At 35.3% G+C, this 69,555-nt stretch overlaps 3 protein-coding genes across 4 annotated transcripts; 2 read left to right on the forward strand and 1 right to left on the reverse strand.

Moving 5' to 3' along the window:
• Positions 1-15,529: 15,529 nt before the first annotated feature.
• On the forward strand, positions 15,530-24,161 carry LOC127564461 (probable inactive serine protease 37). Its single transcript, XM_052000995.1, has 5 exons — positions 15,530-15,786; positions 16,628-16,769; positions 17,331-17,584; positions 22,241-22,377; positions 23,937-24,161. The coding sequence occupies exons 1-5, from the start codon at positions 15,753-15,755 to the stop codon at positions 24,075-24,077; spliced, it is 708 nt and encodes a 235-aa protein (XP_051856955.1). The 5' UTR covers positions 15,530-15,752; the 3' UTR covers positions 24,078-24,161.
• A 6,648-nt stretch (positions 24,162-30,809) lies between these two features.
• Positions 30,810-38,171, forward strand: LOC127564709 (probable inactive serine protease 37). 2 transcript variants are annotated; one of them, XM_052001443.1, is made up of 5 exons: positions 30,810-30,931; positions 31,695-31,836; positions 33,095-33,348; positions 33,821-33,957; positions 37,970-38,171. In XM_052001443.1, the coding sequence occupies exons 1-5, from the start codon at positions 30,835-30,837 to the stop codon at positions 38,108-38,110; spliced, it is 771 nt and encodes a 256-aa protein (XP_051857403.1). In that variant the 5' UTR covers positions 30,810-30,834; the 3' UTR covers positions 38,111-38,171. The 2 variants fall into 2 exon arrangements, with proteins under 2 accessions (XP_051857403.1, XP_051857405.1); XM_052001445.1 differs by having other exon boundaries at positions 30,839-31,094.
• A 19,192-nt stretch (positions 38,172-57,363) lies between these two features.
• On the reverse strand, positions 57,364-58,364 carry TAS2R4 (taste 2 receptor member 4). The gene has a single exon (XM_052000840.1). It carries the CDS (start codon positions 58,362-58,364, stop codon positions 57,456-57,458), a length of 909 nt encoding a protein of 302 aa, XP_051856800.1. The 3' UTR covers positions 57,364-57,455.
• Between the last annotated feature and the right edge of the window lie 11,191 nt (positions 58,365-69,555).

The following is a 69,555-nucleotide window of genomic DNA, read 5'->3' on the forward strand; positions in this document are numbered from 1 at the left end:
TCCCTGTAAGAAATGTTACTATGAAAAATAAAGTGAAACATGGGAAAACTTATAAGAACAGATGTAAAATAAAGTAATCAGTCAAAAAAGCAATACACATGATGACTACAACAATGCAAATGGAATTTTTTCAAAGAAAAAATTAAAGTGAAAATAATGTGTTTTTTTTTTAAGGGTCAACTTTGGCCCCAAAGAAGAGATACAAAAAGTTCCACCTTTCCCTTTCTCTTCTTTGTAAAAGTAGGGAGATATAGATACAGAATAGTATAATAATGTCAGCCTTCAAAATGTGATCCTTTTGCTGAAATGATTTTTTTTCTTCTTAGTTATTATTTATTACAAAGAAAGAGCTCTTTGAGAGTGGAGAGGAATAAATCAGCAATAAAGATGATATAAAAACAAAAGTTATCATTGCTAAAAATTCTTACTGTCAAAAAACAAAAGCTAAAGAAAATGGTGTGGTTTTTAAAAATTAAGTATGGGGGAAATTTGGAGGGGGGTTGTAAAAAAAAGTTGTATTTATAGTACCTTAAAGATATGACTCCAGATAGCAGGTACCACTTGAAGCAAAGAATGAGTACATGGTGTTGATGAGACTTCCTTGCCATGGCCCTTCTCAATAGACCCATACCAGCTTTTTCATCCCTTTCAAGTGTTCTAGCTATATAGTCACTGCTTCCATAACGGCAGTTAGACTGAAAAGCTCTGTGATGATTCATGGTGACAATTTGGGCCAGGCATTCCAAATAGGCAGTGATCATCAATAATATATATATATATACACATACATACATACATATATATTGTTATTATTATATTATGATATAATATACAGCAGCATATATTATTATATATTAAGCAAAGAATAAAATAGGTACGTCAAGATATATTTGGTTTTTATTTCTATATACTTGTGCATGTACACATACATAATGTGTGTGCATATTATGGAGTGTATAAATGATGGTGATAGCTAGCATTTATATAGTTCTTGCTATGTGCCCGGTACTGCACTAAATGCTTTACAATTATTTCATTTGACCCTTCTAAACACCCTGGAAGGATTGTGCTGTTATTATCTTCATCTTACAGATGAGGAAACAGAGACACAGTTAAGTAACTTGCCATATAGCTAGTAGGTATCTGAGGCCAGAATTGAACTCAGGAACATTGTGCCTTTCTGATTCTAAGCTCAGTTCTCTGTCCACTATTGCACCTAAACTGCCCTCTATGTACAGTTTTGTTATCTACTGATGAATCAATAAATTCTCCATTTCATTCTCTTATTTCAGGACCATTTTTTTGAAAACATACACACAGAGAGGGTTTGCCAAGTCTTTTTTCAAGCTGCTCCTTTTTTGCTGTCCACAGTCACTCTTTTCTCATGTGTCTCCAAAAAACTGTAGTATGTGCAGTGACTATACTCTGATAAGTCATATTGGCAAACAGACTCTTCCAGATTGAGAGCCACCTATAGGTCTCAAACTTCAGTGGTGAGTTTGAATAATATCTACTTCTATGAAAACTTTGGGCAGAATGAATAGTTAAAAAACAATTTATTTCAATGGCCATGAAAACAGCTGAAGCAGGGTCTATGTCATGCTTAGAGTTTGATAAGACAGAGAAGACACCCAAGTCATCCAATGTTTCCTTGACATACCCAATCAACTTGAAATTTGTCTTTCCACTGGACTTTGATGAGCCTGGAAGATAGAGTGAAGTTGATGACTTCATACAACTCTGCTTCACTTAAATCTAAGTAAGATGCAAATCATTTTGTGTTGACAAAATGGCCAAAGGCTATGAACAGACTATTTTTAGATGAAGAAAGTTAAACCATTTCTAGTTATATGAAAAGGTGCTCTAAATCACTATTGAACAGAGAAATGCAAATTAAGATAACTCTGATATACCACTGTACACATCTCAGATTGGCTAAGATGACAGGAAAAAATAATGACAAATGTTGGAGGAGTTGGTGGAATTGTGAATGGATCCAACCATTCTAGAGAGCCATTTGGAACTATGGTCAAAAAGTTGTCAAAATGCATAACCTTTGATCTAGCAGTGTTTCCACTGGGCTTATATGCCAAAAGATCTTAAAGGAAAAAAAAGGGACCCATGTGTGCAAGAATGTTTGTGGCAGCCCACATCCAGTGGCCAAAAACTGGAAACTGAGTGGATGCCCATCAATTGGAGAATGACTGAATAAATTATGGTATATGAATGTTATGGAATATTAGTGTTCTGTAAGAAACGACCAGAAGGATGATTTCAGAGAGGCCTGGAGAGATTTACATGAACTGATGCTAAATGAAATGAGCAGAATCAGGAGATCATTATACATGGCAACAACAAGAATATATGATGATCAATTCTAATGAACATGGCTCTCTTCCACAATGAGATCATTCAAACCAGTTCCAATTGTTTAGTTATGAAGAGAGCCATCTATACCCAGAGAGAGGACTGTGGGAATTGTATGAACCATAACATAGCATTTTCACTCTTTCTATTGTTGTTTACTTGCATTTTGTTTTCTTTCTCAGTTTTTTTTCCTTCTTGATATAATTTTTCTTGTGCAGCAAGATAACTATATAACTGTATACATATATTGGATTTAACATATATTTTAACATATTTAACATGTATTGGGCTACCTGCCATTTAGGGGAGGAGATAAGGGGAAGGAGGGGAAAATTTGGAACAAAAGTGATTGCAAGTCAATGTTGAAAAATTACCCGTGCATATGTTTTGTAAATAAAAAGCTTTAAAAAATTTAAAAATTTTAAAAAAAGAAAAAAAAAAAAAAAGAAAACATACACACAGAGATAGACTTACTCAAACCCATCTGCAGCAATATCAATGTGTCTTTCATCCACTTTGTATTTCCTGCGTGGATCATAAATCCAAACTTTTTTGAAAGTAACAAATGCCAAGTCTGGGCAGTGGACTTTATCATCCTCTGAGACTTTATACAATGAATACAATATTTTCCACAAATGAGCATCTAAAAAACTCCATCATCTATAGGAAATTTCCATTTTGAGTCCAAGAAGGAGACACACATTTATATATACATGCATGCACATATGTATAGATATAGATATACTTTCCCTATGTGTATGTGTATATATGTGATAGGTGTGCATCCAACACTGCAGATGGAAGTCAAGTTTGACCCAGCTCCTAAAGAAGAGAAAGGGAACTAGATAATTTTGAGGAAATAGCCCAGCACTTTTTTATTTATGAACTTGCCTTTATTTCATAACTGGACCCAACATTGAAATAACTTTGACATATATTAGTGTCATATAGTTTTTGACATTATTTGTTATTAACATCAAACCTACAAATCTCTTAATTATATGAAATAATTTGGAGAAGAAGAAAAATGGCATTAAAGATTTTCACACATTTTCTTAAAATCCATAAAAAACAAGACTCTTGGGTTTTTTTTTCATGAAATTCAAAGTGTCTCAAGTCTTTGAAAATTGACAACTGAAACATATAAACTTCATCTTTAAGTGGAAACTGAGTGGATGCCCATCAATTGGAGAATGACTAAATAAATTGTGGTATATGAATATTATGGAATATTATTGTTCTGTAAGAAATGACCAGTAGGATGTTTCAGAAAGGCCTGGAGAGACTTACATGAACTGATGCTGAGTGAAATGAGCAGGACTAAGAGGTCATTATAATACTTCAACAACGATACTATATGATGATCAATTCTGATGGGCGTGGCCATCCTCAGCAATGAGATGAACCAAATCAGTTCCAATAGAGCATAAATGAACTAAACCAGCTACATCCAGCAAAAGAACTCTGGGAGTTCTTTGAACCACTACATAGAATTCCCAATCTCTCCATTTTTGTTGGCCTGCATTTTTGATTTCCTTCACAGATTAATTGTACACTATTTCAAAGTCTGACTCTTTTTATACAGCAAATTAACTGTTTGGACATGTATACATAGATTGTATTTAACTTATACTTTAACATATTTAACATGTATTGGTCAACCTGCCATCTGGGGGAAGGAGGAAAAAAGTTTGAAGAAAAGGATTTGCAACTATTGATGCTGAAAAATTACCCATGCATATATCTTGTAAATAAAAAACTATAAAAATAAAAAAATAAAGGGGAAAAAAAACTTTAACTTTGTGTTTCAATTAGCTTTTCTAAATGTTTTAGGCTTTTTTTTTTTTTTAACAAAGAAAGGTTAGCCTTCTCCACAAAGAGGTTGCCTGCATTTTAGTCAGCATAGAAAGTTGCATCACTGAGGCAATGAACTGACAATAATCCAGTTAATGTCAAAGACTGGCATGATATATCTATCCTGTTATGCCGATGACTGTTATAGGAATTCTTATCTCTTGAGTCCATCTTCAAAGAAACAGAACAGAACACTATGCATAATGTAAAGAAAAATGAAATGACCAGGAATCAAAAGATCTGAGTTCTAATGATGGCTCTGCCATAAATTATCTATGGCTTTTAGGCAAATCTTTTTTTTCTGGGCCTCAGTTTCCTTATCTGTAATATGATGTAGCTGGAGTGAATGATTTCTAAGGTGTCTTCTATTTCTATGATCTTCAGCCTCCTCCATAATACCAAAAGGTTGGATACATACCTTCTAATGTTCTAAGGTTTGTAGACTTACTGACATTTATGAGAAGAATTCAACATGTTCTAAAAAATAAATTAGGAACAATTTCATAATAAAACTCCTGTTATATTTTCTGACCAAGGAACCAAACTTTTGTCAAAATATTGACAAAATTATTTTAGAATTGGAATTTAAACATCTAGAACCCATTAGGATGGTTGCAATCCAATAATATGCAGTAACTTCCAGTCTATGTCAGATTATTAGCACTCATCACACAGGTATGTATAATGAATAAAATAAAGACAAAGAATTGAATCTTCCATGTTCATAAATCCAACACATTTACTATAACTAGACCTATCATGGCTAGAAAATAGTAAAAATCTCTAGAGCATTGATTCAAGCAACTGACACATTGTAGTTGTGAAAATAGCATCACATAATAATCTAAAAGAAAAATGAATCTAAATAATTTAGAACACTTACTGGGTGTTTCAAAAGAGCTTTTATCAGCTATAGTTTGTATATTTTACTTCTGGTTAATGCTTTGTTATTTTTTAAAGTATCATTTAAAAGACCCTTCTCTCTCAAAAAGAAATAAATTATGGAAAACAAAAGAGACATGAAAGATAATGCAATAATGTATTATTGAAAAAGAACTGTCCTTGGAATATAAGAAACCATTAAATCATAGAATTTAAAGCTTTATATCAGACTTTGAGATCCTTTAGTTTAGACCTCAATTTTACTGTTGAAAAAACTGAAATTGAGGAAGTCTGATCATCTTGCTGAAAGTTATACTTTTTAGAAGGACTGGAGAAAGAGCCAAGATTTCCTGCTAAATTCGGGGTTATTCTAGCCACATTTACATTGCTTCTGACATACACCATCTTCTTATTGCCTTCCCACCATAAGAAAATCCTCTGTTGTCAAATGTCCTAATTTTATTTTTAATGACAAAGTAACTATCTGGCTTGACCTGGATGTGTCTCAATTCCCACATGTACCCTAGCTAAACTGTTTAAGATACATTTACTGCATGTTGCTCTTGGACATGCTTTGAAAAACATTATTATTTTGTTGCTCAGGACAATAAAGCTGATGATGCCTGTGGTGTAGTGAGGTTAACAGGTATGGAAGGTCACAGTGTCATAAAGAGGGGAGGGTCCAATATATGATATAAATAATTCATATGGTTGGGGGAAAAGTATTGGGGAAAGAAGAGGGATCTCTAGGGGCAATGTATAGATAACCTGCCTCTGAGACGGTCTATTCTGGGGAAAAAGAAAAGAGCTTTGAGCCCTGGATATCCAACTCAGGCTCTTATTCCATTGACAACTTCTTCCCAATATTACCCACTTCTTTGACCCTCTACCACTTAACGGAACATAGGGAGACTAGGATCCATGTCCTCCTGAACTCCCCAGTCTCATCTCTAGAGCAGAACCTTAACACAACCATGAAGTTCATTCTTCTTTTTGCTCTTCTTGTGAGTGAGTGTCTTCAGTGTCTACAGATTCCTATCTTGCCAAAAAATATTTAGATTTAGAGAAGAAAGAGTAAATATATAGAGTATTTATTTATATACTCTATGTAGAGTAAAAGATGGAGAAGTATAAAGTATAGAGACAGTTATGAGCAGAGATTTGTATCTACTTTTATTTCACCTGCATTTTTCCCTTTGCTCTCCTTTTAAGTAAATTTTTGTGAGTTCCCATCTTTATCAAGAAGTACCTGGATTAGGAGGAGTAGAAATTATGTGTGTTAAAACATGGAAAGAGGAATAAGGAGAATTTGGAGACATTTATGAATCATGATGAATATCTCTTGCCTTATTGCTTACCTCCACTCAGACCCCTATTTATATCACTTTTGAAGTTTATTCCTGCCTTGGAAAAATCCTCCTCCCCAGAGCTCAGTTTATTAATATGAATCCCATTACTCTCTGCAGAAATCATACTCTTAAACACTGGAAAGTGAAACTTAAGACCACTGCTTCTTCTCCAGTCCTAAAAGCCAGCGGTTGGTCCTTCCTAACTCCCTAGTCCCTACATTTCTGAGAATGTCTGGAAACACACACACATACACACACAAGTGTACTGGAAAAACTAAGAACAGAGGATGTGCTTCTTCTGATTCTATAATCTGCCTTCCTTCCTTCTTTCTCCATAGGTACATTTTCCTCTGGTCATAATTCAGAAAAAGAGAAAGATGTTGCCCCTTCCCTGGTCTATAGCAAAAATTATTTCCATTCCTGCATAGCTGCTGTCTTGCACCAACAATCTCTGCTAGCTGGTGCCCAATGCTATTTACCGTGAGTAATAGAGACCTCCAACCTTCTAGTCCTGCACTCCCATTCTTCCAGCCTCTCCACCCTGGACTTCTACAAACACCTAGAAAAGATAATAGATAAATAAATTAGAGAGATAAATAATAAATAGAAAGATATAGTCACACTTGTAATCTGTGCCCTTAATGTTCATTAAATTTCATAGATTATAAATACATACATACATATGTTTATAGACAAATATGTATGTGTGTTTCTATATAAATATAAATATATGTGTATGTAGAGAGATATATAAATGTATATAGGTATACATACACATAAATAAATTGATTCAGGGGTCATTTGGAAATGTGAGGACATTATAATATAGTTTTCATGATAAAAGGTGAACACAAAGGGTTTTGTAGTTTCATAAGGAAACAGGTTTTTACTAGGTTGTTTTTTAAAGGAGATTAAGGTATTTTCTGTGAAACTGTGAGGATAAAAAAAGAAGAAAAGCCCCCACGGTAGCTTGAACAAAGGAGAAATTTAGGTTTGTTGCATCTGGTTTTTAGCATTGAACAATAGAGATGTGATAATTTTTAAAGGAAGAAGATGTCATTAAGCTTTTAAAAATTATACACTCCTTTCTTTGCTCAACCCCCCCCCCAAATATCACTCCTTCATCCCCATAGAAACCTCAAAGTGACGATGAAAAATTTCTCAAAGAAATTTAAGGATAGAACAGAACACACTATTGATTCCATCCAGATCATTCATTACTGGAACTTAACTACAGATTCCTCCAAGCATTTCAACAAGGCATCCTTGATCTTGCCCTTTAAAAGCATCAATGTCATCCCTCAGCTCAGCAAGTACACTGACTCTGGCTTGGATAGGAGCATCCAGAATGATGGTGAGTAGTGTGGTCCATCTAGCAGCAGTTTAGTATCATTTAGAGAGGGGAGAAGTCTGAACATAGGGAAAGAAATAAAGAAAAAACTCATCACTCTATAGGCTTTTCTTGCAGTCATTTTATGTCTCTTGTTAAGACTCCAAACTGTCTTTTCTTTCAAAATCTATTTTCTCTATAAAAGTACTAAATTTCTTTTTCCAAAGTAAGAACCTCTTTAAAATAACAACAATGATAATCATCAAAATAATTCGAAGTCAATAAAGTGAATTTTATAATTAAGGAGAAGAAAAAGACAAAGATACATGGCATTGTGCATACATAGTAAGAGAGTGTTCTAGTCTCTCTATTTTAATAAGCCCTGGCACATTGGTTTTGTGAGACACCCAGTGGACACTTCATAAACTGTTCAGAGCAAATTACTTCCTTTTTTTGTAGAATGGCACAAAATTCCAAAAAAGGGGCATCTAAAGAGAAACAAGTTGGCAGTGATTTTTCTGTATCGAAGATCACTGCCAACTAGTTCCAAATACCCAGTAGGCTGAGTTCCTTAGGTTCCTGAAGAAGTGAGCTCCTTTTCTACCTGGGCCCTCTTACTTGGAAGAAATTTGGCAAAATACGATCCATTAAACTCAGCAGGGATTATCCCAGCAATGAAATGTGTTATATGTATCCTTCTCCCTGAACTACTGAGTTACTTAATATACAGCACATCAGAAATCTTATATATCTCAGAGTGGTGGTATTGAAGGCAACTCCTAGGCTATTTTTAGCATTAGATATAAATATTTTCAATTAGATTTTTAATAGGTCATTCTATGTTCCAAGTCTTTCCTTTTAAAATCTGGTCAATTCAAGTAACAAAATTAATGAAGACATTATCAGATCACATCACTTTCTTGCTCAAAAGAATGGAAAAATATAACTTTCAAATATGATTCTTGAAGGAGGGAAGAGAAATAACTGTAAAAATTATTTAAAAATAAAAGCTCTTTTCCCACATTGCAGCAATGCATTCTATTTTTTATATGTCTGAACACAAAAAGGATGACTAAGGTGAAAAGAATCATGGTAATTTAGAGGGAAAGAAAAAAGAGAGGTTGGGAAGGACTGAGTGTTAAAAGCTACTAAATTGAATTTTTTCTCTCTTCAGGAAAGCAGTTTGACCTTAAAAAAAATTTTAAGGCTTCTCTAATCACAGAGAAACAGTGTCAGAAAACAGAACTTGGAAAAGTCAGCAGCAAAAACAAGAAATATGTGAAATTCTTAAAATCATTCAAGAGACTTTGTGTGGAAACTTGGTAACTATCTTATATCTAGTCTCTTCTCAATTTGAAATATTTGTATATATTTATATATTGACACATAATGAGAGGAGAGTTTCAATTCTTTAGCCTCCAATAATTTCAAATTTGACCCTAAGTGGTATGAAGATTAAAACTTTTGTAGTCTATTTGTACTGTATAAAAAAACTTTTATTAAATTGCTTTTATTAAATGATTTGAAGGACTATATCCCTGTAATGTGACTTTCATTCTATCATTATGTTAAGTTTTGTGTTGATTTTTTGTTGTTATTGTTCTTTTTGGATCTATCAATAACATAAATGATATATGGTTATTGACAAGAAAGAAAAAGATATGTTATTAAACCTTAAAAAACCCATTGTGGTTGGATATTGCTGGAGATGTTATTGAAGATGGGAAAATTATGTTTTCTGAGTAGATAGAAAAGGTAAAATGAAGACTCGAAGATTAGTGAAATCCTTGGTTGGCTCTTGGGAAGATTGATGGTATTTGGAAGACAACTAAAGTGAACTCAAAGACTGGTGGAAACTGAATTGTGAACAGTCTTATATTTTGAAATAAAGATTCCCTATAAAAAGTCCTCTTTTCTCTGATACCATAAAATATGTTTGCATCATAAAATGTATGATATCTTTATGATCTAATATCATCATAACATCACAGTTATCATATGGTATCTAATTAAATTAGAATTTAATTTTATAAATTTTTTCCCTAGGAATGAATAACAAAATTGTCCCTGAGAAAGATCCTCAAGTTTAGGATTCATGATAGAACTCAGGTTCATACACTTATAAGTTTCCTAGAGTATCATAAATTTTCAATTTCATATTTTTAAACAAAAATTTAGATATATTCTCCTCTCTAGAGAAGACTATCCTAATAAAATTTCTCAAACCCAGAGGCTAAAATGCTAGTTAATATTAGAGTTCAGATTTAAACTCAAATCTTCTCCTGATTCTCTTAGTATTTTCCCCTTACATCATACTGCTTCTGAAGGGTAAGAAAAGATGGGTCTTTGGGAGGCTTTTTCCATTCTTAGGAGAATGGAGAATCTTTCACCCAGAAAAAATAATTCTGATCACTTTGTTGTTTTTTCCCCCCTCTTTCTTTAGGAATTCATTTAATTTAGGATTCATTTAATTTTCCTTACATACCGAATGAAGTGTTTAGTACATTGCTTTTCTGAGGCATTTGAGAGAAAAGAATATATCGATATTGATGTGAGAATGCATCTGACTCTCCAAGATTTTATACTGCATTAAAAATTTTATTGAAAATGAGAGGTATCAATGTGGTATATACATCCTGAGACAGCAAGATGACTGATCTTAGAGTGAAGAAAACTTGGAAAGTCCCTGAATCAAGGACTGTTTGTTTGAACCCTTCAGGTCACTTAACAGCATACTGCAGGCTTATGTCTAAGACTTTAGTGTTGGAGCTGATTGCAATCTGGATATTAGTAAATGAAGTTTGTTAACAGGAGCTTTATGCAAGTCACAAGGAGGAAAAAGTAGTAGGAGTAGGAGTAGGAATAGGAGTAGGAGTAGTTGAAGTAATAGAAGTAGATAGTAGTTATTATTGTTATTGTTTTGAAGTAATAATATTGGTAGGCCCCGGTATCAGGCTGTGAGATAAAGAATAAAAGGAAGGGAAGAATTGTGAAATAAAATTCAAAGAAGGAAGACAAAAAACAGAGCCAAATTCCAGAATCTGAATTACCGCCATAAATGTGAAAGTAAGTAGAACATAAACAGTACTGTATAGATGCTCAAATAAGATACTCTATAACAAAGCTGCTTAAACTGTGCCTCACAACCCCCACCAAACTGAATGTGAGGGGTGATGAAATTATGATTTATTATCAGTAAATGGATGATTTTTATATCTATTTTCATATACCTACATACCCAGGGTCACATAAAATTTTCTCTTAACGAAAAGAGGTCACCTGTGAAAAAAAATTTAAGTTCTGCTCTATAAGATTTGCTGAAAGAAGAGCTATATCTCAAAACCCTCAGCTGGAAGATTTTTTTTGGAAGATTGTCTTCAGTCCTCTAGAAGATGAATGACAAATACCACTTTATATTTATACATGTATGTTCATAGATCAATACTGTTGGACAATAACAGATTCTAAAAATCATTCAGTTCATGTATTGGATCATCTTGCAGAAAAGAAAAAAATTCCAAAGCCATTTCACTGCATCTTATGCAATTGAACTACTACTGCAATAACCTTTCCTTTGGTCTATCTTCCTGTACCCAATAGCATCTCTGCTTCTTTATACATTTTTCATATATAGTTCCCTAAAAATTGTCTCATCTCCCTGTTTCTGTCCAAACCCCAGCTTCCCAACCCACAAAAAGTGAATCTCTTATCCTCTGGCCTCTAGAATAAATAGAGTATTGCAATTTGAAGCCCTTTACAATTAGGATCCAAACTTGACTTTTCTTCTATTATTCCCTCTATACCAAAATCATACACTGTTACACAATATCATTTCAATTCTTGTCTCTGTGCCTTCAGAGAACATTCAAACATGCCTGAAAAATTCTTTCTCCTTACCTTCACTACTTGGAGAACACCCTTAGGCTCTATCTTGTATTTACTTTATATATGTGTATTGCTGCTGCTTAGTATAATGTAAGTTCTTTTGGTTATAGAGTTATAATTTGTCTTTGTTCAGTGTCTAGAGCCTGGAAGTAGGCATTTTTAAATGGATTAAAATGAATAATTTTTTTCCTGCAGACTAGAAGAGGCAACCTAAAGACTATAAACGATGCCTTACAAGTTCAAATAGCACTAGTATGTTATCTTGATTCATGAGATAAATAATTTTGTATAAAGCAAGTTACCTAAAATGCAAAGGAGAGAGAAGCCTTGATAGGCACAAATAGGCTACAAAAACATTGAATGAGCAAGAGAAGCATAAAGGATGTCAGAAAAATATGACAGTAAAGTGAGCACTGGAGCAAATGAGATAATCAATGGTTAGCCCACATGATGAATGACAAATATCACTTTATATTTACACATGTATGTTCATAGATCAATACTGTTGGACAATAACACAGCTAAAAGACACAACATAAAGAAACCTCTGTAGCCTCAGTTTAAAAAGCACATACAGAGAGAACACTTAATTCAATAAACATCAAGATCCTATATGCAAGAAACCATGCTATAAGCACTGAAAATACAAATAAAAAGATAATCTTGCCTCTCAAAGAGCTTTCTTAATCTTTCTAATCTAATAAAGGATAAAACCAACCAAAATTGGATGCTAAGTTGAGGATACCAGAAGATATCCAATGCAAAAGTAAAATATTCTGTGAAATTGAAACCAAATTGAGTTGCTAATGGAAAATTAACATTTATTAACATTAATGGAGAATTAACATTAATTGATGACATTTAATAAATGCATTTTTAGTTGTTGAGAAAGAATCTCAAAATATTGATAGAAAACCAATTGTCTTGTGAAGAATTGATAGCAAGACAATAGATAAAAATCAAGTAGAGTGATCTGGCATGAATGAGTGTGCAATTTGTGAAACTGGTGGAGGGAGGCATACTTATATTCACAAATAACAAAGTCAATAAAAACTTGAAATCCAGTGGGGAAAAAAATCTCACTAAGACCTCCCTCCGTATTTCTATCTATTTTTATTTTAGAATGAAATTCATTACTTATTTTCATTGAACAAATATTGTGTCTGGGGGAGAAACACTCTATTTGGCAGCAGAATCTGGTCCATATTTATTCATATTCATTTTCATTGAAAAGTTCTGTTGAAATTAACTATTAGTATGTTTTTAAATGTATCTAATGAACATGAAAGATCATTTGGGATCATTAAACAATTTTATATGACTTATTGGAAGAATAAAATGTATAGCTTTTCTGTTTCTTAAAAAAATTACTAACTGACTGGTCCTCTAACGTTATAAATCTTAGCAATTATGCACTTGGTTCTATTGCTTTACAGCATTTCATGCACTTTTTTACATCTCCAAATTTCTTATTGTGGCCTTTATTAGTAAAAACTGTTTGAGCACACACTCCTGATATAGTATATTTAAGGAACATCTAATTTTTCATCTAGTTGCATTATTTTGAGACTTTTTTGTCTCTCTACCCTACACTGAATAATCTTGTGTTGTCTTTCCGCATTAGATTGTCTGCTCCTCAAAGGCAGAGACTATTTTCGTATTTATATCCCCATTGCTTAGCACTGTGCCTGGCACATAATAGGTCCTCAAAGAATGTTTATTGCCTCACTGACTGAAATAGAAAGAATTGACTTGTCACCTCCTGAAAGAAATTACATCATCTTTCAGTCAAAGAAAAAAAATACAAGCAGTCAGAAAGAAGTGTACTGAGTTTAAAAATCACATAATGATTTAGAAACACCACTATAAAAGAGCAGAGAACTTGGAATATGACAAGCCTTAAGGCAAAGGGCTTACAATCTACAACTTACCAGCAAAATTTAGCATAACACTATAAGGTGAAAATAGATCTTTAATAAAATAGAGGACTTCCAAGTATTCATAATGAAATGATCATAGCTACAAAGAAATTTTGAAGTTCAAACACAAAAGTGGACAAATATAAAAAAGGGAAACATAAATAGCAATGAAGGATCAAAAAATGATCAACTGCTTGCATTCAAATATGGGAGAAGATACATTTGTTGCTTCTGAATCCTATTATTAGGGTTCATAGCAAAGATCTGGGAATGGTAATGTTTTAATAATCTTAAGAAAAGAATGGGAGAAGGGAACAAGAATACACTGGAAGTGGGGCAGGAGAATAGGTAAAATGACCTGGATGTACAAGTAGACATTAATGCAAATAAGACATCTGAACTGGTCAAAAGAAGGAAGACACAACATATGTGCACCATCAGCACAACAGTTACAACAAGGATGGCTTGACAAGAGCTTAAACGATTTGCCCAGATTCATACAGCAAGTGTTCCAGGTAGGATTTGAAGTTAGGTCTTTTTAAGTCCAGGTCCAATACACTATGCACTATTATCACCTAACTACTTCAGTCTGGATTAAAGCAAAGGCTACATATGTTAAATAGGGAAAAATTATTTGAGAGGGAAAGGTGGGGGGTGGAGGAGGTAAGGTAACAATGCTGTATGAATTGGACTAGATAATTTTTTCTAATTCCATGATTCTGTAATTCAATTCGATTCAATTGAAGGTCAATTTTAACAGAATCCATGGTGAACAATACAAAGTGCTAGGTACTGCTGATATAAGAACGAAAAGGACACAATTTTAGCCCTCAAATGACTTAAAATATAATGGGCAAGGCAATTAAGTAGAAGCAATTTAGAAAACAAACCAGGAATATGAGAAGTGAGGGGAGGCTGGAAAGGCAAGAAACCTAGAAGCTACACGACAAAACCATGATTTCTCTCTAAAAAGAAGGTCTTGTTGAGGTAAGACTTTTGTGTGAAATTGAGCCTTTTAAAGGAATGCCTCAAGGTTTTTGAAACAGATCCCACCCTTGCTTTAAATGGGCCCATGTTTTCAAGAGAGGTGGTTATTACTGCAAACTGTATCTTTGCCTTCTTTATAATACTTTGGGTCAGATGTGTGAGTCAATGCTATATCATCAGGACACAGAGGAAGCTCTGATGGGGGCCCAAGAGATGCTGACTTTTCCAAGTTCTCAGCTCATAGATTTGAGGGGTCTCAGTCTGTAAATCACTGGATAGTAATGAGTTACCTCCCAAGATAGTGAAAGAATTTGCAACTATAACCCTAGGAATCTCTCTTAGAAATCCTTGAAAAATCATTGAGAGAGACACCAAGGGCAATATAAAAATACACTATTAACAAGAGAAATTTCATAAAGATCAGGTAAAATTATAGAAGTATAATATTTTGGTGTTATAAGGGACTTTGAAATAAAATTATCTAATCTCTATCTTTTTCATATAAGAAAATTGTGGTTCAGAAAGGTTAAATTTCTGGCTCATAGTGACACAGCTACTTCTTAGAAGAGCTGAGACGAGACAAGAACCTAAAGAATTTGTAAGATTCCCAAGTGTAGAGATATGCTTTCAATTATATTTAAAATTGTCTCTAGTATTACCCCCAGAATTGATATTCACCATAATATCTTCTGATTTGTAAAACTACCCATGAAACCAATCTAAATATTATTTACATATTATTTATTAGCAAAAAAATAATTGGTTTGACTTTATGCACTTAATTCCTACGTGCAACTTTGCTGCTCTGAGATACATTCAGAATGTCTAGTCTGTTGCTCAGGACAACATTAGTGATGTTGATAATGGGTATGGTGATGATATAGGAAAGGGAGAGATGAGTGTCATAAAGAAAAGGGTATAAATAAACTTTATTACTACTTTAAAAGGGAAAAGGTGGAAATAACCTGCTTCTGTGATGCTCTGTTTTGAAGAAGGAAATACCTCTGAGCCTTAAAATTCCCAGCTCAAGCTCAGTCTCATCCTATTGAATATTCCTTTCTAATACCATCCACTTCTATTCTGTACTACCAGGGAACAAGAGTGGAAGGGAGAATTGAACTCCATGTTTTCCTGTAATCCCAGCTTCATCATTAGGATACCTAATATCCTAACATAATCATGAAGTACATTTTTCTTTTTATTCTCCTTGCTGGTGAGCATTCATAGGTTTGTTATTGTTGTTTGATCATTTTTCAGTCATTTCTCACTGTTTATGACCCCATTTCGGGGTTTTCTTGGCAAAGATACTAAAATGGTTCACTATTTCCTTTTCTGGCTTATTTTACAGAAAAAGAAACTAAGGCGATCAGGTTTAAGTGAGTTGTCCAAGGTCATACAGCTAGGATGTGTCTGAGGCCAAATTTGAGCTCATGAAGTTCACTATATCACCTAACTGTTCTTATGTAACAAGAAATGTCCAGGATCTTGATTGGATGGGGGCGAAGGGGGTTAGAGGTAGGAGGTATAAGGATAGTGTGGAGACAATTATGGACAAAGATGTCCATTTACTCTTGGATTTTTCCCATCTTAGAGAAGTGTCACACACATCTTCATGTTCCCCAAGCCAAATAGTATGAGTTTAAAGGTTTTCTTGGTATAATTTTTCCCTCTATCCTGCTCAGGTTGTTAGAAAGCATGGACTCCATTGTTTTGGGGAAAATTCTATTTTAATAACAATAGGATAAAACTCAAAACAGTTACCTCATTTCCAATCATAAAAGCTAAAAAGATTGTACTGAATTCTCTCCCTCCCACAATCCTAGGTCCTTGGATTTCTGGTACTGTTTGGGAAAGAAGTTTGGTTGTGTGTATGGGAATTACCTCATTCTACCATTTTTACTCATCTCCTTTGCTGCTTTGTTTGATAAATAGAGTATGGAAGCAATGAAGTAGCAAGACCAAGACTAGTATCAGCTGAGACAACTGAGCGAGTGAAAGAATGTTCTATTTTTCTTATCCTATAACTTGACTCCTTTCTCCATTTCCCCCCCAAGGTGAATTTTCCTTTGGTTATACAGATGAGCAGATTGATGATCCAGCACCCTACCTTGTATATATCAAAAACCAATTTAGCCCTTGTGTAGGTGTTCTGATCCATCAACAGTGGGTCCTAGCAGCTGCTCACTGCTACTTACCGTAAGTAACAAAGACTTTCATACTTAAAATATAGCTCCCTCTCAAACTGTATTTTTTCCCTGGAATTCTGTAGCTGGAAAACATTTTTAAGGTTACCATATTTCCCTCAGGAAGGATAGTATCAATACCAAATAGAAGAATTAAATTTGTCTTATTAAACACTCCAGATCAGTAGACATTACAGAAGAGGAGAGAAGAGGGTGGGAAAGGCTCTAAGTTTGATGAGCAAAAAAGAGATTTAATTTAAAAAATGGAAAAGGTTAAAATGGGAGGTAATAAGAGTTGAAGAGGTCATGCAATTTGTAAGATCAAGGCATGACAACATAGTCCCTGTGCTAAGAGATGATGTTATAGAAAAACTGAGGAGGAGTTTTGATTTTTTATTTTTTATGAAGAAGAAACTTCTAAAACTGTAAAAGACTTGTAAATTTAGAAAGAAAAACAGTCCATGTAGGATCAAGTCAGAGGAGAATTAGCTAATGTATGTTTTAAGCAAACCTCAAAGATGTGATTGAGTGGATTCATAATTTATTCTCTCCTTGCTCTCAATCTGTATTGCAGGAGCCTCAAAGTAAAGCTGGGAAATTTTAAGAAAAGAGTTAGAGATGGGACAGAACAGACCATTAATTCTGTCCAAACCATTCCTTATTGGAATTTGAGCACAGATTCTTCTGAGCACAACCTCATGCTCATCAAGTTATCTACACCTGCAGTTCTGAATGAAAAGGTCCAGCCCATGGCCCTGCCCACTAAAAATGTCCCTAGAGGCACACAGTGTATTATCTCTGGCTTGGATTGGAGTGTAAAAAATAGTGGTGAGTACTCATATGACTGACTGCAAATAGGTCATCTTAAAGGAGCCTGGAAAAATGAATGGATGAATGGATGGATGGATGGATGGTCGGATGGATGGATGAATGGATAGATGAATAGATGGGTGGATAATGAAAAAAATATTATGAGCTTACTAAGCTCTGAGCTTAAGAACAGAAAAATGTGAAAAATTATCCATGCGTATATCTTGTAAATAAAAAGGTATAATAAAAAAAATTTTTTTTAAAGAACAGAAAAATGATAGTGATACAGATGTCAAAGACTCACATTCTAATAGGGAGACAAAATATAAGAATTCTCAGCTTCAAGTTAAATGGAAAGGACTTAATGAGAAGGGGGATCCTTAATGTGTAGAAGCAAAGCACCTAGTAATGCATTTTTAGTTCCATTTCCATTAATAAGAATCATATCTGTTGATCCATTTGAAAAATTTGTTGGTAAGAATTTTTTTTTCTGGGTCTTCAGTAACTTTAGCTTCTCGGGAGGCAGGAGCTTCAAGAAGGTATTTGCTAAGTGGCAAACTCACAATTGCATCTGGGATGCTCTGGGATGCTCTGGATGATGGCTTCTGGGGCTAGACTAAAAGGTAAGTCAGTGGTCTGGAGAGTACTGGGACTCTGGGGTTCAGAAACTTGAACCAACAGCCTCATTCAGGGTCTGAAGGGAGATGGTGACAATAATTTGACTCACATGGCACACACATTATACTTTCTTTCTCCTCAGGATTTCTTGCTGCTTCCTTGTTATAGATCACTGTACTTGCTACTTAGTTTCACTGAATTTAAACTGTTATTAGTTAGTATATCCTGGACTCCCTACAACTCTGTCTTTGCCCTTATGTGCTCTTGTTTTTATTTTTTTCTAATTGGAGTATTACCATAGGTTCTCTCTCCTTTTGCTCACTCATTCCATGTTATTTCCCCTGTTTAAATCTAGAACTTCTCTCTCAAAGTCCATAAAAGATTCCTTAAATGTCCCATTGTTTTCTAACAATGCTCCTTCTTGATCCATTAGTCCTGAGTGCTAGTGTTAGTCCATCATTCTTCTTTTGGCTTCATTTGCCTGTAGTATTCTGCTAGATGCACAAGTTAGTATTTAGGGAAATCACTAAGAATAGTGGGGAAGAACAGAGGAGGAACGAAGATGGGGCAATCTTTGAGATGATGAAAGCACAAGTCCTCATGGAGACAAGAATGGAAGAAATTTTTTATTTTCTCAAATCCTACCTACAGAAAATACAGAATTAGTCATTTTAACTATAAATGTGAATGGGATGAACTCTCCCATAAAGAGGAGACGGATAGCAGACTGGAAACACATTTAAAGCAGGGAGATACATACAGAGTAAAGGTAAAAGGCTGGAGCAGAATCTATTATGCTTCAGGTGAAGTCAAAAAGGCAGGGGTAGCCATCCTTAGATCAAGCAAAAGCAAAGATTGATCTAATTCAAAGAGATAAGGAAGGAAACTATATCTTGCTAAAGGGTACTATAGACAATGAAGCAATATCAGTATTAAACATATATGCACCAAGTGATATAGCATTTAATTTCCTAAAGGAGAAGTTAAGAGAGTTGTGAGAAGAAATAGACAGCAAAACTATAATAGTGGGAGATCTCAATCTTACACTCTCAGATTCAAATCACAAAACAAATAAGAAAGAAATTAAAGAGTTAAATAGAATATTAGAAAAATTAGGTATGATAGATCTCTGGAGAAAACTGAATGGTGACAGAAAGAAGTATACTTTCCTCTCAGCAGTTCATGGAACTTACACAAAAATTGACCATATATTAGGACATAAAGACTTCAAAATTAAATGCAGGAAGGCAGAAATAGTAAATGCTTTCTTTTCAGATCACAATGCAATAAAAACTACATTCAACAAAAAATTAGGTGTAAATAGACCAAAAATAAAGTAACTACTGATTGTATAAAATATTTAGGAATCTATCTGCCAAGGGAAAATCAGAAACTTTATGAGCAAAACTACAAAATACTTTCCACACAAATTAAGTCTGATCTAAGCAACTGGAAAAATATTAAATGCTCTTGGATTGGGCGAACAATATAATAAAGATGACAATACTACCTAAACTAATCTATTTATTTAGCACTATACCAATCAGACTCCCAAAAAACTACTTTGATGACCTAGAAAAAATAACAACAAAGTTCATATGGAAAAACAAAAGGTCAAGAATTTCAAGGGAATTAATGAAAAAAAAAAAAAACAATCAAATGAAGGTGGCCTAGCTGTACCAGATCTAAAATTATATTATAAAGCAACAGTTACTCAAAACCATCTGGTAATGGCTAAGAAATAGACGAGTTAATCAATGGAATAGGTTCAAAGGACAAAACAGCCAATAACTTTAATAATATAGTGTTTGACAAACCCAAAGACCCCAGTTTTGGGGATAAGAACGCATTATTTGACAAAAATTGCTGGGAAAATTGGAAATTAGTATGGCAGAAACTAGGCATTGACCCACACTTAACACCATACACCAAGATAAGGTCAAAATGGGTTCATGACCTAGGCATAAAGAATGAGATTATAAATAAATTGAAAGAGCATAGGATAGTTTACCTCTCAGACCTGTGGAAGAGGGAGGAATTTACGACCAAAGAAGAACTAGAGATCACTATTGACCACAAAATAGAAAATTTCAATTATATCTAATTGAAAAGTTTTTGTACAAACAAAATAAATGCAGACAAGATTAGAAGGGAAACAATAAACTGGGAAAACATTTTTACAGTCAAAGGTTCTGATAAAGGCCTCATTTCCAAAATATATAGAGAATTGACTCTAAGTTATAAGAAATCAAGCCAGTCTCTAATTGATAAATGGTCAAAGGATATATGAACAGACAATTCTCAGATAAAGAAATTGAAACTATTTATAGACATATGAAAATATGCTCCAAATCATTGTTAATCAGAGAAATGCAAATTAAGACAACTCTGAGATATCACTACACACTTGTCAGATTGGCTAGAATGACAGGGAAAGATAATGCGGAATATTGGAGGGGATGTGGGAAAACAGGGACACTGATACATTGTTGGTGGAATTGGGAACACATTTAGCCATTCTGGAGAGCAATTTGGAGCTATGCTCAAAAAGTTATCAAACTGTGCATACCCTTTGATCCAGCAGTTTTCTACTGGGCTTACACCCCAAAGAGATACTAAAGAAGGGGAAGGGACCTGTATGTGCCAAAATGTTTGTGGCAGCCCTGTTTGTAGTGGCTAGAAGCTGGAAAATGAATGGATGCCCATCAATTGGAGAATGGTTGAATAAATTGTGGTATATGAATGTTATGGAATATTATTGTTCTGTAAGCAATGACCAGCAGGATGAATACAGAGAGGACTGGTGAGACTTACATGAGCTGATGCTAAGTGAAATGAGCAGAACCAGGAGATCATTATATACTTCAACAATGATACTGTTTGAGGATGTATTCTGATGGAAGTGGATCTCTTCGATAAAGAGATCTAACTCAGTTTCAATTGATCAAGGATGGACAGAAGCAGCTACACCCAAAGAAAGAACACTGGGAAATGAATATAAACTGCTTGCATTTTGGTTTTTCTTCCCGGGTTATTTATACCTTCTGAATCCAATTCTCCCTGTGCAACAAGAAAACTGTTCGGTTCTGCACACATATATTGTATCTAGGATATACTGTAACTTATTTAACATGTAAAGGACTGCTTGCCATCTGGGGGAAGGGGTGGAGGGAGGGAGGGGAAAAATTGGAACAGAAGTGAGTGCAAGGGATGATGCTGTAAAAAATTACCCTGGCATGGGTTCTGTCAATAAAAAGTTATTTTTAAAAAAATCAAATCCTGCCTACACCCCTGCACGATGAATATGTGATCACATCATTTAAGTTCAAAAGATGGCATTATATTTCAAATAGTCAATAAATAAACATTTGTGAAGGGCCTATTATGTTCCAGACACTGTACTAAATATTGAGGGGGGAGGATACAAAAAGAGGCAAAAAAAAAACAAAAAAAAAACTGCTGCCCTCAAGGAGCTCACATAGGTGATATAACAAGCAAACATATACATACAAACAAGTTCATATATAGGATAAATAGGAAGGGATGGGAAATAAAACTTTTGAGGGGTTTCGGTTATTTATTTATTTATTTGTTTAGATTTTTTTTTTTGGACTAGGTGAAAGAGGAGATTCTTTGTCACAGTTGCTGCAATGGCCAGGCAAAATAAACAAGCTTAAAGGAAATATATTGAAATGAGGGTCTGCTATGATCATTTACAAACAAGATCTTTTCCTCTCTTTTCTATTTGAATGCTTTTTGTATGTATCAAGAAATCAATCCACAAATATATTAACTAAATACCATGTTGCAAGACTATGTTAAACACTGGTAGAATAAATGCAATAAATGAAACAATCCCCTATTACAAATAGCTAACATTCTAATGGAAGAGAAAATATATATAACTATATAAAATAAATATAAAGAGAATAAATACAAATAAATGCAAAAGATATAAACATGGGATCTTTGAGAGGAAGGAAGGCACTTAAATCATTTGAAAAGAATCATGTTAACTACTAGAAATAAGAAATTCTCTTTGTCTCTTTCTTTCAGGCAAGCACCCTGACCTTCGTCAAACCTTTGTAGCATCTCTGCTGTCAGATAAAGAGTGCCAGGAAACAAAACAAGGAAAAGTCAGCAAAAACAGGATATGTGTGAAATTCTTAAAGTCATTCGAGAGAATTTTTGTGGTAACTCTTTCTATTCTCTTCTCAATTTATGAAGACATCCCTCTGTTCTCATAAAGATCTAAGCCAGGCTCTTTCCACTGTTCCACATTTCTTCCGTCAGAGTAGAGGGTGGTATAGTATTTTAGAAAGAATCCTGATTCAGGAGTCAGGATGCCTAATTTCAAAACTGTTCTCTGATACTTACTACTTGTACGATCTTAGACTCAGGAATCCCAACCTTCCTCGGTCTCATTTCTTTTACCTATATACTAAAGGGATTAGACTAGATGACTTCTGAGGTCCCTTCTAACTCTAATCTATAATCCTCTGAGTACACAATAAATAAGGTCATTTTTGTCTTTCTGTCTCTGTCCACTCAGACCATTAAGATCATTAAGATGAAGCAATCTTCTCCCTATTTTTGTGATGATCATGGTGGTTCATTGATAAACATGCATTAGAATAGAAATGTCCCATGCATATCTCTTCTTTATTTTTGTAATACTGATTTTGGTCACCCAAAACATTTGTCTTGTTTATAAGAGCTACATGTGCCATTATCCATTAAACCAGTCCAATTGCTTCATCTAATACTGAATTTGCATGAAGCTAATTAATGACATTAAGGTATTATGTTACTATATAATGGAGATATTATTTTATAGAGAACTCACACAGAGCAATTGCTTACAAGATGATTAGAAAAGGTGATACAAAGACACACTCAAGGTCTCTCTTAAGAATGTTAGAATTGATTGTATGACATGGAAGACTCTGACACTAGACCAACTCACATGCCATGCCCCCATCAGAGAAAGTACTGTGCTCTATGTGCAAAGCAGAATTGAATTAGCTCAGAAGATGTACAAGATGTGCAAAGTTAGAGAACCCACCCCAAATGCTCATAGGGACTATTTGTGTCCGAACTATGGCAGAGCATTCCGAGCTCATACTGGTCTGATCAGCCACAGTCAGACACACTGTAACTTGACTCTAACATAGTGATAACATTTTGGTCCTCTTCAAAAAGGAAGGATAACTTCCAACCATGGAGATGTTGTAGTCCATTAATGTTCATTGCTGGGTTATAGAGTTTAAGTCTTAAGGTAAATTAGACCTTACATGCTTTTCCTCAAGATATTCCTGAATATAAAGGTCACTAGGACTGACAAGCTGGTCTCAGCGTGATCCTAACACCATTCATTCGTGTTTATCGAGATAATGAGTCCTGAGCTTTGTACCCTGATGTTTAGGGTTTCACAAAGTCATACAAACTTCTCATCTTTAAAAGATGACCTCAGAGATTTCTTTGCACCTTAGAGAATCCAACCCTTTATATGACATTTGGTTTAACTGATTCTGAGAAGATAAACACTTTGGAGTGGCAGAGTTGGGCGTCTAACTCATTTCCTCATTCTTATTATAATAGCATGCAATAATAGTATAATATAATTATTATATGACATTGTCTCTATAGATGGGATTGAGAAAGGTAGGGAAGTGCCAGGTCCAATCTTGGTAACTGGGGATCTCTAAATCAAAAGAGAAGCTCTAATTCCTTTTTCTTTTATCTTTCTCAGGAAGCAATATTGGCTGCTGTCATCTGCAAAGATAAGATTCAAGGGATAGAGGTTGGGAATTTCCTGGGAGGTAACATTGGTGTCTACACTAACATCTTCCATTATATCCCTTGGATCCAGAAAATTATGTCCATGAAATGAGTTGCCTTTGTTTCCCCAAGTTATGCTATTGCAAGGGAAAATTAAATGTGATATTTCATTTTTATTAAAAGGAATATGACATTCGAGAGTCTGGAAAGAATCCTTCCATTGCACTTGTCCTTAAACACATCCATTTTAACACATTGTTTATGTATTTAGTATACATATTAAATATACATATTGTATATGTGTTTGATATATAAATGTAATATATTACAATATATTTAATATTGGGGATACCATTTTTTCATAATAATGAAGAGTGTAGAATGGTCTTGGAGAACTATGGGCAAGAAATATGAAAAAGATAGGGAAAAGGTCCAGAGAGGAAAAATTTGAAGACTAATGGATTACTTCAATACCATGTTTAAATAAAATCAAAGGATTGCATAAAGAGAAGTGGATATTCCTTTTTGCTTCTAAAGGACTAATGGTAAGAGGAATATGATTTAAGTTAAAATAGAAGAGAACTGGTGGGAAATAAGGTAGAATATCTTGATCAGTATTTATTCTTCCTCTCCTTTTTAGGTTAAATGAAATTAGTACCCTTCTTGGTTTCCCTATTTTTCCTTTTTCTTTTTCTTTTTCTTTTTCTTTTTTTTGCTACTGTGAAAACAAAACAAAACAAAACAAAAAATGTCCTATAAAATTTTTATACATAACTTCAGTAGTTTCCCTACCTCCCTTAATAGCCAAAAGCCTCTTTTTTTTCCAGTAAAGAGTCTGAATATCAACTAGCCTTCCTTAGATGTCTCCCCACAATCAACATGAATAAGATTCAAGTTCTTTATTCTTTTCCCTCAATATCCAATCCTGTTTGACTCAGATAACAACTCTACAAAAACCACCAAAGTTTGCTAATTTGGGTTAGCTTCTTCTATCATTCTTGATTGCCTCTTCTTTGTTGCATTTCTCCTCAATAAAGCTGGGTTGATTTATTTTCTTTCTGCTGTGTGCTTCATGTTTCCTTACAGTGACCTTGGGATACCAAATCTTACTCTACCTGCATTAAGACAAAGTCCAGTAATGGTATAGCTGAGGAAAAGAGTATGCACAGATCAGCAACTTTTTAGGCATAACTCCAAATTTCTTTCCAGAATGGCTAGACTAATTCACAGTTATACCACCATCATTTTTAGCATGCCTACTTTCCCACAACTACTCCAACATCTGTCACTTTCCTCTTTTGTCATCTTTACCAATCTAATAAGTGTGATATGGTACCTCTGCATTGCTTTAATTTTCATTTCTCTAATGATTAGTGATTTGAAACAATTTTTCTTAAATTTGATAGCTTGGATTTCTTTCTTTGAAAACTGCCTGTTCATATTCTTTGAACCTTTTTCTATTTAGAAATGGATCTTAATTTTATGAATTTGATCTCAGTATCTTTTACATGAAATTTTATCAGGGAAATTTTGTTAGCTTTATTTTTTAATCAATTTCTGCCTCCAGAAAATTATTTTTGATAATTTCTTTTTGCTGTTTTTTTATCTGTTAGGTCCTAGTCAAATCATTTAAAAAATGATAGTCAGATCTATGGTTTATGTAAAATTTTACAACCTTGAGAAAAAAATCACGAGGTTAATAAACAATTTTGATTATATAAAATTTAAAAAGTTTTCATGAACAAAATCTATATAGTTAGAAGATAAACAAATATGTAGAAATGACTGGAAAAATGGAGGACAAGAAAATTTTCTCTGATTCTCAAGATCTCTCAAACCTCTCTAAATTACAAATTATGCATCAAAATTAAATCAACTATTTCAACTGCCTCCATGGTCTCAGACACAAATATCTATCTCTCTTTCATTTAGCATCTTTTGCCTCACTATCCCAGTAACAAAGTTGCACTAATGAATGCAACACACAGGCTTACAACAAACACAACTCTACATCTTGACACTTCACAGTAGTGCCATGTCAGTGTTTTGTGCTGCATGCAATATGTGAAGAAAATAGCTTTGATTTTTCATAGTCATCAATATGATATGGGTAATGAGTATACTAATAATCTAGATTTTTCAGTTACCATTTTTCTAATAGACTCTGACTTGGGAATCAGAGTCTAACAATGAAGCGTGAAATGATTAATCAATATTTGACAATACCCTTCTTTATATGTTAAGTGAAGTCAATCAAAAATAGCAAAACCTGTTCCCACAGGATTAGAAAATATCTATATTGTCCTGCATTTGGGGGCTTCTCATGGATGACCACTCAGGCTCTGAAAAAGATTGTATATAATCCCCCTCCCTTCCCACTTATTTTTTATGTGTAAAATATCTATCTTGTCTGCAACAGATGGAGATGGTCTTCCCAGGAGAACTTTCAGTTTGCAAACTGTATTTTTCACTCTGAAAGAGATTAATTAAACTACTATTTGATTTCTAAAACTTGTCTCTAGATCTGCTTTGTGTAGCTCCAATTATTCAGTTTGAATACAGTGAAAATTCTGTAAACAGAACTCTATAAGCCAATGTATGAAAAGAAGGAATGGTCCAGATGTATGTCTAGACTTGTAAATAGAGTTTTATTCTATGTTCTCATCCTTATATTCTCCCAGCAGCTCAGCAATCTAGACTCCAAATCACAGAATTTTGCACACTATGCAATAACATCAGTGTAGCAACATTTTGCACTGATGGGACAGAAAACTGAAGAACAGAGAAAACAAGATAAGATATCATATATTGGGGGAGAGGGAGATATGGCACTCTGCTAAGTTAAAGGGAAGTATTCAACATTCAGATGGGACGGAAGTATTCAACATTCAGATGGGACCAGTTTTGTCTCTCCAAAAATAACCAGAGGCAGAAATCTATATTGGTGAACCATTATTTTTTTTTAGCATGGAACAAGGCTGAGATATTTTGAGTCCCCGAAGAAATTACCAACAAAGGGGAAGAAGCAAAAGTGAGCAATAGGGGAAAAAGAGAAAAAATAAAATTTCCACAGACCTCAGGAAAAATAAAACTCAAAGATCTTAATGGAAGATATTAATAACATAAGAAAATATGGTCTCCATATCTGGCAAAGTCAGGGATCTATGAATAAATATTGCAAAACAAAGGAAAATGATGCAACATCTGTTGAGAAAGGGTTCCTGTAGATTTTGAGGAGAGTATGGAACCACAACATACTTCCTAAGGGGTTTAAAGTAGCAATGAGAATTATGAAAACAGGATCTATGGCCTGTTCAACAGTAATAATTGGTAGAATAGGAAAATTTGAATCTGTGATGATATCTCACTAAATAAAAGGGAGAGCAATTGATTGGGAATGCAAATACACAGAAATAGGAACCACAATCTCAAAGAAGAGAAGCAATAAGTAATGTTATAAATATATTTTCTCTTCACAAAAGCAAGATTCATTCCTGAATAATATATGGGCTATGAGTATAAAGTTTTCAGAAGAAATGCAAATTACAATTGTATAAGAAAAAATGTTCCAAACCATTAATAATTTAAAAATGCCAATTAGAAAAATCCTACATTTCCCTTCATGCCAAGGCAATTGGCAAAAGAGAATAAAAGGAAAGAGAATTAATGTTGAAAGAGTTGTGGGAAAATAAGCACATTAGCAGTTAGTAGAAATGTGAATTGATCCAACTTTGTGGAAAACAATTTGTTAGGAAAATGATTAAAGTGCTCATACCTTTTGGCATGAAGATATTATCACTACCAGACAGAAGATTAAAGAGAGAAAGTTTCTTTAGATGTCAAAATATTTAAAGCAAAATATTGTTGAGTGCTCATTGATTAATAAAAAAAGTTGTATGTTTGTTTTTTGTTTTTTCTTTTGGACGCAATTGGAGTTAAGTGATTTGCTCAGAGTTACACATCTAGGAAGTGTTAAGTGTTTGAGATCAGATTTAAATTCAGGTCATCCTGACTCCAGGGCCAGTGCTCTCTCCACCTAGTTGCCTTAAAAATATGGTATGTTAATATACTAGAACATTATCATATAGGCAGAATTCAAAGAAACTTGGGATGTATGAACTGTTACAAAATGTATGAATTGATAACAGAAAAAAAGGAAGCTTGAACTAACTGAACAGTCTACAATGATGACATTAACATGAAAGATATCAGAATTCATCAAGCTGATGACTAATTCTGAATTCAGAGGACTCTTAAAATATTCCTCCTCAGAGTAGTGAAATGGAATGTGGTACAAATACTGTCACATAAGATCAATTTGTTGCTTTGCTTTGCTTAAATGCACTTCTTTGTTTCAAAGGAGTCTTCAATTGGTATATTGGCAAATAATAGCAATGTTTTTAGAAGCATTGATAAATTTTTTGAGAAAACAATATATTAGTGAAAAAGCTATAGAGAAGCATATTGCTTTAAAGCATCCATTTGGACCAGAATGGATATATTCAGGAATTCAAAAATGAAAATTATTATAATAACTTTAATAAATCATAACAAAATGACATAACCCATGGTTTAGGGTCAACCAGAGACTTCTCATTCACAGGGACCAGGTCTAATTCATGACACAAAAAAAGTTAAGAGGCCCTGACCTAGAGACTCCCATTTCAATCTTGGTGTACCTACTGATGTGGTGAGATCCACTTGCTTGGAAAATGATGAGTATGTATTCTAGAATGAGGTTTTCCTGTCTAAAAGATTTAGTCATGTTTAACCTTAAATTGCATTTTTTTTTCCTTCTGCACTATCATTTTAATAAAAATTACTTTTATTTTCAACTGAATTTTCTTTTTATAGAAATCCCTTCTCCAATGGAAGTTGACTTTTTATTTTCAACTAAGTTTGCATTTTGCTTTTCTTGTAAACCATCCAAAACATATACACATTTAGGTTAAGAAAATAAATTGCACAAGTACTGCAGGAGAACACCTGTTTTGACAATAATTCACATAAAAAAGACCTAGTAGGGAAGAAAGGGGACTTAGAAGACCACAAATTTAACATGAGCCAATAGTGCAAAATAGCTGTGAAAAAAGCTAATACATCCAGCCTGCAATGATAGAAGCATACATTTGAACTAAGGATAGTCAAAAAGTAAATGGATGGTAAATGTCACATCTTCAGTGAAAGAGATGAATATAGTTAGACTGTAAGAATGTATGGGGAGGGGGAAATATTGGAAAGGGCAAGGTAATTCAAAAATATTAATATCAAACCGATTTTCTATTTGATTCTAAAGGCAATTGGGAAGCAATTGGTTTTATTGAGAGGAGTTAATAAGAACTATACTTTAAAATGATCACCTTGAAGAGAACAATGGTGATGGCTGACATTTATATGGCATTGTGAAGTCTGCAAAATACTTTTTATTGAATTGCTTATTTAAGCTTTACAAGAACCTCTGAAGTACTCTGAGGTTTAAACCTTGAAGGCACTTCCAGTAACCTTATCTCCATTTTGCAGATGAAGAAACTGAGGTTTAGAGAGGTTAAAGAATTTTCTCTTGGCCAAAGGGTGCAAGTCAAACTAAGTCTATCTGATTCAATCTAATCTAATACTCTTTCCACTATAGCACACTGCATTTCTTGAATATCTTTTCCATAGTTGGTGTGTGTGTGTTTGTGTTTAGGATACAGAATAGGGACTGGACTTATAATTTCATTGGTACAAGGAACTACTGGATGAGAAAACTCATTTTACCATTATAGATCAGCACTTTCTCTCCAATTTACAGTTTTAGAATTATCTAAGCAAAGCTTCTTAAACTGTGGGTCACAACCCCATATGAAGTCACATAACTAAATGTGGAGGTTGCAAAATTATGAATTATTAGTAGTAAATGTTTGATTTGTTTGTATATTTTATATACCTATATAATGGAGTCATGTAAAAATTTCTCATGTGAAAAGGGATCACAGGTAGAAAAAGTTTAAGAAGATCTGGTCTAAAGGAGAAGTCTCTAAACACCACAGAGAAGCCTGCAACATTGGGAGAGTGCTAGAATCAGATTAAAATGGAATTGGAAAATATTTAGCAAAATAAAGATAAATACAGCATGACATAGATAAAATTACATTTTAACACTAAATTCATCTAAAGCTCCCCAGAGATCCTGATACACAGATTAATGACCCAATGCTCAAATGTCTATTTGAGGTGGACATACAGAGTTTAAGTTACTTATCCAGGATCCAGGATCAAAAATGACACTTGAAATCAGATCTTTCTGGCCCCATGGCCAGCTTTTTCTATCCATTATGCCATGCTGTTTATAAGAATGGAATGAAGCAATAGCTATTAGCATGTTTTCAGAAGCATGTAAAGTGTTATGAAATACAAATTAATCTTTTATTATTTATAATTCAGAACTGATATACACTCATTATTGCAATACAGTTCCAATGATTTATAATTGGAGTAGAAATCTGCTAGTTATAATGCAAGTAATTTAATGGTACATAGAAATGTTATCTTCCATATTGCCACCCAAAGCAAAGAAGTTCCTAGTTCTAGAAAAAGCTTGACTAATGAACAAGAGAACCAGTTTGACATCTCTGTGGGTCATTTTCAACTTCCCTTAACATTTCTTTAAAGGGTCAAAATAATTTTAGCCTAATCTCTTTGTCTAGAATCACAATGATGAGGGTGTTAATGGGGCCAGTGGTGGAGGAGATGATGATGATGGTGATGATGATGATGATGATGATGATGATGTTAACAGCAGGGTCATTGTCACAAAGAGGAAAGAGAGCAGGGTAAGGTATAAATTACTTTTACAAGTCCCAGAGGGGATTAGCAAGCAGGAGGCTAACATGACCCTGTCATCTTGGGAATGGTGGAGGTGCCTTATTCTAGAACTCTCTTCTCTGGATGAGAACAAAGCTCTGAGCCCTGGAGTCCCCTATTCAGGTTCTAAGCTTCATTCTCCAAACATAACTCCTTCTCCAACTCAACCCACTGCTTCTATCAAACCCATTTTGCTGCTTTCCTTCCTCTCTCCTTCTGCAGCATCAGCCATAAGAGGATTCTGACATGGCTGTGAAGTTCATCCTTTTCTTTGTTCTCTTTGCTGGTGAGAGATCTATATGTAATTCTACCTTTATGATTCCGGAAAAATGAGAGCAGACTGATGACAGGAGCATGGGGGTGGAGTGGGGAAAGAAGGGTCCAACAATACAATGCCATTGGCACAGTGGAAAGAATGCTAGATCTGGATCAGAGAACCAGATTCAAATACTCCTTCCTCCCTCCTATTTACCTGCACCCCTGAATTCTGCTCTCAGAAAACTTCAGTCTCAGACTGAGGGCTACAATGACACAGATTAGGATAAGGTGAGAAGAAATTCAGAATTGCAGAACAACAGAGGCTATCCAGTCTAGTCCACACCTGAGTGGGATTTTTTTTGTTGTTGTTGAGGCAGTTGGGGTTAAGTGACTTGCCCAAGGTTACACATATATAGGAAGTGTTAAGGGTCTGAGACCAGATTTGAACTCAGGTCCCTCCTGACTTCAGGGCTGGCTGCCCCCATGATTTCTAGGAAAGTCATCTAGCCTCCCGTTGAAGACCTGCAGTGACAGGAAACATTTCCACACTTCCAGGACAAGTTTTCCTAAGGCAGAATTTTTTTGTTGTTGTTGTTATAAACTGCCTCCTCCTTCCTTCTTTTACCAGATACATTTTCCTCTAATAACAAAGCTGAACAGAAAGACGATCCTGCCCCTTTCTTGGTATACTTCAAGTCCCCTATCAACCCCTGTGTGGGAGTCCTTATTCATCAACAGTGGGTGTTGGCAGCTTCTCACTGCTATTTATCGTAAGTGATGTGTGCTCTGATTCTTAATAATGAGGTAAAATTGTGCATCCTCTTTGATCCAGCATTATGGTTATTAGGGATGTGTCCCAGAGAGATCAAAAAAGGCAGGCAGAAAGCCTGTTTGTACACAATATTAATAGCATGGGACCTGTTTGTTCACAATATTTGTAGCATGGGACTTGTTTGTATACAATATTTATAGCATGGGACCTGTTTGTTCACAATATTTGTAGCGGCTCTTTTTGTAGTAATTAAGAATTGGAAGTTGAAGGATGCCCATCATTTGGGGAATGGCTGAATAAGTTGTGGTATATGATTGTAATGGAATATTATTGTGCAATAAGAAATGGCAAACAGGATGATTTCAGAAAAATCTGGAAAGACCTACATGAACTGATGCAAAGTGAAATAAGCTGAATCAGGATAGTATTGTACACAATAACAGCAACATTGCATGATGAAGAACTGTGAACAACTTGGCTATTCTCAGTAATACAGTGATCTATCTTTGAAAACCTCATAGCATTATAGAAATGTCAGTTAACAATAATCTGGTTTCTATTTCTATGGCTGGACAAAACATTGTCTTGGTGACCAACCTATGTTTTTAAAGAGGTTTATAGATATAATATCTTGAGGTTTTCATAGTTCTGCTCTCAGTGAAGGATTACATCTTGAACCAAATAAGTTAATTATTTTCCCTCATACAACTGCCAAAGGATTTTCTTTGGGTATACATGTGTATATAGACATACTTACACACATTGTTTTGTGTATATATGGTACATTGAGAGCAATGGAATTAACAAATTTTTAAACATGTTGATGAACCAATAGAATGATCTTGTGATTTTTTTCAGACACTTTAATTTTTCCTTTGATATTTTATCTCAAATATGAAAATAAAAATTCTTCCATTAATCTTCAAAAGAAAAACATGTAGAACAATTTTAAAATGCTTACAGCCTTTTGTTTCCTTAGTTTGCTTCTTTATACCAAGTTGTCAACAGGACAGACTTTTTTTTGAGAAATTACACATTGTTAGACCCACTCTGCTGTCCTAGTCCATACAGTTGGCCCCGAGATTACTGCTTTGGTTGTCTCTCGTGCTCAGGGTTCTTAAGTGTTAAGAAGTAGTATTTACCCAGTTGGGAAACTTCACCTGAGGGGAAGAAAACATTGTTCTTTTAGAGTCAACCTGACCTGATTTCTTGCTCCCAACACTCTCACTTATCACCCCTCTCCCGATTCCTTGCAGAAATCTCATATTGGTGTTGGGGAATTTTAAGATCGGGATGAGGGACAGAACCGAGCAGATTTTTAGCCCAACAGAAGTTATTCGCTATTGGAATGAAAGCGATAAATATCAAGAGCATGACATCATGCTGCTCAAACTACCCAAGCCTGTAACCCTCAGCCGCAAGGTCCAGCCCATAGCCTTGCCCACTCGAAACTTCCCCACAGGTACCAAGTGCACAGTCTCTGGCTTGGACTGGAGCATGGACAATACTGGTGAGTGCCCGGCATATTTTAGCACAAGACAGAAATACAGATTTAAACTTCAAAGGGAAGTCACCAAAAGGGCCAGTCCCCCTTAGAGCCAGCATTGCCCTGCCACAAAGAGACTTCACACAGCTTCCTTGCTCTCCTGAATTCTTTCAATAGGCTACCACTATAGCAGGATGGGCTCAGCCTGTGCAACAGGATCGCTTGTTCGTCCAAGAATGTCTCTTTATATATTTCTTGCAGACAGCCTCAGAGTAGAGAAGGCCTTAGTGCCCTATTCAGAACCTTTGGCAGAAGCTGTTACCTCCTTATTCCCATAAATCTACTTAGCCTTAGGCCTTTCTGATCATGAAGAGTATAAATTTATACCTTCTACATAGAAAAAAGAACATCTAAAATAATCATGGCAAATTAAAGGAAAGGAAAATTGGTCTGGACAGTAGCAGCAAAATTAGCTCTTTTTCCTTTTTCCTTCCAGGCAAGCACCCAGATCTACGGCAGAACATAGAAGCACCTCTGATCTCTGAAAAGGAATGCAAGCAAACCAAACAAGGAAGAATTATCAAGCATGGAATATGTGTCAAGTTTTTAAAGACACTCACCAGACTCTTTGTGGTAATTTTCTCTTTTCCTCTCAACTTAAATTTTATCTTTTTCTGCCACATAAGTTGGTAGAAAGGAAAAAAGAAAGGAAGAGAGAGAGGGAAGGAGGAAAGGAAGGAGGGAGAAAAGGAGGAAAGGAAGGGAGGAAGAGAAGGAGAGAGAGAAAAAAAGAGGGAGAGAGGGAAAGAAGGAAGGAGAGAGGGAGGAAGAAAGGAGGGAGGAGGAAGGGAGGAAGAAAAGGAAGAAAGAAATATTAAATATCTAATATGTTTCTAGGCACTGTGCTATGCAATTTAAAAATTTTGTCTCAATCAACCTGGAAGGTGATTGTTATTATTAACACCATTTTGTAATTGAAAAAAACTGTGGCAAACAGATGTTAAGTGTCTTACCCCCTCCCCCTTCTTCTCCCCCCCCCCCCCCCCAGTGATACAATTAGAAAATAACTGAAGTTGAATTTTAATTCAGGTCTTTCTAACTCTAATCCAGCACTCTTATTTATTTAGCTCCTTTAACCAATTCCCACAACTTTCAAATTTGTGAGAATGTAGTCCCGGAAGGTCTAAAGTTTAAAACTACACACCCTCTGTGTGAAGAAAAAATTTGCTAAACAAATTAGCTGTGTGAAAACCAATTTCCAAGGAAAATTTTAACCTACTTAGGAAAGCAGCAATTGTATACTAAGCAACGTTCATTTGTAGATCATCAGTTAATGTACTTCTTACAAGCTATCCTTGTCCATTAAAATGAACCTTATAAAAAGAATCTTAGGTCAAAGAAAAAAAAATTTTATCCATTTATTTTCATATCAGTATGTGGATAGCATAAAATAATAAACAATATTTACCACATAATTCAGACTTTTTACTGAGTTAAGACTGTCTTCTCTCTCATCTAGTCTAAATTAATAAGGTCAGATTGTATTTCAGTAAGTCTTCTCTTCTGAGACTATGAAATGATATCTGGCACAAATAGGAAGTCACTGCTAACACATTAAAGAAATAGTTTTCTCACAACACATTACCTATGTGATCTCCTAGCAATCTGAGCCTTCATTTCCTTATCTAAAAGTGAGGAGGGTGGACACTAAATGATCTAAATTCCCTTTCAACTCTAAATCCAAGAACCTAATGAGCTGAGGATGTTTTAGCCTAGAAAAGGGAAGACTCAAATGGCTGGGCAAATGACAATTGTCTTACAGTATTTGAATAGCCAGCATGTGGAAGAGAGATGAAAATAGTCCCACATGCCCCCTTAAAAAGCACAATTAGGAACAATGGGTGGTAGTAACAAAGAGGCAAATTTAGGCTTAATATAAGAAATTATTCCCTAAAGTTAAAACTGTCACACTTTTGGAAAGGGCTGCCTCAGGAAGTAGGTTTGTAAATGAGAGAGATCTTCAAGAAAATGGCAAGAGGTTGTCTGGTTGGAATTGTCTATGAACTTGCTGAAAACGTTGTAGGAGGAGGTTGTTAGTCTGGTAGGGGGTCTGAAAAGGTAGCTTCTTATTTCTTTTCCAATTTTAAGCAATTAAACTGCCCGGGATGCTTTCTTTCATGTGAATATCTTGAAACCAAATCTGAACTAAACTGTGTGCTCAAATTTCAATTTCATTTAGACTTGTAACAATAATAGCAGCAGCAGCAAGCAACAGCAAAAATAAGGATTATTGCATTTGAATTGTTCTTTCTTTACTTGTATACAAAGATTTTTTGCAAACATTATCTCCTTCTATCCTTATCTGGGAGAGGTAGGTTCTTTCATTATCAATCTCATTCTACATCCTAATATTATCATCCTCATTCTCAGGAAACTTAAGCATCAGACAATGGTTTAAATGACTTGCCCAGGATGTGATAGATCTAGTAAGTACGGAGCATGAATTTCGAACTCAGGTTCAAACACCAAATTCAGCATTCTATCTTCTGTGACCTCCTCCAATTGCCTATCATCCCCAAATTTGCGTCATAGATCCATTAAATGGTATTGAGCTATAACGTCTGTAAATAATTCAATCACAGTCTTACTTTGCCCCAGATTTTAAGTACAAAGAACAATGGAATCCCTACAGGAACCACAACAAAAGAGTAATATATCACAGGCTTTCTTGAGTCCACGATCCTTCCACATGTCTGCATTCGTTTTCATTAAGGCCCTTACATCTTCCCTTAAATGAAGATATCCAACAGGGGTAGGGGCCAGCTGACTCACAGACCATAGATTGCCCTCGAAATAATTTGCTATGGCAACCATAGGCGCTAATGAGCTGAAAGCTAGGTCCAACTATCTATCTCCCACTGCTTGAGTTCTGAAAGTCGGTAATTTTGTACAGACTCGAATGATGCTATAAATATCCACATGGCCAAAGAAAAAGTTTCCCCATCCCCTGGTATAGAGGTTTGGGGAAGAAAGCTGTCCAGGGAATATTGAAATTAGAAACAATCAAAAGTTCAACGTGAAATGAAAACACTTCAATCCTCCTTTATTATTAAACACATCTTAAGTGCCCTTAAATCTTCTCTTGATGTGGTCAGTGGGTCAATCTGCTGAGACACCCACACCGAAGAACTGTTATGTGAATGGTGGCTATCTTTGCCACAGGTCCAACTGGCACCTCATTCTGCCCTTCTTTATCCATCCATACAACCACCAGCCTCCTTAAGGCTCTCCTCATTCAGGCTCTCCTCATCCCTCATGGGTCTCAATAATAGATACTCTCTGCCTTGAGTCTCTCGACTCGCTTGAAATTTGAGAGAAATTCCTTTGCTCAATAAATTCTAGTTGCCCTTTTCACAACCTGGTCCCCACTAACCTTTCCCTTATTCTACATTCCTCCCCTCCATGTACACTACTGCTTGATCCCATCAAACCTTCTGACATTTTTTCACAAAACATTCAGCTTCCTTTTTCCATACTCTCTTGCACCGGTTACCTCTCATGCCTCTTTCATTTCTTAGAAGCTTTAATTTCCTTCAGGCCTCAGCTCCTGATACCTATAGCTGTATTTAGTGCTTCCTTCTCCCTCCTCCATTATATATTTTGTGTCTTTGTCTATACCAATAAAACTTCCCTACCTAGACTGTATGCTCATCAAGGGTAGGGACTGTTTTCACTTTTTTTTTTCTGATTCTTAGATCATAGCACATACTGCTGGGTATACAGATGTTTTTGATGATTTTTATTGATTGATTAGGTGACTCTTCATGACTATGGACAAGTCACCTAACAACTCTTTAAGAGTAAACCAATGAGTCATTTATTGTTATCAAGGGGCAAGAACTTCCATGTCAGGAATTCACTTAATAGAATCTCACATTCAGAGATACATGTGTGGTTGTATACATAAATGTAAGTCTACATGTATACCTATATATAAATTTATGTTATATGTAAACACATGTGATCGTATAGTGTTGCTTTGGTAAATATATATGGATACTATGGATGCATCTATTTACATGTTATTATATATATCATATGAATATATTTCTATCTTCAATAATTTGGGAAGAGATAGAATTTGGGTTCAGGGATCCCCTAAGAAGGACAGGGGAGATTCCTATTATTGTCATTACTTATGGCTTCATTCTATAGCCAGAGTACAATGGAGAATGAATAGTGGTAACTAATGCTGGTCTAATTATGATGCCCTCACATGACAGGAATAATGTAGTGTCAACCCTCGGACCTCTTGTTGCCATATTATAGAATTGTAGAATATTTCAATATGAACAAGGAACTTCAAAACACTCTCTCACACAATCATAAATTGGGCCAATGCGGAAAACAAGGCCTAGAATGGCAAAACATAACTTAAATCAAAAATTTCATTAATAGTAGTTCCTATTAATTAAGTTAATTAGCAGTTCCATAACTATTAGGTCTAGTATTCCAGCTATGACACTTTATACTTATGTTGGAGGGTGAAGTGGCAGAGGGAAGTTGGTTGTTTTTCGAGTTCAGTCTAGATAACTTTCAATTTGAGGATTGACTGTCACAATCTCTCTGGTTTTTCTCTCTTTAGGAGCTTGCCGTTGCTACTGTCATATGCCAAGACACAATTCAAGGGATAGAAGTAGGGCATTTCCTAGGAGAGAATATTGGTGTTTACACCAATATTTACTACTATGTCCCTTGGATACAGAACATCATATCTACAAGATAAATTCTGTCTCTCTGTTCGCCACCCCAAAGACAGGATTGTATTAAAAAATAATAGATCCAAAGACTCAGTACTCATCCTTCCAATGTTCTTGGCATTAATGTATTGATTACAGTATACTGGATCTAATTTTTTCATCACATTTTCAAAAGAATGTTGTCAGATGGGAGAAGACCCAGAGGGAAAGAAAAAACTAAGAAGGTATGTGCAGTCATCATTAAATTTTCACTGGGAGCCTTTACACTTCAGAAATTAGCAATTACTCACAAATCAGATTTGATTAATTTTTTTTATTTCTAGATTTGATAGTGTTCATGTAAATTAAACTGAAAAGTATATACAAATATGATTTTTCCCCAAACCTCATTATCCACCCTGTATTGCTATATAAGCATGGCTTTGAATTCAGCAGAAGTTCAGTTGAAGGATCAAAGATTGAAGTCATTACCAGATTGGAAGTATAACCTGCATTTGAATCATGCTTTAAAGTTTGTTAAAAAAAAATCCATTATCTTGTTTAAGCCTTCACAACATTCCTGGGGGAAAAAAAATCAAAGAAATGGAAAGTCTTAATAATGCAGATTAAATTGAAAAGTGTGTGTGTGTGTGTGTGTGTGTGTGTGTGTGTATGTATTTTTCCCAGAGATTCAGCTAGACATTTACTAGTACCCTCCCCTATTGCCCTATAAACATTTTTCATTATAATTGTCATTGTATAAATTATATTCTGAGTTCTTACTACTTCGCTCTGCATCAGTTCAGAGAGGTCATCTCAGTTTCTTCTGAAGTGATTCATTTCATCCTTTCTTATGGCACGTTAAAATTCCATTATTACTTGGCCAGGATCACACAGATAGGAAGTATCTGAGTCCATATTTGAACTCTAGAAGATGAATCTTCCTGATTTCCAGCCTAGCATTCTATCAACTGTGCCTAGTATCCACCTGCTTACAAAGAGTCAGACATGGCTGACTGAACAACAGGGAAATTTGTATTCCCTATTGATTTGCACAATTCTTGACACAGGAAGCACTTAATATAGGCCTATTAGTTAACTGACTGTGAATTGGTCCAGCTATTCTGAAAAGTATTTTTGAACTATGCCCCCAAAATTAATAAAATGTGCTAGACTTAGACCCCAAAGACATCAAAGAAAGATTAAAAGGATCTATATTTACCAAAATATTTCTAGTAGCTATATTGGAAACTTATGAGGATGGCCATCATATGGAGAATGACAAAACAAATTATGTTATGTAAATATAATACAATATTATTGTGACATATGAAATAACAAAATGAACTGTTTCAGAAGAAAAAAGAAAGACTTCTTTGAACTCGTGCACAGCAACATGATCAGAACTAGGCAAATAATTTATAGATGTAACATTATAATGAAAAACAACTTTGAAATTACTGCTCCAACAGATTGTAGCTTGCTGGCTCATAGTCAATATTCTTAATCCAGACCTCCTGTTCTCATAAAGCTGTTCAACTGCTCTTAGAGACTTCAAAAGTTCCTAATGTAACTCAGATCCAAACTTGAATTTCACTCTTTCCCACCTTTATCCATAACTTCTCTGATAACTGATTGTCTAATCTCTGTTCAGAGATTTCTAGTAACAAGGATCCTGCTATATGCTAATGTAGTCTATTCCAAGTTAGGGTAGATTCAAATGTTAAAAAATTTTCCTCTTAGCCACTTAAAACTGTCTTTGGGAAGCTTCTACTCATTGTTCCTGTTTCTGCCCTCTAGAGTTTAAGCAGAAGGGCTTGAGCCCTATTCACTTTGACAATCTTTCAGACATATGAAGACAACCTACACCTTCTCATCTGTTCTCTCTGTTAAAAAGCTTGCATTTATGTCATCACTTCCTGAAAAGCAGTTAACCCCCCCCCCAACATACACACCCTAAATGCAGTGCTTTATTCACTAAACTATAATGACTTCCAGAGTCTACCTCTTATGGATAAAGACTGGGATGAGAAATTAGAAGTAGGAACAAGTGAAAAGCCAATAACAGGGAAGATCATAATGGCACTGGCAATTAATCAAAAACTCAATGTTTAATCAAAATATCCTTTATTCAAGCCAGATAGAAGAAAAAAAACTAGACCATAGACATCCTAGTGTGTATGACAGGTTGTTAGATGAAGACATAAAGCCATAAATAAATTGAGTAAATATTAATCATGTTCTAAGTCCCCTTGGGATGACATCAGTCTCTCACAGTCTTCCTTTTCACATAACCAGGATGAGGTTGCTGGTTTCTCTTGATATAGCCCTCTGACAGAGAATACAAAGCTGTTTGGGAAATACGTCCTCCTTCCCTGACTTGCATCCACATGGACGCTAGTAGCCTGAATTCTAGGAATAGGAAACAAGGCCAGTTCAGTTCAATAAATCTCATCACACAGATCTAAATTACCCTAACGGGAAAAGAATTCATTATTTGATAAAAACTGCTGGGATAATTGGAAATTAGCATGGCAGAAATTAGGCATGGACCCACACTTAACACCATATACCAAGATAAGATCAAAATGGGTCTATGACCTAGGCATAAAGAACGAGATTATAAATAAATTAGAGGAACATAGAATAGTTTATCTCTCAGACTTGTGGAGGAGAAAGAAATTTGTGACCAAAGATGAACTAGAGACCATTACTGATCACAAAATAGAAAATTTTGATTACATCAAATTAAAAAGCCTTTGTACAAATAAAACTAATGCAAACAAGATTAGAAGGGAAGCAACAAACTGGGAAAACATTTTCACAGTTAAAGGTTCTAATAAAGGCCTCATTTCCAAAATATATAGAGAACTGACTCAAATTTATAAGAAATCAAGCCATTCTCCAATTGATAAATGGTCAAAGGATATGAACAGACAATTTTCAGAGGATGAAATTGAAACTATTACCACTCATATGAAAGAGTGTTCCAAATCATTATTGATCAGAGAAATGCAAATTAAGACAACTCTGAGATACCACTACACACCTGTCAGATTGGCTAAGATGACAGGAAAAAATAATAATGAATGTTGGAGGGGATGCGGGAAAACTGGGACACTAATGCATTGTTGGTGGAATTGTGAACGAATCCAACCATTCTGGAGAGCAATCTGGAATTATGCCCAAAAAGTTATCAAATTGTGCATACCCTTTGATCCAGCAGTGTTTCTATTGGGCTTATATCCCAAAGAAATACTAAAGAAGGGAAAGGGAACTGTATGTGCCAAAATGTTTGTAGCAGCCCTGTTTGTAGTGGCTAGAAACTGGAAAATGAATGGATGCCCATCAATTGGAGAATGGCTGGGTAAATTGTGGTATATGAATGTTATGGAATATTATTGTTCTGTAAGAAATGACCAGCAGGATGAATACAGAGAGGACTGGCGAGACTTACATGAACTGATGCTAAGTGAAATGAGCAGAACCAGGAGATCATTATACACTTCGACAACGATATTGTATGAGGACATATTTTGATGGAAGTGGATTTCTTTGACAAAGAGACCTAACTGAGTTTCAATGGATAAATGACGGACAAAAGCAGCTACACCCAAAGAAAGAACACTGGGAAACGAATGTGAACTATCTGCATTTTTGTTTTTCTTCCCGGGTTATTTATACCTTCTGAATCCAATTCTCCCTATGCAACAAGAGAACTGTTCGGTTCTGCAAACATATATTGTATCTAGGATATACTGCAACATATCCAACATATAAAGGACTGCTTGCCATCTAGGGGAGGGGGTGGAGGGAGGGAGGGAAAAAAAATCGGAACAGAAACGAGTGTCAATATAAAGTAATTATTAAATAAAAATTAAAAAAAAATTAAAAAACTACATACAAACTAAAAAAAAAAAATTACCCTAATGAAGACATTAATCCAACCTGAAGTGTTCTGAACTTCTAGGTAGAGGAGCATTGCAGGCCATCACAATGATGATGTTCCCAGAAAGAGCCTTGAGTATATAAACATAAAAATTGGATATTTGCTTATATAAAAAGACACATTCCCACACAGTGGGACATGGAGGGAGAACAAAAGTTAAAAGTCAACAATTGTTGAGCACCTACTTTAGACCCAGCTTTGCGCTGGGTGCTAAGGGAAATATAAAAGTAGTATTTGACACGTTCTCTGCCACCAAGGCTTTACAAAGATACACAAAACCATTTTAGAACAAAACTAGACATACGTAAACCCTGCATCAGCCAGTGCTAACCTTCACACTCTTGGGTTCACATTGGGAGAGTTGGGGGAGCTTGAAGGTGGTCGGGTCACATAGCCTGAGGCTTTGTCCTTCTGAATCAATGAACATATAAAGATAATTCAGATTAAATAGTCAAATGGGAGCAGGGGAAGAGAGTGGTAGCTAGATTTGTGATTGCATTGGGAAAGAGAATTCTGGATAAAGAACTTTCTCTATTCATGGAGATCAGAGTACCTTTTCTGCAAACAATTGCCTTAGAGAGTTGCTGAGGCACTAAAAGGCTAAGTGACTGGCCCAGAATCACATGGTATATGACAAAAATTAGGCTTGAAATCAAGTTTTTGTGACTCAAAAACCAACTCAGTCAAGAAGCATTCATTAAGAGCCACTGTGCACCAGGTACTATGTTAAAGCATACAAAGAAAGGCTAATGACAGTTCCTACACTCAAGGAGCTCACAATGTGAAGGGGGAGCAAACATGAAAACAATTATATGTAAACAAACTAAATACAATTTAAATTCAAAATAATCAACAGATGGAAGGCACTATAATTAAGAGAAATTACAAAAGATTTCTTGTAGAAAAAATTTTACTTGGATACTGAGGAAAAGCCAGGGAAGTCAGGAGTAGAGAGGAGGAAGAAGAAAACTCCAGTATGTGAACAGGATGAAGGAATTTGAAGGCTACAAACGAGGCCCAGAAGACAATTTCTTGAAACAATGTATTGTAATATACAGTCTTAATGTTTTGGTGGAGGAAAATCTATTGCTAAAGTAGCTGGTAAAGTTACAAAATAATCATTCCCTTTGATTCATAATTCCATGGTTTGAAAGGTAGCTTGAAAGTGTTACTATCAAAACAGTAAGAACTATCTTTAAGAAGATATCTTATTGCAATATTATATGTAATTGCAAAAAGAAAATGAAAGTAATATGTATGATCATCAATAGTGAAATCGCTAATTAAATTATGGTATATATTCTTTAAAACTTATTTGTAATTATAATTGATGATTTTAAGTATTGTCATTGGTCAGGCATTGTATATATCAATCAATAAATATTTATTAAGCACCTAAAAAAAAAGAAAAGAAAAAGAAAACTCCAGGAAATATGGTACAATCCTGGATCATCTCGTTAGAAAAAGAGACTTCCACTGCTGGATCACAGAATGCATGGGAGTAAGGTATAAGAAGAATGGAAAGATAGGAGAGGGGAAGGTCAGAAAGGTCTTTGAACACCAAAAGGAATAACTATTTTTAATGATCCTAGAGCTTTTTGAGCAGTATATATTTGTACTTTTAGGAAGATTATATTGACAACTGAATGGAGGATGCACTGGAATGGGAAGGAATTTGAAGCCAGGAATAAAACTAAAACACTATTGATTATAATGCCAGTGTGAAGTGATAAGGGGTTTGAACCAGCGGTGTCAGTGTCAGAGAAAGGCACATATAAGAAAAGCTCATGAGTGATTTTTGAAAATATTGAATTAATATGTCCACAAGATATCTAGTCAAACATATCCAATTGGCAGCTGGAGATATGAAGCTGGAGTCAGAAGAAAATCTGATCAGTAAATTTGAGAATCATTCATATAATATAATTGAATCCATGGAAGCAATGATATCACACAGGGGGAGACAAAAAAGAGCCTAGGACAGAGGCCTTGAGAACACCCACCATTTGTAATTGTGACCTCAATAAATATCCACCAAAGGAGACTGAGAAAGAGTGGTCATGTAGGTGGGAGAACCAGGGCATAATAATTCTATTTAAACATAGAAAGGAGAATATCGAGGAGAAGACAATCATTGGTATCAAAAGCAGCAGAGAAGTCAAGAAGGATGAGTTTGAGAAAAGGCCATTTTATTTGACAATTAATAGATGTTCAATATTTGAAAAGAGATGTTTCAATTGAATAATGAGGTCAGAAACCAAACTGTAGAAAGATGAGAATGAGAGGAAATGAAGGGGACACCTTTTATAGATGACCTTCTCAAGGAGTTTAGCCACAAAAATGAGGAAGGATAAGATAGGAGGAAAGTGATGTTCCATGTGTCAATTGAATTTTTTGAGAATGGGGAAACAGACATGTTTATAGGTAGCAAGGAAGTAGTCATTAATCAAGGAAAGAGTGAAGATGGTAAAGGGAGCAATCTACTGGGAAAGGAAGGATGGAATTAGGTCATTAGATCTTGATTGTCTGTCTTTGGCAAGGAAAAGTATAAATTGAGGAGAAGAGAAGCTCTCCACAAATGGCCTCATTTTTTTTCAATGACATATGAACCAGTGTTCTCAGTTGATGGAAGGAAAAAAGAAAGGAAAGTCTGAGAAGTGGCAAAAATGTTTGGAAAAGCTGCTGTGGTGAATCAGAGAGTAAGTCAATTAAGGAAGTGTAAAGGGATTGCCCTGTTGCTCTGAGGGCCAATTGAAATTATGTAAATTATATTTGTAGTGGATCCAGGAAGCATGTTTCAGGATTTTCTCCAGCTCCTTTCAAGTAGCGCATAAATAGGAGCAAAGGCAGCAAATTGTGGGAGTAATCCAAAACTGGGGCTTGGAGGGAAAAATTTGTAATAGTAGAAAGGAGAGGGATATTGAGAAAAATTTAAGCAATAAAAGATTAATAACATAAATTAATAATTAAAATAAAATTTGTGTGTTTTTTGAGAGCAAGTATTCTTTTTATTTTTTTCTTTCTTGCTGATTTTTTCTCATTTACACTCATTTTAAGCCCCTCATTTTCAAAGACCAATGAATGACATATCATGAGTGATGACTTGCATGTAAATTGGATTTAAATGAGGCGAATTGCACAGTTGTCAATAACAGAGTCAGCTCCCAGACATCCAGCTTTGGACACTGTCACTGAAGCACCAGCTGTCCTTCATCTGGGATTAAATGATCTTTGGGATGATTTTTCTTTAAAGGAACTGCAGGACATCAAATGACATGTAAATTGAGTAGGGATCCTTTTTCTCTCTTTCTTTAATGAGCACAGGTTTGCATATATACACATGGGTAAGAACACAAATCACTGGTTATTCAAATGTCAGTTTGTTGACCTCAGAAAGTCCACTTAACTGGCCTAAGAAATCAGGAATTGTTTTTCAGAGTGCATGAGAGGTCCCACAGTCTGCTTCCCCAAGCTGCTGCCTCCTTCCACATCCCAAAAAATAAGCAGTCTAGTTTGTCGGAAGCAAAATATTCCCTCACACCTTCATAGACCCCAAAGAGTCATTGTTTGAACACTGTAGCTCCTGATAGAAAAAACATCTCAGGGGCACAGGGAATAGTGGGTAGACTATAGACCTGGACTTAGGGTGAGGTGAGTTCCAGTTCTGCATCCGTATGTATTAACTGTACCATCATCCTTGGCAAGTTTGCCTTTGAGTGTCCAGCCTTCTCAGACTCAGTTTTTTATCTGTAAAATAAGAAAAACAAAAGTGTCTACTGTAGAGGATTGTCATAAGTATCAAATGAGATAGCATATAATCATAAAGGAAAACTAAAGTGGAGCCAGATGTGAGGGAAGGAAGCTTGGTAAGAAGTAACATGGAATGAGATCCTTCTGATTGTGGCATATGAAGATCAGTAGAAGGAAATGGGCATGTCCAGCCTGGAGAAGAAAAGACTAAGGAAGGATATGAAAACTTTTTTTTTGTTTTGTATTAAAGCTTTTTATTTTCAAAACATATGCATGGATAATTTTTCAACATTGACCCTTACAAAACTTTGTGTTCCAATTTTCTCTCCCCCTTCCCTCCATTCCCTCATCTAGATGGCAAGGAATCCAATATATGTTAAACATGGTAAAAATATGTGTTAAATCTAATATATGCATACATATTTATACAATTATCGTGCTGCACAAGAAAAATCAGATCAAAAAGAAAAGAGAAAAAATAAAATGCAAGCAAAGTGTGAGAATGGTATGTTGTGATCCACACTCAATTCTTAACAAGAAATAGCCCTCTGCCTATGCAGTCAGCATCTTCTTGGAAATTTAAATAAGCCAACCTAAAGAACTGAAAGGTGGTTAGGGATCATACAAACTCAATGTGTCAAATACAACATCTGAATCCAAGTTTTTCTCGGTCTGAGACCGGCTCTCTATTCTTTTTACCACATTGCCCCTTGATTGATAAGAATCAAAGTGTAACGTGGAAGCTCCTAGACACCTGATTCTTTAAATTTTATATCACATTATAAGTCAAAATTAGAGACTAACCAATATTCATTCCATTATTTTGTTTTTTTCATCAGTACTCCTCTCAGTGTGACATTTTTTCTTCTACTTGGTGTATGAAACTGTCCCTTCTCTCTTTATGGCACTTAGCTATCTCTCTTATGGAATACTTCTCCACTAAAGAAGGTAATGACCTTATGGGATCACAAAGAGCTGGACACAACTGAATGAATTGAACAACAATAGCCTAAGGAATACTAGTTCTACTTCTCTGTGTATTTGACATGAAAATCTACTTTTTATAGTGAAATGAGAACTCACTCTTCTTTTTTTCCTTTTTTTATATTGAATATTTTATTTTTTCCCCAATTACAGAGAAAAACAATTTTTAGCATTTGTTCCCTAAAATGTTTAGCTCAAATCCTCCATGGTTGTCCCCTCCACTATCCATGAGAAAAGGATAAGCAATTTGATATAGGTTATATATGTGTTGCTTTCATTGTTATTCAGTCATTTCAATCCTGTCTAACTATTACTCTTTCGGGATTTTCTAGGTTTGGTATCTTTGCCTGATAGTTAGTTGCCTTTTTCTTTCTGAGATCATTTTATAAAATAAGAAAAATGAGACAAACAGAGTTAAGTGATTTGCCCAGGGTTATTAAGTGAGATCACATTTGAACTCAGAAAAATGAGTGTTATACATCTGGAGTTCTAGCCATTGCACCACCTGGCTGCCAGGTTAAGAATATGCAATGACACAAAACATTTCTGCATTAATCACATTAAGAAAATACAGACCAAAATAAAGAAAAAACAAGAAAAATAAAGTGGAAAATAATATGTTTCAATCTGCATTCAGACTCCATCAGTTCTTTCTCTGGAGATGAATAGCAATTTTTATCCATAGTTCTTTGGAGTGTCTTGGATCATTGTTTTGCTAAGAATAGCTAAATCATTCCCAGTTGATCATAGTACAATACTCTTACTGTGTACAACAGAATTCACTCTTCTGTTCTTCCTTAGATTTGACTCTTCCACACCTTGAAACAATGATTCTCTTTTCTTAATGGCTCTAAGAAAACAAATTTTTACATCATGATCTAAGATTGACAAAGCATTTTGTTGGTGCTGTTCTAAAAATCAGCATCCACATCACCATCAAAATGGTTCAATATCAGAAATAGATAAGGTTCATAGGAATAACACTAAAGAAGTGCAAGAAGCTGCCTTGCTTGCAACCCTAAGGATTACTGGGATTTTCCATTCCATCTTACTTGCAGCTGAAATTTCTGTTTTATCTCCACCATTGGAATATGTTCTCTTTGAAAGCATACTTACACTTCTAGCACTCACAGGCCAGGTGCTTTTCATTCATTCACACATACATCATTTCATCTGATCCTTACAATAACCCTATACAGTAGATATATTAGCCTAAGCTCAGAGTGGTTAAATAACTTGCACCTGCATCTGAAGTAGGATTTGAATTCAGCTCTTCCTCTTCCCAAATGCAGCCCTCCACCCCTTGGTTTTGTTGCTTCTCTCTCTGGTTATCACATTTCTGTATTAAATTGCAACCTTTTGGCTTTCAAACACCAACCAACCCCTTCTTCCACGTGACTCTGGTCCCTCCCTTCTCTATGTGACACTGCATCAGTTTGCATCTCAGGGAAGAGCTGCTCATCTTTTCCCTGACTGATTAAATCTGACATTCAGACTCCAGAAACACCAGTAGATTTTCTTGGGAAAAATCAGAATAGATGCTGTGGGACTGATCACAAGGACTTCTGGGCTCTTTGTGACCACTGACAAAAGCACATTCCCCCCAGCCTGAGACAGAGAAGAAACAACCAGCAAGTAATTTTGTCTTCCTGACCCTGGTCAGAGAAGAGCCAGAACAGCAAGGAGGTGGAAATCCTGCCAGGAGAAGGAGTCAGGGATCACTGCCCTTCTGCAAATATAATGAGTGTAGAGAAAATGGTGGCTTTCTTTGTGGCGTGCAGTGAGTTCTTCCTGGGGACTTGGGTAAATGGCTCCACTATACTGCTGTTCTGTCTTACCTGGGTCAAGAGCAGGAAAATTTCTTTTCCTGACTTCATCATGCTGAACTTAACTCTCTCCAGGATCATCCTGCAAGGGATACTAATACTTGATTCTGTTTTAGTCACGTTTTATCCCCATTTACATGAAGGAAGTATAGTCATGCAAATTATCGATATTTTCTGGACATTCTTCAATAACTTAAGCACCTGTCTGATGGCCTGCCTCAGTGTCCTATACTGTCTAAAGATTGCTACCTTCTCTCACCATGTCTTCCTCTGGCTCAAGTGGAGAGTTTCCCGGGTGATGGTCTGGATTCTGCTGGGTTCTGGGCTCTACTCCTTCTTCAGCATAATGGCACTCCTCGTGAAATTTGGTTTTTATTCTGATAGGAAGCTCTCAGAAAATAACACTGCAGTTTTCAAAAGAAAGAAAACTTCATATTATGTCCTACATGTTCTTGGGGCTCTCTGGTCCATCATTCCCTTCTCTGTGTGCTTGATCTCTTCTGGTCTGCTCATCCTCTCCTTGGTGAGACATACCCAGCAGATGCAGCAGTACACCCCTGGCACAAGGGACCTGAGCACCAGGGCCCACATAAAAGCCACCAAAATCATCTTCTTCTCTCTCTTGCTCTTCACTGGATACATTTTTGCTCTCTTTCTTGGTATGTCTAGTCATTTCTTTCCAAACCCCAAACTGGCAGGGTTAACGGCAACACTGATTTTCGCTGCTTATCCCTCTTTTCAAACCTTTATTCTAATCCTAGAGAACCAGAAGCTAAAGCAGGCATTCGTTGAGATGTTCCATCTCAAAAAGTGGAGGCTAAAATTTTAGGACATGGAAAGTTCCACCCAAGTCTTGAGAAAAGAGCTTCATTGTCTTTCAATCTGTTTCTGTATTAGGTTCTTTCACCCTTTTCTCTTCATTTCCCATAACACTTTCTGCTTGGCAAAAATTAAGGTATAATATAATGGAAAGAACCCTAGAACTAGATCCAGAAGACTTGGATTAAAGATTCTACTTTGTGACCTTGGACAAACTTATTTTACAGCTATTGACCATTATTGACAAGAAAACAGTTTTGGATGAAATGATTGCTATAGTGCCTTGAAGCTTTGAAATTCAATTATTTTAACTTCTTTTCCTGTTCTCTCTTTCCTCTTTCCCGCCAGTAAAGCTAACCTTGGTGAAGTTCAAAGCTACCACTGACTCTGTATGGATCTCAGCATCCATGAAAACCCAAACTCCCTTCTCTGGAAAAAGTTCTTGCCATCAGCAAAATTTTTATTTTATTTTATTTTATTTTTACAAAAGCTCATACTCTAATCTTAGTGCTCATATTAAAAGACAATCTGTGACTATACATGCAAAAGAACTAAAAAATTCAAGCAAAGATCCTGATATTTCAAAACTCTCAATTCTAGTTTTTACTTTTGCAATCTGAGTATTTTATTCAAACACAGAATGATGGGAAGATGACAGTCTCTTCTCAATATTTCAGAACACAAGATTTAACAAATCACAAAAATGAGGTTTAAACTCAGATTGTCCTACTCCGGATCTTGTAAGCTGATCATTTCTTTATTTTTTTTTTTGGTCAATCAATTCAATTCATTTTGTATAGGCATCTGTATTTATACAATCATCTTGCTGCACAAGAAGAATCAGATCAAAAAGGAAAAAAATGAGAAAAAATAAAATTCAAGCAAACAGCAACAAAAGAAGGGAAAATGATCAGCAAAATTTTTAACTCTCAATTGTCTTTAGTCACATGTGAATAAAATCATATTTTAAAGAAAACCCTTGTAATATGGCCATACCAAGATTATTTACAAACTCTAACATAAAGAGTCTTAAGAGTTTATTTCTGCTCAGACTGAGAGAGGCTGAAACAACAGCTTAAGTTAACTTAAAGGTCCAACATCCTTATTAGACAAAAAGGAAAATGGGAGTCAGTGAATTACTCAAAATCAAAAGAAGCATATGAACTCAGTCAATTGACTATGGAACTATAGACTGTGAAGATTTTTTCTTCTTCACTTCATTGAGCACTGACTTAGTCAGTACTGTAGATAAGACACAAGAATATTATGCTTTGTGAACTGATATAGTCATAGCACCCACTGCAAATGAAATTAATAATAAATAGAGATTATGGACATTTTAGATGAATTTCATGATTCCACCCAAGTACTTAAGAAAAATAAAAGGAGGAATAATAGGATGCTTCATCCTCTTGTCAGAACCTGCATGGGAGAGGGGCAGTATAGAGGGATTCTCAAAGACAATAAGAAATATATAAATGGTTTTTCTAACACCTGATTCTTTCTCCTTATTCCTTCCCATTGCACTTAGGTGCAAAAGTGGACCTGTAGAAAGAAGGATTCTGATAGTTGAATCTGTGTGCTTGAAAAGGATAAAATTCAACAAAAAGGATTCCCTGATCTTACACTAGAACAAGTGGTATCTTCTGGTTCTAAAATTCTATTATCCCTTAATTAGAGTCTAAGAGACCTTGTTATCTCCAAAGAAAGAACAAAGTTCTTAATGTCTTCCTGCTTTCCTAGTAATACCATAGGTACCCAGACAAAGCAATAAATCAGAATGAAGCCAGTTTTCTAGAGAACAGTCGAGTCCAGGGAAAAATCAGGCTGCAATGCTTTTCCTATTCAGTTCACATGTATTCAATGACACTTTTTAGTCCAGGGAATTACACTCTGGATCCCAGATAGCTATCTTGATGGCTAATTTGTCAAGATGAGGATTGTGCAATACTTAAAATTTCCACAGTACCAATAGTGGAACAATGACATTCTCTTTGTATACAACAAAAATCAAAATTAGACCTCATAAGATATAAAGTGATAACGGACCTGAAAGCTCCTCTCTAATATCTCCAAATAGTATCCAGTCTTTACTTGAAGAACAGCGGTGATTGATGGAGAATTCATTAACCCAAGAAGCAGCCCTTTCTGCCTAAACAACCCTCATTGTTAAGTCATATTTCCTTACATCTAGCCTAGAAACCCCCAATCTGTATGTTCTACCCATGGTCCTCCTGGTTCTGTCCTCTGAGGGCAAGCAGAATCAGTCTAATCTCTCTTCCATATACCTATAGAGTTCTGTCATGTCCCAGCCCCAAGACACTCTCTACAAAGCAGAACCAAAGAGAAAGTAAGAAACCCACTCACACTCAATGTCTTCACTGGAATAACATTGCACTGTATGATTAATTATCCAGTGTTATTTGTAGTGTCTCTCACCTCAGTGCTTACCAGAGGGAGGTAATGGCTAGAAAAGGAACTATCTGAATGCTTAGAGTGGAAAATCATCACAAATATCAGAAAAAGCAGAAATGTCTCATTTCTTGTGGTTTACATATAAGGAAATTGAAAGAAAATAGAGTCCATGGTCAAATTCCTAGGATACTAACCTTCATTCTGCTCTTACACTGCTACCTGAGTGAAGTGGCTTAAGGTCTCTGAACTAAGAGTTCTCCTACTGTAAATAGTTTATTTTATATGCAATGTTTAAAGCCCCATCTAGCTGCAAATTCTATGATGCTATTTTACCATTAGGAAGTACCACTAACCAAGATCTTGACCCCATAGGAAGCTAGCAGTTTCTTCAAGGCTATTGCATTCATGGTGAAACTTTCCAAGAAGTTGCAGGAGACTTAGAACCTGGGTTATCTCCCCATTGCCTTTCCTTGTTTATTCCTTACTATAGCTAGCACCAGAACTCTTCTTTCTTGGGACCCTGGATATTGGTCCTATATTCAGAACATGTTAGTATCTCCTATAGAATATATTTGTCACTCAGAATAACATCCTAGACCACATGAACCCCAATATTACCTCAAACTTTCCAATCTCACTCCTCCCCAACTGCTGTGCAAGCACTGTCCATCTTCAACTACCTTTCTGGATCATTATAACCAACCCTGACCAATGGCTCCCACTGCAACTGGAGGCACTGAGAAAACCCCCCTCTACCACAGCATACCTAGATCACCCTCATCTATAAGATAAATTCATGACTTCACAAGTGGAGAGGGCAGTGAATGAGAAACCCACCCCCCTTTCATTTTTTGGCAAGAAAGAACAAGCAGCTATGAATAAATTGGGATCTGAATCACAGATCTTACTACATTATCTATTATATGTACTTTTGAGAAGCAGTGTGATATAGCAGATAGAATAGTGGATTTAAGTGTCAGAAAACATCAATGGCAAGTTCCATTTCACATAATTAGTAGTTGTATGATTCTGGATAACTCACTTAGTCTCTCCAGGCTTTGGTTTCTTCACTAGTAAAAATGAAGGGATTGAATTCAATTATTCCATGGCGCCTTTTGGTTCTAAGTCTATTATTCTAAACAGCAGAAAAAGAGGAATTTGACCACTGGACAAACACAGGAGGAAGCTGAAGCCAAATCTAACCAGCTCCTAAAAGTTAATTGCTAAGTTTTCAGTGTGTACATTAACACCTCAAAAATTGGCAAATGTTACAAATTGGGCCTTGATTAGTGTTTCATTGGTTTCCAGACAAGCAAGTGCTTAAAAAAAAGTTGATAACATAGTCTTTTCACTCTTTTTATTGTTGTTTGCTTGTGTTTTGTGTTCTTTCTTATTTGTTTGTTTGGGGTTTTTTGATCTGATTTTCTTGTGCAGCATATTTGTGGAAATATGTATAGAGGAACTGCACATATTTAACATATATTGGATCACTTGCCATAATTAAAAAAAATAAAAATAAAATGAAAGAAAAAAAGAAAAAGTTGATCATGCAAATTAAACTTTAAATAAAATGTGTTGCATATATCCTTTTTTTTTTCAGAGAGCCCTTGTTAAGAATTTGCCAGTATTCCCCTGCCACCATGCTACCAACATAGGAAAATATAAACTATAATCACACAGACAAAAACAAGTAGAGAAATTATATCAAGATGAACAAAACTCAGATTAAATATGTTGTTTGCAATATCTGGAATTGATAAGAGAGAGTAGGTTGATTTTTAAAATTTATGTCTCTATAAATGACCCAATTCATCACTTTTCTCACATAGGGAATTGTGTCTATAGTAGAAAAGATGAGAATATTATCTGTTTTAATTTGAGAACATCAAATGCTTTCCATTCAGGATCTTGATTCAGCCATCATTTACAGAAATGCACTTTGCTTTGATTTTCATTCTTCCTTCCTCTTCTTCTCCTCATAATTCATATAGTATCAAATAAAAAAGTGGAGAATTATTACATATAAAATTTACTTTGCTACTGGTAGCTGTCCAAAACAATGAAGAAAATGATCTGCTTTGAACAAATCTTTCTTCTCCAATCATATTTGCTGTGATGTCCAAAAACATATTTTCCACAAATTCTCTGAAATTGCTGTTTCATCTTGGGATTCCCCACAATCAAAATAAGAGAATGAAAGGAAGGGTAGCAGCCATGAGTATCTCAGAGATCAGTACTGCAGAGATATTAGTTGGAGGAAATTTGGAGATAATGGAAAAAGGAGTTGCCAAGAAGTAGATAATATAAAGGCGAAGAAAGGAGATGAGTGCAGCAACATGAGCCTTTGCCTGGGCATCTTTCCTACCCTCCATATGGTGCAACATTCTCCTGTGGTGTCTATTCAGACTGATGATCAACATGGCAGAGGAAAAGAGAAACACAACTTCCCATGTTGAGCCAGAATATTTGTGAATAATGCTGTCCAATGAAGAGTGGTGGAGTGCTAATATTTCTTGGAATGCTGTTCCGTCCTCGAATGGATACAAAGATCAGAGTAATCAGGAGGGATACCAGAAAGAAACAGAATCTAAACCCCTTAGCCCTCTGTTTCAGCCACATGAAAGAGGGATGAACAAAGTTTGTGATATTTATGCAATAGAAGATACTGAGGCAGGTAGCCAAGGAAAGGGTCACCTGATTTAAAAAGACCCAGCAGATATTGAGATAGTATACCCAGAACCCTCCTGAGAAGTAAGAGTAGAAAATTAAGTCTATCAGGATGACTCACTGGAGGTGAAATCTGCAGATGGCCAGTCCCAGGACAATGATATTAAAAGGGGATGTTGTGCACACTTGGACCAGTTTTGTAAACTCCAAACCACAAGGATTCCATTCCCCATAACCCCAATAAGAAATTCAGCTATAGCTACAGTAAATAGAAAGCTCTGTGGTTCAGTCAACATAGTTGGGGGAAGGAAAGCAACTTTCTCACCTAACCCCAGTCAAGAGGTGTCCTTCAAGGATGAATCTCTGGAAATAATAATGTAGAAAGCTTTCAACTAAAATTCCGGGGCCCCTTGCAATGTCATTGGTCCATTAAGGTAAAATTTTTCTTGTCATCAAGCCTGGATGAGGCTATAAGTCAAGCAGATGCTATTATCTGAGAAAGATCACAAAGCTGTACCCAGGGAAAGCATTCTCTGAGATAACAATCTCCCCTTGATTTGCATTCACGTGATCTATAGACTCTCTTGTGTCCTTCTATGAAACAGAGCCACAGTGTTAGCTCCAAAGATACTAACAAATAGAAATCAGATTTCCCTGAAAGGTCACTTGAACACATATCTGAACTGTCATGGGTAAGAGAACTCGACATTTAAAAAAAAAAAAATTTAAGATTTCCAGAGGGGAAAAGTACTAAATATATAAACAGGAAAGCTTCATAGTTGCATTTTTGTGTTCATAGTTGAATTTTTCAAATTTATTATGAAACTGACAGACATAAATATGAATATTTCCATTTACAAAGAAGTGTTGTATATGAAACTGGGACTATTAAATAGAGCTTTGCTTTTTAAAACATATTAAATTTATTACAGTAATATTCATGCTACCTTGTTTGTCTGTATCTCCTTCTGAAAATCCTTCTGCTCTCTTCTGCAATTTTTTTTTCAATGTTTCGTTGACATTGACACTTTTTCTTTTTTTTTTTTTGGAATTATTATAATTTTCTCACTCAAACCATCTTCACAAGAAAACAAAAAAGCCTTTGCTTTTAATGAATTAGAATCTAGCAAAAAAATTTAAGTCTCACTCTGCTCCTACAGTATATCACTTCTTTCAGTAGAGAGGAAGCCTTAATTAGTCATTGCATTGACCAGAATTCTTAAGTTTTTCAAAGTTGTTTCAGTTTTGTAATCATTATATATATCATATACAGCAGAGTACATGTTGCAAGTTACAACTACTTCTTTTGATGTTATATTCCTTTATTGAACTGTAAGTTTCTTGAAAGGTTCATATCTAATGGAAACTTTTCATCCTCCCCAGTAACTGGCACTTGGCTCTGCATACAGGAAGTACTTAATAAATGTTTGCAGTGTCATGTTGTAAAGTACTAACTGGAACAACCAATATTAGGATAAAAATGAAAGGAGGGAGAAAGGGAGAAAACAGACATTTATTAAGCATTTATTATGTGCCAGGCCCAACGTGAAAGCACTATACAAATATTATTTCATTTGATATTGTCCCTTCATCTACATTTCTTTCCTAACCTCCCATCTTTGCCCCAAACTACTTTCTCTTCTGTATCCAAAAGAAATATCGCCTCATATCTGGGATCTGCCTCATTCTCCTAGAAAGACGCATAGCATGTGAATAGTATGCACAGGAATACAGGCATTCATTCAGGATGAGTGTGACAATGACAACAACTATGACAAAGGAAGGTAAGCTCTTACACTTGTCATCAACTGTGTCCTATTACTTCTCTAGAAATACATTTTGTTTTAAAAGGATTTCTGTTAACGCTGTAATCTTTTTATTATTTGACATTTATTTCTGATCTAAATCAAACTCTGTGGGCCACTAGAGTCCTAATAATCACCCTATTATTCCTGCTTTCTTCTGTTTTCAGCTTTGGTCCCCCATCTTTCCAATCAGTAATCTGGGAACTGAAGGTTTAGGAGGCTCTGGGTACTTGAATGAAACTTGTTTATATATTTCTCTACACATATGCTTTTTCTCTTTTCTCCTTTCCCTTTTTCTCTCCCTAATCACTTCCTTCCTCTTCTTTCACCACCATTTCTTCTTCATGTGACTTATTTCCATTTCTTGCATACATTTCAATCTATCGGGGACACAGTTAAAAAGAACATAGCCAATCTGTTCATTATTCAGAACTGTGTGGAGTATTTTAAGTTCCTTTAGATCAGAGTTTTTATTGTTTCAATTTTAAGATCCCCAGCATATACATTTCAGTTTACATTTTTACACATAGTGCTAAATAAACATATTCTAAAATGAATTACATTGAACACAGATGCTTCAAGGTTAATACAAAATATATAAAATCAGAAACAAAAATAATTTTAAGAGATAATAAGTAAAGCTATGTTAGAGGCAAAGCAAGTCAACATATATTTATTAAGTATTTACTTTGTGCAAGGCATTGTACTAAATTCCAAGGATACAAAGACAGGGGGAAAGATCCAGTTTCTCTTCTCAAGGAGCTCTAATGTGGGGGACATCATTTCAACAACTATATACAAAGATGAATGTGAGATAAATTGAAAATAGTCAGTGAAGGTGAGGCACTGACATTAAGGAGAACTGGAGAACTCTTCTTGTAGACTTGAAGGAATCTAGGACAGCCAGAACACAGAGCTGAAGAGGGAAAAATTACAATCATGGAGCACAGCCGGTGAAAATTGATAGAGTCTGGAGATGAAGTGTCTTGTTCAACAAATAACAAGAAGGTCATTGTCACTAAATTCCAAAGTTGGGGAATGAGGAAAGTAAGATGTAAGGAGACTGGAAAGGTAGAAGGGAGCCAAGTTATGAAGAACTGGAGTAGAATGAAATACTGGGCTGGATCCTCAAGTCAGAGAAGGTTCAGTGCAATATGTTTTGTCATAAAATGTATCTTCAATTGCACCATAGAATGTTCTTAACCCTTGCTTTGAGTTTAGGGTGCAATAGAATAATGAAGATAGTATGTCCTGGAGAGTAAGAACAGTTAATTACCGTCAATATGCCTCTGAGCCAAAAATTTTTTATTTCAAGGGAAGGGAGAAAGACAATTAGTCGAGCAATGGAATAAGGAATATAAAGAATAAGAAAATAAATCATAACTTTCATAGCACCTACATGAGCTTTAGTCTGGGGATTCCAAAAGCTGTTGGCATTTTTCTGCATCTCCTGCATATGCTTCCTCAGAGAAGAGATTAACAGGGAACAGGAAACCAAATTGATGATGAACTGGAGACTGAAGCTCAGTATTACAGGAGCCATCATAAGGAAGACGGAGTCTCTGGTGCTGACCATGGTGCTGTTACTCACATTCTCCTGAATGGAATTAGGGATTTTGCTGATCAAGAGAGACAGAAAATGTGAAAAGAGAGGAACCAGTAGACATGCTACCAACAGCCAGGGTGTCTTCATGGATAGATTTCTCTTTAGCCAGAGAAATAAAGAATGGTTGAAGCTGGCAATCTTCACACAATAAAAGGTGTTGAGTAAAGTCACAATCCAGAGGCTCCAGGAATCCAAGAATATCCAAGCATTTAAAATTATAACAGCCATAAGTTCAGGGTACTTACTTTCTAAAAAAATTAAGTGGCACATTAAGTACAGAAACATTAGACACAGACATATACATCTGGTAATGGAGAGATTACACAGAATCATATCAAAAGAAGAAAAGTTTTTACTTTGGATCCAGGTCCTACAATTGACTGTCATAATTAATAGGTTTCCAACAATTCCTATTAGCAGCTGAATTAGAGAAAAAATTATGATAAAAATATTAAAGAAAAAATAAATGGTCTCAAGCATCTTTGTGTTCAGGATTCCCCTCTTGCTGTAATATTAAAGGAGAAATTCCAGTACTGTTCAGATCTGCCCTTATGGTAAAACTGTTCTTACTTCTTTCCCCCCCTCCCCGAATTGCAAATGAGATTAATGCATCATTTAAGGACCAGCTGCTTTTTCTGGGATGCAAATCTTCCAAGGATTACATTACTGCTCCTTCATTCACATCCTCTCTGTTTTTCTTAGAGGAACATAACCAGGAACAGCTTGGCATAAAGGAAGGGAAATGTGAGATGAAGAGGTGTCAGAGTTAGTGTTAGAAATTCAAGAGTTCAAAATTATCACCACCAAAAATGCAGGGTACTCACTCTCTTAAAAAAAAATTAAGCTAAACTTCAGAGTTAAAGAAAGATGGCTTTCTTCTGTTAAGACTCTTATCTTCAATTTCTCAACAAAAACCTAGTTTTGTTCCTCCTGAGGATAATAAATTAGTCAGGATTGCTGGGATAAATCCAATTCTTCTTCATTGTGGAGGACAAAAATTATTGTAGATGCAATAATTTGTGTCTTCTAGTTTTTATGAATCTTCAGTGTAATTCTTATTGGTACCTTGAAAAGCACTGTGGTGTAGAGAATAAAGTGTCTAATTTAAAGTCAGGAAAATCTGGATGTAAGGCCTAACTATGAGATATACTCACCATGTAGACCCAGTCCATATAACTCTCTGAACCAAAATGACAAAGAATTTGCTCATATGTCTCAGATAGACGGATTTTGTCCTCTTCCCAGTGTCTTCCTCCCTCAGTATCACATTAATGAAATCAAGGATCCAATTCCATCTTCAGTCCTCAAACCAAAGCTCTAAAGACATAAGACAAGTAGTAAAGCATACTGAAAGGGATCCTCCCTTGGAAACAAGAAGATCTGGATTCAAATTCTGATTCTGATACCCTTGACAAGTCAGTTAAATTCTTAGTGTTCTAGAAATCTCTCAAAGACTATAAATAACTTGATAGTTGGCAGTCTGCACTATTGGGGAGAATTTCTTCCCTATGAGTTCCCAATATCAGTGAACTTGCAGGTAGGGATTTTATAAAGAAAACTACAAGACACTCAAGCACGCCTAAAGATACAGTGAAATTGTATCCACTCTCCTGGGTCCAACTGAGTTTATCATAGCATGAGACTACAGTGATTTTTCAAATCATAGCAGAAAAAGAGGGAAACAGACAGACAGACTGCTGAGCTCTCCTGCCAGGAATGACACAAACAGAAATTGAAAAGCAGCCATTTTTTACTTGCTGCTGAGACTCTAAGGATCAAACTTCTTCCCTGCCTTCTCCTTCCCTCCACATACATAGACTCAGAAGTCTGAGGAGTAGCAAGGCTGTTCCCTGGCTATGCTCTAAGAAAACAGAAAAAGAGAAAAGAATCAAGAGAACACTGCCTACTGATTCCAAACTAATTATAACATCTGTCCCCATGGCTGGTCCTTCCTCTACAAAGCAAAATACTTTTTGACTTCCAAGCTTAGATTTAAAAGTTAGCAAAGATGCTCTTAAATAAAGAGGTAAAAATAAATAATCAAGATATTTGACAAGGATGTCAGTGAAGAAGACTTCTAGCAAAGCATTGTGTTCCCAAGTTGTGCTGTGAGCTGCCTAAAGAGATATGGAATGGTCGAGAGATGAGGATGACTAAGCTACAAAATCATTCATGGCTATGTCCTTGACAACTTGTGAGCTTTTCCTCATAGTCTTGGGATAGGCTATGTCAGAAGTCATGGAATTCTGACAGAGACCAGTCTCCACCTTCTATTGTGTCCTCTTCACTAACTTCCTCCTGAAAACTAGTTCCTTCCATATAGTCCTGAATACAATGAATATTTGCTGAATGGATGAATAAATGATATTCCTAAAAAAAAAGTATAGAATGACAGGAGTATAAATGATTTCAGGGAGAGGGAGAGAGCAAGATGGGAAGAGAGAATGAGAGGGAGGGGAGAGTCAGAGACAGAGACAGACAAAAACAGAGAGAGTTAGAGGGAGACAGAAAACAGAGAGATAGAGAAAGACAGAGAAAGAGGAGGGAGAGAGAGAGACAAAGAGAAAAAAAGAGAATAACACTATTAATCAACCAGGTATTACATAATTTTTTTTTCTAATAGCAGTGATAGATTTACAATGATCAAGCCTCATTTTTTCATTTCATACTCATGGAAAAGAGAATTAGAACTGGAAAGAATCAGAGGAACAGAGAGATGAAGTGGTAATCTACTTTCAAGGATGTCTGAGGTTATTTTAAACCATAGATGATAAAGATGAAGTTGTCCACAATGAAGTAATGTCGATCTTCATGCAACTGATTTAACCCAAATTCCTCTTTTGTCGATACCCAAGTGATACACACAAGGTTACCTCTGTTGAGTAAAATATTCTAGATTCAGGGATTTTTCATTACTAAGACAATAAGAGCTACAATGCAATAGCAAAAAAAGAACTTTATTAAAATGATAGCAAAAGATGCCATGGGACTGGTGAACTTTTAACAACAGAGAAATAGCCCAGTAAAACCCCTTTACAGTGACTGACTACATCAGGAATTCCCAGCATTGTGAGGATGTTCTGAATAGAGGATGCACTGAACTACTCCATGGCAATACTATTTTATATGAGCCCTTCGTTTAGAGCCTAGAAATTTTTAAATATTTGTGTGTTGTACAATATACATAAAGACAAATTAGTCAATTCTGCATTTCAGTTTCAGGTTGTGTTATTGCATGTTTGAAAGTGAGAACTATTTTTGTTCAGCCTATATTTCCCTAAGAAGTTCTTCCATAAATATGCTATCTCATACAAGCCCCACCCTAGTATCCCTCATCTATTACTGCTAGATATGTTTATTTCTGACTCAATTTATATGCATTTCTGTTGTTCTAGGAGAAACGTAAGCAAGTTTTGAAGTTGTTGCCTGGCTTCCCAAAGTATAAAATTGTACATTTCAGAGAAAAAGCGATGAGTTCTCCCTTCCTTCATCTAGTAGAACCTTAAAAAAGGTCTAAGTGACTGCCCTGAAACAAAAGAATGTTGATGGGCTCATGTTCTGGATAGAGCGATACAATGAAGTAAGAAGGATGACAAGATATGTTTTTGCCAATAGGTTTGGCCTATTTACCTAAGCAAAACTAAGGCCTCCAGAGTAATCACTTCTAATGAAAGTTATCTTATTTAGCAGTTAACATAAAAGTACTTAGTAGATGTTATTCAACAGTGTTTTTTAGGCTGAAGAAATCTACCAAAATTTATTTATTAATAGTCAGAAAACTTCAAGAGGGCAAAAAGTAGGATAATGTAAACAAGGAAAAACCCCATAAACATTGTTGTAAAACTCCAAAACTACAGTCTCAAGGAAAAAATAATACAAACTGCCAAACAAAAACAATTCAGACATCAAAAGAGCAGCAGTCAGGGTTACCCAGGTCCTGGCAACTTCTTCTATAAAGGACTGGAAGGCCTGGAATATCATATTCTGGAAGACAAAAGATCTGGCATTACAACCAAGAATTAACTATCCAGCAAAACTGAGCGTCATCTTTCAGGGGAGGTGATGGATCTTCAATGAAGTAAGAAATTTTCAATCATTTCTATTGAAAAAATAAATAAATAAATAAACAGAAAATTTAATCTTCAGACTCAGGATTCAAGAGAAGCATAGAAAGGTAAACAGAGGAAAAATATATATATATATATTTAAAGGTTAAACTGTTTAGATCCCTAGATGGAAAAATGATATCTGTAACTCTTGAGAACTTTATCTGCTCCTGGGACAGACAAAGGGGATATCACATGGATGGAGGGTGTGGTTGTGAATGAACTCTGATGTAATGATATCAAAGAAAAAGACATTAAGGAGTGGGAAAAGATCTCTACTGGAAGAAAAGGAAAGGGGAGAGATAATGGGACAGATTAGGTCACATGAAGAGGCACAAAATTCCTATTGCAATCAAGGAAAGAGGTGGGGGGAGTGGGGGCGGATGAGCATTGTCTAAAGCTTGATCTCATCAGTTTTGGCTCAAAGATGGAATAACTTAATCATTCAGTTAGGTATAGAAATTTATCTAATCTTATAAAAAAAAAAGTAGGATGAGAAAGAGGAAAGAAAAAGGAAGGGCTGGATAGAAGGGAGGCAGAAACACTAGGAAAGAAAAAGTAAAAGAAGGGGAAGAAGTGTTAGAAGATAAGGTAGTGAATGGGCTGGGTAAAAAAAAAAAACACTACTAGGAGAAAGAGGAGGAATGATAGAAGATAAGGTAGTGGAGGGGTAGATCAAAAAACTCAAAATAGTACTAAGGACAGGGTGGAAAGAGAAAACAAAAGTATATACAGGGGAGAAAATAGGATGGAGGGAAATAAATAACTGGTAATCATAACTGTGAATGAACTTTCTTATAAAATGGATTAAATTGATTCAAAACAGAATGGATTAAAAAACAGACTCCTACAGTATGTTGTTTACAAGAAACACATTTGATACAGAGAGATACAGACAGAGTAAAGGTAAAAGGCTAAACAGAATTTATTATACTTCAGCTGAAGTAAAAAAAAAAAAAAAGCAGGGGTAGCAATTCTGATCTCAGATAAAGCAAAAATAAAAATAGATCTAATTAAAAGAGATAAGGAAGGAAAGTACATCTTGATAAAGGGTACCAAGGGTGAATTTTCCACCAATGAAAAAGAAATCAAAGCAATAATTAGGAGCTATTTTGCCTAACTTTATGGCAGCAAATCTTACAATCTAATTAAAATGTATGAATATTTGCAAAAATATTAATTGCCCAGATTAACAGGAGAGGAAATAAATTACTTAAATAGTCCCCTTTTAGAAAAAGAAATTGAACAAGCCATTAATAAATTCCCTAAGGAAAAAATCTCCAGAGCCAAATGGATTCACAAGTGAATCACCAAACATTTGAAGAACAATTAATTCCAAAACTATGTAAATTTTTGGAAAAATAGGTAAAGAAGAAATACTGCCAAATTCTATCTATGATACAAATATGGTCCTGATTACCTAAAGCAGGAAGAGCTAAAAAAGAGAAAGAATATAGACCAATCTCCCCAATAATATTGATGCAAAAAATTTTAATAAAATATTAGCAAAGACATTACAGCAACTTATCAGTAGGATAATATACTACAACCAAATAGAATTTATTCCAGGAATGCAGGGCTGGTTAAATAACAGAAAAATTATTACCATAAGCAACCATATCAATAACAAAACCAACTAAAAAACCAACATATGATCATCTCAATAGATGCAGAAAAAGTTTTTGACAAAATATAGTACCCATTCCTATTAAAAACATTAGAGAGCCTAGGCATAAAAGGAACTTTCCTTAAAATGATAAGCAGTATCTATCTAAAACCAAAAGCAAGTGTTATTTGTAATGGAGAAATGCTAGATGCATTCCCAATAAGATCAGGGGTGAAATAAGGATGTCCATTATCTCCACTATAATTCAATGTTGTACTGGAAATGTTGGCTTTGGTAATAAGAAAAGAAAAAGAAATTAAAGGAATTAGAATAGGCAATGAGGAAATATAACCATCACTCTTTGCAGATGATATGATGACATACTTAGAAAATCCTAGATACTTCTCACACAAATAAAGTCAAATCTAAACAACTGAAAAAATATCAGTTGCTAATGGGTAGACAGAACTAATGTAATAAAAATGACAATTCTGCCTAAACTGATCTACTTGTTCAGTATCATACCAATCAACATGCCAAAATATTATTTTATAGCACTAGAAAAAATAATAACAAAACTCATCTGGAAGAACAAAATGTCAAGATATCCAGGGAATTAATGGGGTGAAAATACAAAGAATGGTGACTTAGCAATACCAGACCATTATAAAGCAATAATCATCAAAACCATTTGGTACTGGCTAAGAAATAGAGTGGTGGATCAGTGGAATAGATTAGATACACACAACACAATAATCAAGGCCTATAGTAATCTAATATTTGATAAACCCCCAAACTCCAGTTTCTGGGATAAGAATTCAGTATTTCACAAAAGTTGCTGGAAAAACTGGAAAATAATATGTCAGCATAGATCTACATCTCACATTCCATACCAAAATAAAGTCAAAATTGGTACATGATTTAGGTATAAAAGGTAATAAGCATTTTAAGAGAGGAAGGGATAATTTATCCTATAAGACCTTTGGAGAAGGGAGGAATTTATGGCCAAAGGACTAGAAAACATTATGAAAGATAAAATGGACAACTTTGATTATATTAAATTGAAAGATTTTTGCACAAACAAAACCAACAGAAATAAGATTGAAGGGGAAGTTCAAAGCTGAAAAAAAAATTTTTACAGCCAATGTTTCTGATAAAGGTCTCATTTCTAAAATATATAAAGAATTGTGTCAAATTTATAATACAAGTCATTCCCCAATTGATAAATGGTCAAAGGATATGAACAGACAATTTTCAGATGATGAAATTAAAATCATCTATAGTCTAAATCATTATTGATTAGAGAAATGCACATTAAAACTACCTCATACCTCTCAGTTTGACTAAGATGATAAGAAAAGATAATGATCAATGTTGGAGGGGATGTGGGAAAACTGGGACACTAATACAGTGCTGGTTGAGTTGCAAAATGATCCAATCATTCTGGAGAGCAATTTGTAATTTTGCCCCAAGAGCTATAAAACTGTGCCTATTCTTTTACCAAGCAGTGCCACTATTGGCTTTATATTTCAAGGATATCATAAAGGAGGGAAAGATCCCACATGTGCAAAAATGTTTATAGTAGTTCTTTTTGTGATAGCAAAGAATTGGAAAATGAGTAGATAACCTTCAATTGGGGAATGGATGAATAAGTTATGGCATATGAAAGTAATGAAATATTATTATTTTATAAAAATGATGATCAAGCTGATTTTAGAAATGCCTGGAAAGATTTACATGAATTGATGCTGAATGAAACAAGAACCAGGAATACATCGTACACAATAACAGCAAGAATGTACAATGATCAATTATGAAAGACTTGGTTCTTCTCAGTGGTTCAGTAATCCAAGGCAATTCCAATAAATTTTGGATGGAAAATGCCATTTGCATCCAGAAAAAAACTATGGAGATTGAATGTAAATCGACAATGCTATGTTTACTTCTTTTTTCTGTTTTCTTTTTTTCCTCTCCCATGGTTTTTCCCTATTGTTATGATTTTTCTCTCCCAACATGATTCATAAAACAATGTGTATTTAAAATAAATAAATAAATGATTTGTAATGGTGGTCATTCTAGAGTGTAGCATCTCCCAAAGGTTCACAGGATGCAGGATTTTCATCAGATTGGCAAATTGTTGCCAATATTTATGGAGGGATTTCCCCATCTATTGGGTGGTAAATGAATAGTTTTCCTAGATTTGAAGTAGAAAGGGATGTTAGAGGTCATCATCTATACAGTCCCCTTCTTGTACAGATGAGAAACCTGAGGCACAACAAGAGTGAGGGACTTACCTGAGATCATATAGCTAGTGAATGATTGACCCTGGACTCAAACTCAGGTTCCCTTACTCCAAGTTTTGGATTCTCTCCTCTACTCCACCTAGCAGCCAGCACCATCACAACAAAAAGAGTAGATTTCAGTCAACCAAGGGGCTCAGAGATTCTTTGTGCACTTGAAAGTGGATTTTACCTCAATTTCACTGATAGTTTAACTAATCCATGAAGCTCTCACTGAAGACAAAGCCTAGATTTAAACCATTTGACTACCACAATAGCACAAAATCAATATTCATTCATTCAACAAATATATGGTATTCATACCAGACTCCAGCAGGCCTTCCTTAAGGACTTTAGTTAATAATAACTATTAATTCTTAGTGAGCACAATTTTGAATACCTAATGCGAAACTTCTAGGTCATGACAAATGAAGACTAGACATTTTTTCAGATCCTTACTACCCTTCAAATTTCTCCAAACCAAACCCAACCCCCCCAAAATGTGTCAAAGTAAAGTAACTCCAGCTGTCTCATGGTTTAGGACACCCAGAAGCCAAAAGAAAAATTTTAAAATTATGAACTGACCCTTATCCTGAACTCACTCAGCATCTCTTTCCACCTCACCAATTACTGGAGGCAAGACTGAATTAGCTAAGCCACAGACTCAACACATGATTTTGCAACAACATGCAATCCTACCCCACAGTTTCCTTTTTCTCTTTCTAGTCTCATAGATATACGAGTTCCAGGCTATAGAAGTTTACCTGAGATGCTTGCTGGGACCACCTAAGGTCTATTTGTCTAAGGTCATATTTGAACTCAGGTCTTCCTGACTCCAAAGTCAGTGTTCCATCCACTGAGCTATCTCACTGTCTTTTTCAGGAAAAAAAAAGTTATTGCCTAATTATACTGAAGTGATCGTTGGAATCTCTAGTATTTTATGACATGTTCAAGGACTTGTCTAATCTACCAGGAGGATTCATCTTATTCCTATTTCATCCCAGAGCACCTCATCCTCCAAGGATACTGCTATTATATGTGATACCTCATAGAATGCCAGATTTCAATTCCTGGGCAATCCTACTACTACCACCACCAAGAATTCCTACTCTACTATGACAGGAGGTACATTGCTAACAGCCTAATCTCTTTGCTTCTGATCACAAATATTCCTGAAAAAATTTTCAGTGGAACATAAACCCTACCATCACCTCACCATAAATGGAAAATCTCAATTAAATCAAGAAATGGTTCCCTTCAGTATCTAGTTAATGATTCAAATATATTTAATTCAACAAACATTTATTGAGCACCAACTATGTATTAGACACTATTCAAAGTACCAGGAGCACAAAGACAAAAAATAGAAAAGGCCCTACCCTCAATAAGTTTACACTGGATTTAGAGGAAATAATAAATACATACATTGATACAAAAATAGAAAAAAAAAGTGTTAAGTAATTTTAGTGTAGCAATGGTATAAAGAGTATTATCAACTGGAGATATCAGGACAGGCCTTGTGTCAAAGACCGTACATGAACCTTAAAGGAAATCAAAAGCAAAAATGAGGAGAAAGGAAACTCTCAAAGTGACATAGCACTAACCTGCAACTCTTTTTAGATTCTCTCTCTCCCTAGGCTGGAGCGAGCTCATTCACTCCATCTGACAATTTGGAGTAGTATCCGCAGGGGAATATCCACTAGGATATGATTAAATTCTCTCAGGATAACAGGGATAACCCTGGGATGGGGAAGCTATACACCTACTACTTGACCACTGTAGCTCCCGAGCCCCTACCAGTGTACTTCCCACTTACACAAAACAATAATTCATGGACTCAATTTTATTTTTTTTATTATGAATTTAATAAACACCAAAAAATTAACATTTGCAATGTAGAACAGAAAAAATAATTATATGTGAAAAGTTAATACTTATTATATAAAGCTTGATAATCTTTATTTTTAAAGTATATAATAAATTCAACATGATACTTTCAAATTGTGCTATTTATCTATGTTGTCTTCTGATCTTCTTCAGTTCTTTTCATTGAAAGTTTCAAATATGAAACATTTACTAAACAAGAGGGCAAAAGCAGAAACGGCCAAAGCATGTATTCAATAGAAGGCAATTATGGAAATATAAAAATATTATAGTTTAGGATCTGTAGGGAAGAGGGAGCACATACTTATAGAAACCTAACAGGGAGTAGGGAAGTAGGGAAATCCATTTTCCCTGAACTCATTCCTAATATTGAATGGCAGACCAAAGGGTCAAATATCCCTACTATTTGACATTCGCAAAGTACTATCTATGAAGTAAATAATTCAGCCTAGGAAAAGCATCAAAGAACTTGGAGTGGTAAGAGACAGCATGTGCCAGGCAAATTAAATCACTACCACCTCCCCTGAGATCTGAATGGAAACTAACGACGTTGAACCCCAAATCCTTGGAAACAGAATTATCTCCCTGGTCACTGGCCCTATTTCCATCCCAGATTTTACAGAAAGCACTAAGGGAAGCATTCATTCTAGATAAAAGGTTCACTTTTCCTAACAACATCATTTGCTGACCAATTGCTACCAATTAGTAGTTAAACCTGAATCTTAGAAAAAGGGGTTCTTCAATCAGCTTTTTCTGTAAATTCAGCCTTTCTCCAATCAATACCCCCTCAGCAAAGCAATACACTTCCCAAATGTCACATTTTCTAGAAAAATATCTGCAGGTATTTTTTTCTACTTGTCAGATCAGCACCTGTCAGTTCCTAGACACTATCTTCTATCAACACTTTCTCATACTGCCTTCTAGGTTTTCTGTCCCTAACTTCTGTTGCTCAGCTTTCCTTCTTTATCTGATTATCTCCTAACTCAATCACAACCTCTTTGTAAACAGTGGCCCCTCTCTAACTCACGATGTGAAATTCAAACTTCAACAATTTTGTGCAATCATTTTATAGTTGCCAAATAGATATTTGATTTATAGTTTTATAGCCATCTCCTTTAAAATTATGGAAATAAGAATATGTGAATGACCTTATGAATCACATTGCACTGCAGCCATCTTTAACTCAGTGTTGTGACTTCAAAAAGTGTTGTGACTTCAAAAAGTATTGTGACTTTCAGGACACTCTTACTTTCCTATTCATGTATTCTCTTTAGCTTTACTACTTCCTGAAAAATCAATGATTTTTCCTCTGGAAGTTCTGTGAATGAACCTTGCTCAGTCATTTAGTGTCTGCACTTTGTCACCAGAGAAATCACTACCCCACAACATTCCACTGATCACTTAATAGGACCCTGCAGCTCCCTAAAGCTAGGAGCCTAGGTGGCCCAACGTAATTGAAATCTGGTGGGGGGGGGCAATCTAGGACCCTTAATGAGGTTGAGTAATACTCTTATTATGGGGAAGTACTGGATGTCAGTCTTCAAGTATAAGCAGAGAAGCAAATAGAATAAGAAAAGAATGAAAAAGACAAGGAGAGAAAATAGGAAAGTAAGACTGATGAGGATGGCCAGGTCAAGGTTTCCTCATGAAATGCTAGCCTCTGTTGCACAACAGAACATTCTTCAACTTCTCTTTTAGTTCAGAATATTTAGAATAATGAAGATTATATACCTTGAAAAGTAAGTAGAGATGGTGATTGCACAAATACTGTGGATCCAATAATTCACTGAAGGGAG

The sequence above is a fragment of the Antechinus flavipes genome, chromosome 5 (assembly GCF_016432865.1).
Source record: "Antechinus flavipes isolate AdamAnt ecotype Samford, QLD, Australia chromosome 5, AdamAnt_v2, whole genome shotgun sequence".
Classification (NCBI taxonomy): Eukaryota; Metazoa; Chordata; class Mammalia; order Dasyuromorphia; family Dasyuridae; genus Antechinus; species Antechinus flavipes.

What these genes read in the sequence shown, in the direction of transcription:
- LOC127564461 (XM_052000995.1), top strand. Translation starts at nt 15,753, where the DNA reads ATGAAGTACATTTTTCTTTTTATTCTCCTTGCTG. An exon ending in TTGGAGTGTAAAAAATAGTG is followed by an intron (nt 17,585 to 22,240) that starts GTGAGTACTCAT and finishes TCTTTCTTTCAG; the next exon opens with GCAAGCACCCTGACCTTCGT. An exon ending in CATTCGAGAGAATTTTTGTG is followed by an intron (nt 22,378 to 23,936) that starts GTAACTCTTTCT and finishes TATCTTTCTCAG; the next exon opens with GAAGCAATATTGGCTGCTGT.
- LOC127564709 (XM_052001443.1), top strand. Translation starts at nt 30,835, where the DNA reads ATGACCCTGTCATCTTGGGAATGGTGGAGGTGCCTTATTCTAGAACTC. An exon ending in GCTTCTCACTGCTATTTATC is followed by an intron (nt 31,837 to 33,094) that starts GTAAGTGATGTG and finishes GATTCCTTGCAG; the next exon opens with AAATCTCATATTGGTGTTGG. An exon ending in CTGGAGCATGGACAATACTG is followed by an intron (nt 33,349 to 33,820) that starts GTGAGTGCCCGG and finishes TTTTCCTTCCAG; the next exon opens with GCAAGCACCCAGATCTACGG.
- TAS2R4 (XM_052000840.1), bottom strand. Translation starts at nt 58,364, where the DNA reads ATGCTTGAGACCATTTATTTTTTCTTTAATATTTTTATCATAATTTTT.